General features: G+C 40.1%; 1 protein-coding gene across 1 annotated transcript; it reads left to right on the top strand.

The window, feature by feature from the left end:
- Window positions 1–1,144: 1,144 nt before the first annotated feature.
- Window positions 1,145–33,389, top strand: gipc2 (GIPC PDZ domain containing family member 2). Its single transcript, XM_003223081.4, has 6 exons — window positions 1,145–1,819; window positions 20,942–21,127; window positions 22,999–23,179; window positions 23,483–23,592; window positions 24,320–24,401; window positions 30,660–33,389. Exons 1-6 carry the CDS (start codon window positions 1,553–1,555, stop codon window positions 30,809–30,811), a joined length of 978 nt encoding a protein of 325 aa, XP_003223129.1. The 5' UTR covers window positions 1,145–1,552; the 3' UTR covers window positions 30,812–33,389.
- The last annotated feature ends 27,559 nt before the right edge of the window (window positions 33,390–60,948 follow it).

Below are 60,948 nucleotides of genomic sequence, written 5' to 3'. Positions count from 1 at the left end.
CCAACCCCCAGAGTCAGACATGACTGGACTTAACGTCCGGGGAAACCTTTACCTTTACTATAGATAGATAGCTCTACCTAAGTCTCTGTCTCTGTCCCTGTGCCTATTCCTATCTATCTATAAGCTTTGGCTAGCATAGGGAAGGCTTAACACCCCAGTGGCATTTGTTTTGCTGTCTGTGCCATGTTCAGAAGACCTCACTTTCTGTCCTTGTAATTTATTTATTTATTTATTTACAGTACAGTAGAGTCTCACTTATCCAACATAAACGGGCCGGCAGAACGTTGAATAAATGAATATGTTGGATAATAAGGAGAGATTAAGGAAAAGCCTATTAAACATCAAATTAGGTTATGATTTTACAAATTAAGCACCAAAACTTGACAGAAAAAGTAGTTCAATACGCAGTAATGCTATGTAGTAATTACTGTATTTATGAATTTAGCACCAAAATATCACGATGTTTTGAAAACATTGACTACAAAAATGCGTTGGATAATCCAGAACGTTGGATAAGTGAGTGTTGGATAAGTAAGACTCTATTGTATTTATATTCCGCCCTTCTCACCCCGAAGGGGACTCAGGGCGGATCACATTGCACATATAAGGCAAACTGCCTGGGGGAATCCTTTGCTGGGAGTTGTTAGTTGGACTTGATTGGAAACTAAGCAAGAGAGCTTTATATATCTGTGGAAGTTCCAGGGTGGGAGAAAGAACTCTCATATTGGGAGAAATGTGCAATACATATTTAAACTACATTACTAGATTACTAGTTTTTTATTATTATTATCCTGCATTACATTTGACATGGTCTGATCTAAGGCCTATGTACAAGACTCTTGGAAGAATGGAATGGAGTAGCTATATATTTTAAGCTTGTATAATGTGTTTTTTATTAATTACTGTTAATCATTTTAGATGTGTTGTTGATTTTTATTGATTGTATTTGGGCACTGAGTTTTGCCAGTTGTTGTAAGCCGCCTTGAGTCCCCTCGGGTGAGAAAGGCGGGCTAAAAATGTTGTAAATAAATAAATAAATAAAAAACATTCAATGCCATAACATAGAACAGAGACAGACGCAGGCACGGGCGGGCCTCGAACTCGTGACCTCTTGGTCAGAGTGATTTGTTGCAGCTGGCTGCTAACTAGCCTGCGCCATACACATATACCTTAACGCTATGTCGCAAACTTTGAAAACACTTCTGTTCCTGGTTTGAAAGTGTTATTCCTGCTTAAATGTGTGGTAGGTACTTGGGGACTTGCTGTAATAATCATAGTCTCGGAGATACTTCGGTGAGTGTGGAGACCCTTTGGGATTGGCTGCCTCTCTGCCTGCGCCCCAGTTCTGCCCAGCAGGAAGGCTCCTTGAGGCGGGCAAGAGGCGAAGCCTGGGGTGAGGCCCTTCCTCGGCGGGGAGGGCGCCCATTGGCTGCCGGGTGCCATCACCTGCCCGCTGGGTGGCCGCAGCAGGGGCAGAGCCCGGGCAGCGCGAGGCAGAGCGGCGGCAGCAGGAGCAGGAGGAGGAGGAGGAGCAGGAGTTCGTGCTGGGAAGATGCCTCTGGGGCTGAAGGGCCGGCGGAGAGGCAAGTCCAAGGAGAGCTCCACGCTGGTGGACGGCGAGGCGCCTCTGGCCCGCGGGTGGCGAGGGGAAGACGAGGGCGGAGAGCCGGCCGCCGCTTCTTCCCGGCAGAGCCCGCTCCGGCTGGTTTTCCACACGCAGCTGGCCCACGGCAGCCCCACGGGGCGCGTGGAGGGCTTCGGCAGCGTCCGCGAGCTCTACGCCAAGATCGCCGCCGCTTTCAACATCGCCCCCGCCGAGGTAAGTCCTGGAAGCCTCTCTGGGAAGCTTGGACGTCTTTTCCTGAGCCTCCCACCTGCTTGAAATGCCTCGGAGTCTCTCCTCCCGCATTTCATTTGAATCCACGTCCCAGGGGGTAGAATGAATTCACGGACACCGCTTGAACTGCCCTGGCTCCATGCTATGGAATCCCCAGACTGTGCTGTCGAAGGCTTTCATGGCCGGAGTCACTGGGTTGTTGTGAGTTTTCCGGGCTGTATGGCCATGTTCCAGAAGCATTCTTTTCTGACGTTTCGCCCACATCTATGACAGGCATCCCAGAGGTTGTGAGGTATATGGGGAAACCAAGCAAGGGAGGATTATGATATATCTGTGGGAAGTTCCAGGGTGGGAGAAAGAACTCTTGCCTACAACATTGGCCTCCAACAGACAAGAGTTCTTTCTCCCACCCTGGAACTTCCACAGATAGATAAAGCTCTCTTGCTTAGTTTCCAATATACCTCACAACCTCTAGACTGGAAACAATCAGGTCCAACTAACAACTCCCAGCAAAGGATTCCCCCAGGCAGTAAGCAGCCAGACCTTGAAGCTGCAAGACTTTTAAATGCTAATCAAGGTGATTAATTGCAACATTCACACCTGTCTCCAACAGACAAGAGTTCTTTCTCCCACCCTGGACCTTCCAGAGATATATAAACCCCACTTGACTAGTTTCCAACAGACTTCACAACCTCTGAGAATGCCTGCCATAGATGCAGGTAAAACGTCAGAAGAGAATGCTTCTGGAACATTGCCATACAGACTGGAAAACTCACAGCAACCCTGTGATTCCAGCCATGAAAGACTTTGACAACACAGGCTAAATAGGCCTTTTCAAACTACTGTACATCTCTCAGGGTTTTATAGCGTTGAGCCTGGGCTGTGAAAGTGGTGTCAAACTGCATTTATTCTACACTGCAGCTGCAGCCTTATTTACTGCCATGTGTTGTCTATACATGCGGAGGTGAGTGGCAAATTTGCACAACTACTAGATTTCCTTCTATGTATGTGTGCCAAAGTGCCAAAGAATCAGAGGAGGCAAGCAATGGACTACTGGAGGGAACCTAGTGGGACTTGAGCCTCTTTCCAGCATTTTCTCCAGGTCTCCTTTCATTTTCTCCATGTCTCCCTCTATTTTTTCCATGTCTCCTTCTATTTCTCCATGTCTCCCTCTATTTTCCATGTCCTCCTCTAAAAACAGTCCTTCTCCCTCTGCCCAGAACTAAATACATTTGAGAAAGTCAACTTGGAGGCAAACCACACTGCAGAACCCACACAAAATGTCATGGCTCTGTCCTGTGGAGTTCTACAGTTTGTAGTTTGTTGTGGCACTTAGAGCTTTCTGACACAGAACTACAAATCTTAGGGCCCTTCCAGACAGGCCCTATATCCCAGGATCTGATCCTAGGTTTTCCGCTTTAAACTGGATTATATGAGTCCGCATTGCCAGATAATCTGGGATAAACAGAAAACCTGGGATCAGATCCTGGGATATAGGGCCTTTCTGGAAGGGTCCACTAGTGTTGAGTCATGGCTGTGAATCCAACTGCTGTAATTCTGCAATGTAGATGCAGCTCAGTCTATGAAAAGCTTTGTTCTCTACAGTGCTACAAGATACCTTTGCATACAGATATTCCAGACTGATAGGGCTATGTCTTTGAATTCAGAAGCTATAGTTCAAACATTTTTCAGCTTGGCACTAGGTTTCTTTTTTTAATGAACGGTGAAAAGGTTATTGCAAATGTACATTATATGGCCCCATTCACAATATTTCCATTGCTCTTTATTATAGGCCACCCACCCTTCATATTAAAGCTTGTTGGTATTTGTGGTAAGAACGATCCATCAACCCTCAGACTTTAACTCTCCGAATTCAAGCAACAGTAAACACTGGGTTGCTGTGAGTTTTCCAGGTTGTATGGCCATGTTCCAAAAGCATTTTCTCCCGATGTTTCACCTGCATTTATGGCAGGCATCCTCAGAGGTTGTGAGGATGCCTACCATAGATGTAGGTGAAATGTCAAGAGAGAATGCTTCTGGAACATGACCATACAGCCAAAAAAAACTCACAACAACCCAGTGATTCCATTCATGAAAGCCTTTGACAACACAGTAAATACTTGCTTGGAGAAAAACCTGCTTCTGAGCAATGGAGTGTTTGCCATCGGTCAGCACTGTATTTCCAGCTACCACTGTCACTGTAATACTTTCCCATCTGATATGACTAAACTGCCGTTCAAGGCATTATTCAGATCAGCACAGAAAACATAAGATCAGGATTGTTGCACAGAGGCCAACAAAACTTTTACAACCATGGTCTCACCATACATTGTGATGTTCAAGTGGGATTTCAAATGTACTTCAGACTGCAGTCTCATCCCCTCTCATATTTTCCTGTCCTTAACTCTCACCCTGGTTATTAAAGTTTAAGGAAATCACTTGTGTAGGGGAAAAATACCTTCTGGTGTGAGGTTCTGAGACTTCGTCTTCTTGTACTCCGTGTGTGTTTTTTTTGTGTGAGGATCTAAAATGGTTACATTTTTGTGTACTTGAACTAGAGAAGTGAAGGCTGCAGTTGGAAGCAAATTTCAAAATGCAAGTAATCATTGAAGTGCATCACCTAAGAATAGCATACATGACTATAATTTAGTATATCAAACATAAGTCTTGATCAGAGGCATCCTAATTCATTATGGTGCCTGAACAGAGACATCAAATTATGTTTGGACAATAAGACAAAGGCATCTAATCTAAAACCCTGCTACGCAAGAACACACAATTAAACATAATAGCCTGGAATAATAAATAATTTTCTGTTCTAAAATTGCTCCTCAATATTTCTCACTTGAGCTTCATTGCCCCTGCCTGTCTAAGAGTTCAATGAGTTCTGCAGCAATTATTCTGAACAAAATATATTTAGTGGGTTGTGAGTTTTCCGGGCTGTATGGCCATGTTCCAGAAGCATTCTCTCCTGACGTTTTGCACACACCTATGGAAGGCATCCTCAGAGGTTGTGGGGTTTGTTGGAAACTAGGCAAGTGGGGTTTCTGGCCATGAAAGCCTTCAACAACACATTAAAGTATTACTTACTTAAAAAAATTACAGTATTCAAACTTCTTAGAAAGGACAATTTCCTTTAGTGCTGATAAAACTACTGCAGTCAAGGTTACAAACAGTAAACTAAGTAAATAATTTCTTTTATTTATCCAAGTTGTTGCAATTGTCGTGCTTTGTGTAGCTTTGAGCATTGAAAAAGAAGCGAGTCCGAAGATGTGTAATTATACTCCTGACTACACGGATCGTTTTACCTTGGCATTGCAGCTTGTCACAATAGTATCTCTTTTTTATTATCGGGAAGAACAATAAAGGCTTTGAAAGACAGTGAAGTTCTCATGCGTGACAAAGAATTGCAACAGTTATTTCACACCAGATATGGTTTTTAGCATTGCACACTAGCATGCCAACAGGTTCTTACACACAAAATGGGGGCAGCTCTTATCATTACTTTCCCTGCTTAATTAGCTAGTGTTAAAAAGATGAACAGTTGCCTATCAAATTAATGAGGAATTTAAAAATATTTGTTGCACACCAATAATTTTGGCTGTATATAGTTCTTATTACTTGCCTAGAAATCCAGATACAAATGGGAAAACAATTGAAGGGAGCTTAATTCTTCAAAAGTTCCTTTTAATTATAAAATTTTATATGTTTTCATGTCAGGAGCGACTTGAGAAACTGCAAGTCACTTCTGGTGTGAGAAAATTGTCCATCTGCAAGGACGTTGCCCAGGGGACGCCCGGATGTTTTGATATTTTTACCATCCTTGTGGGAGGCTACTCTCATGTCCCCGCATGGAGCTGGAGCTGATAGAGGGAGCTCATCTGCGCTCTCCCCGGGGGTTGGATTTGCACTGGCAACCTTCAGGTCAGCAACCCAACCTTCAAGTCATTAGTTCTTCCGGTACAAGGGTTTAACCCACTGTGCCACCGGGGGCTCCACCTTTACCTTAATGTAAAGGTGCAGGACCCATATAGCAAAAAGCTTCTTGGTGATATGTTTAAATGTTTTGCAGTATGTCATCCTGTATATTGCATATTGGAAATCCAGGTGGCTTTTTTGCTTCTCGTATCTGTATAATGGTGTCAGTTTGTTCATTGCATTTTGTGAGATTTTGTGAGTACTGTAGTGAAGAACAGGAGGTGTACTGAATTCTTTAAGAGTTCTTCTGTCACTCTTCTGACAGTCCCTTGGGTTGCATTACATGGATAACAATATTGACCAATCTTAAAAGGCATGAAGCTAATTGGAACAGCAACAATTCTTTTTTGTGTTTGGAATAGAATTCCTTCACTCATGTAAATATAGGGCATTGGGGTCTGGTTAACAACAAAAGGGACTATTGAGGTAGGTGCAAAGTGTAAATTCTCACCCCCCCCCCCTCCATAATACAAAGGGGAATTGATGCTACTGTTTTAAATCTCTCTACTCCCACATACTCTCAAACCTGGTTGGATGTTTTGGGAACCTTCTGGAGCAGTTTTGGTCATGAGGTATGTGAAGTCTCGCACCTCATTACCTGATGTTGGATTTAGGGCACTCAAACTAGCATCTGCTGCACATGAAGATGGAACATGTTCAATCAGTATTGACATTGTTAACAGCCATCAAATCAACTTTGACTTATAGTGATCCTATGAATGAAAGACATCCAAGTCACCCTGTCATCAGTAGCACTGCTCAGGTCTTGCAGACTCTGGACTGTCGCTTCTTTGATTGAGTTTACCCCTTTGTAAAGTTGTCTTCCTCTTTTCTTACTGCCTTTTACCTTATCAAACATTGTTATCTTTTCTAGTGTCAAGTCTTCTATGACAGGGTCAAAGTACCACACTTTCAGATGAGTCATTGTGGCTTCTAGGGAGAGCTGAGGGTAGAGTTTTGCCCCCCTCACCCCCAGGAAAAGAGGAAGAAGTGGTGAAGCCCAGGTGGTAGTGATAAAATTAGAGGAAGGAAGAGCCAACACTAATGAGAGAGTAGTAAGGTCAAGGTGGGCGAGGCAAGGACCAGGTGGCAAAAGTAGAAGACAAGGAAGGAGCAGTTGACCCTGATGTGGTGGCAGTCTAGTTGAAAGTGGGGGCGGGGCATAATCTCAACTCATTGTGTCTTTGACAGCTGCAGGAGGGGGAGAAGGATCAGTGAAGCCCAGGCAGCTTAGGTGGAAACTACATGGTGAAGTGGGAAGCAGTAAACCCCAACATAGTGGTGGCTTGCTGAGCTGCTGGGAATGTGGTACGGCAGCCCATACAGTGTTCTGGCAGAGGCAGAGACAATGGAGAAACCAGGGGAAGGGTGAGGCCTCCAGAAATGGTGCCCACCCTTTCCCCAGAGCCCATCTGCCGCAGGTGGTACCACCTGGAGCAGAGGGTGAGGGGACAGACAGAGCAGCAGCAGCAGCAATTGGAGGCCACTGTTGGACAAGTGATGGTACAGCTGTGCCCAACACGGTGGCATGAGGCAGCAGTGGGATGAGGAGAAAGCTGAGTTATCTGCCTCCTTTTGTTGAGGGGAAGGTCTAAATATGTGCAGTAACTGCGGGGCAGCAGTAATAGTGAAGGCTGACACTGGTAAACGATCTCTCAGAAACAATGGCTGTGGCACCATGGCAAATGCTTGTTAGCACTGCGCAGTGGAAGACACGATATCCTCACTTTTGAAGATGTTTTAACATGGCAATCCTATGATGAGAGAATCCAAAGTGAAACAACAGATAATAATAATAATAATAATAATAATAATAATAATAATAATAATAGTGCAGTTTTCTGGCATTGTATATTTCTGCCGCTTCTGTGACTGTTCATTTGGGTTTTGATAATTCCGTAGCCCACTTGTCGATGGATGTCCAGAATCAGCAGCATCTACCGCGGTCCTTTTTATCCTGGGCGACGACCGAGCCAGTATAGACTTCGTTTGGGTTTGATTCTCCATAATGCTAATGGGTTAGGTGCTCTTAGTTCTGCTCCTCAGCTGAGGCCTCTCTGGCTTGGTTGGACCTGCCGGTAGTTACACTACCGCCGGCACAGCCCTCAGTCATCATTGGAGCAGTTAAGCCCCCCCCACCACATCAAGGTGGCCAACTGCAAAAGGCCACCCTACTGGGATCTGCACGCATCATCCGAAAATACATCACACAGTCCTAGACACTTGGGAAGTGTTCGACTTGTGATTTTGTGATATGAAATCCAGCATGTCTATCTTGTTTGCTGTGTCATACAACGTCGTTGTGTCAATAATAATAATAATAAAACTTTATTTATACCCTGCCACCATCTCCCTGCGGGGACTCGGGGTGGCTCACATGGGGTAAAACCCGATCAGTATAATTTACAAAAACAACAGTGTAAATACATTGCACAATATACAAAAGATAAAACACAACAAGGCAATAAAACAAGAGTTAATACAACAGTAATAATAACAGTCAACCACCAAGTACAATTCAGTCGACTTCATAATACTAGGAGGCAGTCAAGGAATCACTGTGATAGAGCAAATTCAACTACAAACAGCGCTGTAGTTAATAAACAACTCAAGCTGAAAGGAAGTTCAACTGTCAGCACACTCAGAAACAAAAGAAAAGTCCAAAGATGCACAACTCAGATGATAGGAACATGGAATGTAAGCAGGAGCAATCAGGGGAAGCTAAATATAATTGAAAAAGAAAAGGGATGCACAAACACTGAAATACTTGGGTTGAACAAGCTAAAGAGCACATTTTGAATCAGTTAATTATAGAGTTTTACTCAGGAAATGAAAACAAAAGAAGAAATGAGGTGGCTTTTATAGTGAGGAGAGATGCAGCAAAAACAGTTAAAGGATATCATGCAAAGTCTAATTGAATCATGTCAATCAGAATTCAGGAATATCCATTAATATAACCATAGACCAAGTTTATGTTCCACCAGAGAAGCAACAGAAGAAACTGAAAGAGTCTATGTGGGTGTTCAAGAGGAAATTGTTCACACACCAAAACACACTATGTTCCTGATAGATGGCTGGAGTGCAAAAACAGGAAAGACAACTGTTCCTGGTAAGGTAGAAGACAGTAGGAAAAGAGAAAGGCCATCCTTCAAATGGATAGATTCAATCTAACCATGCACTGGGTCTGCAAGACCTAAATAGGATATAAATTAATTTAAATTAATTTAAAGTAATTTGATTAAGTAAATTGTAGTACTAAGAGCTATTATACTGGATGTGTTTTGTGGCAGGACACTGAAGTGTGAACAGATAGTTGATTTCACATACTTTTGTTAAAGAAAGTATCATTTTTAAAAATCTTATATTTCAATGAAGCCCTAAGTGAGCTTTTAATATAGAGTCAACTCTTCATATCTATGAACTCTGTGCCCACAGATTCAACCATCCATGGTTTGAGAACATTCCAAACAAAAGCAAAACAAAAATCCTTGAACTATATCTTGATTTTTAACATTTGTATAATGGACACAATTTTACTATGCCGCTATATATATTGGGACTTGAGCCAGTGAACACCAAGACCTTTTGGTCCTTTTAAAAAACCAAATGACATTTGTATGTTGAAACACACACTAGGGACCTCATCAAAAAGGCACATGGATTTGCCCCACATCAGGGGGAATCCATGGGCTCCTGGTAGGGAACGTGGAGAAGTGGCTGCTTCACACCCCATATTGCCTGCCTTATCTTGCCCCTCATCCCAGGAAGGCCCCCATGTTGCTGTGGTGGCCTGCGCTGTTTTCTCTCCCTTTTCAGAACTGAGCCTAACTGGAAACGCTTGTATGTTGTCTCCTATTTGATCATTTCTTCCTTTCTGGTTTTCTTCATATTAAACGAGAGATGGCTCTGTTTCAAAAATGGAGGGGAGACAGTGTACAACGGGTAAATTGGCCCGTCTGATGGGGTAGTAGTGAATTCTAATTGCAAAGTTTTTTCAAAGCAAATTTAAGAATCAAATCATGTGAATGGATGTTTAAAGTTGCATTTAGTTTTTATCAATAATTACAGAGTTATAATTAAACAATATTTTTAAAAACTGTGTTACAGATGGGATGCAAAATTGTTATATTATTCCTATAGCTGGCCTTTACATGAAAGGAAATCAGTAAAAATGATGTAATTTTTAAAAATTTGTATTCTTTTATTGTTCTGTAATGATTTGAAAAATTGCAGTACCATCAATTTGCCTTATCAGAGGTAGTGCCACATATTATACATATATTGACTCCATGTTACTTTAAGAAAAGTTACTGTGTGGTGGTGGTGTTAGCAGCTTAATTTCTAGTAAAATAATAAAACATTTGTTTTACTTAATTGAATTATTGGGAGACTTTTATTTGGTGACTCACATTTTGAAATGATTGGTTTGCGTGTGTTTGTAAACCAATTTATCCTTTTCTGAAAGGGCATTGAGTAAAGAGTTTTCCCTATGCATGTTTTCTATTTTTAAGCAAAATAATGTGGTTTGGATTCCTATTGCTGTAGCTGAAAGATTACATCTTGTAGGGAGCATGTCACTGACTAACCTGCCACTAGTTCCTTATAAAGGTGAGTGTGGCATATTGTGGAAAACAATCTACCTAGTTACTCAGTTCCATTAGATAATTAAGGAGTATTGTTTCCATTGCTCTACACACCAGGCTTCACCTTCTCCATTTCTTGTTGAACTTGTGCCTGTGTCCTCTCTCTCTCTAGTGATTATCTGTCTGCATTTCATGTGATTTATTCCTGAATTTACCACAAATCACTTGTGCAGTCTGCATCTCATCCTGTCTCCTATTTGATCATTTCTTCCTTTCCGATTTTTTTTCATGTTAAACAAGATATGGTATGCTCTTGTATATTCTCACACAACAAGAACACAAACAAAGCTTCACTTGCACTTCTTGTGTTTTCTGTGAATGCTATTGTTGAATATCTTGCAGAAATATATACGCATGTAGGTTGTAGGCATTACAGTGCAGGTTTATTTAAATGGAAACAAAGCCAATTTAAAATGTTGATTGAAACACTCTCTACTTCAAATTAAAATTACTTCCATTGTTCTGAGAATATATCCTTTTGCTCTGCTTAGTGTTGACAGACATAGTTTAAGTCTCTCCTCAATGAAGAGAAGTATGAGCCAGGTCCTCGAAAGCTAAATTGGAATGATGCTCTGGTTTTCTGAAAATAGGATGTTAAATAAGAAATTAATTGAAAAAGAGACTTCTTTTAACTACTGCTGCTGCTGCTATGAGAAAATTTTGTAATATCTCAAGGCATTTTTAAAATAACAATTGTGTTTACAAGTGGACACTCAGTCCTAGCTTTTGGAAACTCAGTGGAGATAAGGGGACACATACAATTTAATCAGTGAGCCAAGAACAGTGCTTGGAATTGGAAATAAAATTGACTCATGCTAGAATCTGATTCTATCCATAAAAGCTTATCCTAGTAATGTCTTTTTTCCAGTTCCTCTTTAAGATACTACTGGATTTCTTTAGGTCGAATGATGCTAGGGTATGATGGGATATGATGCTAGGAAATAATGCCTAATAATGCTAGGATATGATGGGTGTCTTCTGAGAAGCTTTCACTCTTGAACTAACTACGTGAATGAGAAAATGGATACCAGCAATAATTTCTTTAAAAATACATTGGTGTTCCTACATGGAAGAGGGCTGAGGAAGCATGTAATATCCTTTCTAGTCAACACTTTTGGCTAAATGTATTCAAGGTAGTAGTACATGCCTTTAAAGTCTCAAATGGCATAGGTTTGTCTCCTTGTCTGAGATGTCTACCACTCCATATTTTATTAAATGGAATCTATAAAAGTCTAAATGTGGGGCCATTGATGGAACCCAGAGGCAATGAGGGTTGGATCTAGATTTGGGACCTTATCAGCTGCAGTCTTGTCTGCATCTTCTCTCTGTTTTCAGGAGCTGGCAAAACAGAAGACTCAATTTTCACATGTCAGATACTACCTGACTCCTAATTGCAGAAAATGGGGAGGAAGTGGGGAAAGCATGACAAATGACAGAAAACGACATGAGTTGGCTGGTCATCCAATAAGTCAGGGAAAGGCGGTAGGAAACAAAGGAGGACGGTTTGCTTTCCCCCATCCCTGTTTTCCCTCTGCCCATCTGATGAGATCCTTAGTTACATTTACAGTAGGCAGATCCAAGAAATTATTACAAATACCCCCCTCCCAAAACCCCACAACTGAATAATCAGCAACGCCCAAGGTGCTGTATTATAAGATCTCATGCTTCTTTAGACTAATATGGAAGAAATTTTAGTGAACTTAATTTTTTCATAAACTGTGTGATTTTTATTAATGTTGGGAAGAGCAGATGATCCAGTTATTCATTGAATTCACTCAGCCAAACATAACATTACCACATGTACCAATAATTTAAAGCAAAATAGACATCTTTATGAAAGGGATACAATTGTTTTTATTTCTAAACACATTTATTTGCATTGGTTGTTTATTCTCTCTCTGTACAGTTTTGTAATTATTGTTATTATGTTTATTTATATCCTGGTTTTTCTTTCCACAAGGAAACTCTGACCTTGTTTTCATTGATAGTAGAATTAACAGATATTCTGACTGTTGTTACTGTGTGTCTTCAAGGTGTTTCTACGTAGTATATAACTACAGAATATCTCCTGGCCACACTACTGCACTGGGTGAAGGAGGTCTGTTCAACGGCTGATCAGGGTGCAAAGGGAAGGATGTTTCTAGCCTGTTCCCATCAGAGAGGAAGGGTGTGACAAGAAATAGGAAGGGCAGTGTAATCTGAAGCTGAATTGACTGCATTCACCCAACACTACTTCTGGCTGTTAAGGTGGGCAATGACTATGCAGCAATTACATATCCGTAACTGTAGCATGGAATTCTCCAATTCAAAATACCAGCCAGAGATTTTATAGGGCCAATTCATGCTTCCTCCAACATGAACCAAGACAAAATCCTAATTTATTATTCTAATTTGTTAGGAGTCGAATGAGCCAGACATTTGGTTTCAGATAGCCCTTTAAACAAACTGTAGACATTGTCCTCAATCCATCTTTCCCTTAGTGTAATGTTAATGCCCACATGCAGATATACACTACAGCAGCTCTACATAGTCCACATGCAGAATAGCAACACATGTCAATGACTTGGTGCCGTTGCACAATGGAAAATGCACAAGCATAATGTATAACCATAGTGCAGAATATATATTCATATCTACAATGTGAAATCACAACACAACCAAACTGCATAATCTGTAAAGACAAGATACAGATTAACATGCTGTTTGCTCAGCTCTGCTTCTGCTACTATGAGCAAAATACATCTGGTGCATAATGGTTTGCCTGCACATGTGTAGCCTGACTTATATAAGAATACTCCCTGAGTAAATTCTGGCCAGAGAGTCTCTGGTCTGTTTTTACTGCTGGCAGGAGGAGCAAAATGTTAATTAAGATGGAGAGAAATTCACTTCCATACTTTCTTATTCACCGTAAGACATTTCTTAAAAATAAAATTGTGACATTATGTGTCATGTGAACATTGGGACTGATTGATTTATTAAAATATGTATAATTCCCTTTATTCAATGATTAAACTACTAAAAATAGAAGAGCATGCCCTTATGTTGGGACATACATATAACTATATTATATTTTATTTTTGTGCTACTGTTTTGGTGCCAAACATGTTTGAAATTTGAATTTCTTGGGAATGCAGAACAAAACACCAATGTTTTGTTACACTGGGATTGCTATCTTACATAGAAATTGATACTCTAGCAAACAAGAAGAAAAAAGAATGATCAAAGTCCTAGATTGACTGATACCTTTTCAAAAGGAGATAGCATAAAACTATCTGAGATGGAGGTTGAAGTCTGTATGTGCTGTCTAGTTACAGATCTAAATGGAGTCGTATCATCTCATGTTTCTTAATGTTGCTTAATGCCAGGTCTATGAATGGCAAAACAGTAGCCATTCCCTCATCTTTGCACTGCAGCAATCTCTGTACAACAGCAGACAAGACCTGGCGAACAGGGAGGTGGAGTGGCTTTGGGATCATACTCCTCTGACCAGGCATCTTATGCCTCAGGGCCCTTTTACACAGGTTCAAAACCCATGATAGTTAATGGGATTACCTGAGGTGTCCAAATGATACTTCAGGCAAATCCAGATTAATCCAAAGTAAACTGTGTTTTTCCAGTTTACTTCAGATTAATAGAACACCCCAACAGATCTGGACCTTACTGAAAGATCTGGATCTGTTGAGGTGTTCAGCCTATGAGGATTGACCCCCGGGATTGCAGAACGCGGTCCCTGGAGTCAATCCCAACAGCCATCTTGGTTCTTCGAGCTCCTGGAAGGCACCCACCCGCTTCCTCTGCCCCCCCATCCCCCCAGCTAAAATACCTACCAATTTGGGGGGGGGGGTTGCCAGCAGTACAGGCCCTTCTTCACAGTCCTTATGACCCTTGAAAATGATGTGTAAGGAGGTGGGGGGAGGAAGAGAAATCTCCTCTTCCCCCCAACTTACTGCTGGTGGTGCAGGCCACTCTGCAGAGTATGCCTGATGTACAAAAATGGCATGTCACGCGGTGTGGGGGAGAAGGGATTTCCCTCCCCCTTCCCATCTCTTGACGCATCATATTCAAATATCAAGAGGACCATGAAGAGGATCCTGCATTGCCAGCAAGGCCCCGCCCCTCCCGGCAAGCATTTTTGGTGGGGGAGGGCTGGGTTTGGCTGGCTGCCATCCTGGATCAACCTTTGGTTGACCTGGGATGGCATTTAGCCACCTCGAGGGAGAGCCTGTAGTTATGGGAGGGGGTGGGGACCGAAGTCCAAGAGGAAGCAGGTTTCTAAAACCCACTTCCGCTTAGGTTTTAGTTAAGTATAGAAGGTTCCTCAGTCTTCAGGGTTTGAGTGTGTTTATTTGAAGATGGAGACCAGGACAGACTAGGGATTCTGTTGGTATACTCATTTCGCTTCTCAACCAGCTAGCTGGGTTGATCTCAGTGGTGGCATTGTATTTTCTGGTGCTGAGGAACTTCAGCATCCATGCTGAGGCTACCACATGGCTTAGGACTTGCTTACAAAAAAAAAGAAAAGAAAATGGGTTCCCTGGAACTACAAAGACAAGTATCCACTATTACAGTAATACAGAAATCATTAAACCTAAATTTAGTTCAATACATCAATATGAAAACAGATACAAAAGGCATTGCTAAACAATCAAACAAAGGACTGTTACATTCACATTAAAAACAATATTTTTCTCTTGAAGGATGAATTTACTCCTTATATGTGCAATGTGATCCGCCCTGAGTCCCCTTCGGGGTGAGAAGGGCGGAATATAAATACAATAGAGTCTTACTTATCCAACACTCACTTATCCAACGTTCTGGATTATCCAACGCATTTTTGTAGTCAATGTTTTCAAAACATCGTGATATTTTGGTGCTAAATTCATAAATACAGTAATTACTACATAGCATTACTGCGTATTGAACTACTTTTTCTGTCAAGTTTTGGTGCTTAATTTGTAAAATCATAACCTAATTTGATGTTTAATAGGCTTTTCCTTAATCCCTCCTTATTATCCAACATATTCGCTTATCCAACGTTCTGCCGGCCTGTTTATGTTGGATAAGTGAGACTCTACTGTATATAATGATTGTTCTTGTTTCTTTATTATGGATAGTAGACTCCAAACCACAACCGGTTTCAACTCAAAAGAGTCTTCATCAGGTGGATTGTAGTCCTTTTTTCAGTTTTTTTTTGAGTTTTTTAAATGTGGATCAGATCTAAGTTTTAAACACGCCTACTCTGCAAACAGTTTGATTCCAATGCGAGTATATACTCACATTAGGACTTGCTTACACCACCATCCTCGCTTGCTCGCTCACCCCCTCGGGCCCGTCACTCATAGGTCTGTCTCAAATGGTTTCTGGTTTCATTCATGTTGCTGGGCATATTCCATTGTACTAGGAGGGGTGACAGTGATTTAGGAATGAAATTATTTTGTACTGTTTTGTTGTCATGGACAGATCACTTCTTAATCAGGTTTATACTTGCTGGGACTCAGAGCCTCTGAGTTGTCTACTGTCTTGGATCCAAATTCCTGTCCAAACCGAGACTTGCCTATCACCAGTCATCCTTTTCTTACACTGGTAGTCAGGGCTGATCCCCACCCAGATGCATATATTCTTTCCCCTGTGGTTCCTGACAACTGGAGAAAACCAGGGTGTGGCGGTCAGGAAACGCGGTAGACATGCTATAGAGCATCACAGATCAAGAGGTATGTTGGTGACTTTCCAGCCAACCATCAATTTTCAGGCACAACCCTATTAAGGCTGTTAGGGGTTCAGATCCTCCTGGAATTGGTCTATTGGAACTGCTTCATTTCACTGCAGATGCTGGCTCAGAAGGCACTGATAAAGGTACCATAGTTTATCTTGCTGCAGTCACTAAATCTGACAGTTGTCAGAAATAGCTTTTTGTGGGTCATTGCAAGTTGTCTTCATCTCTGGCTTGAACACAGTGTAGGGCCAGAGGTGTATTGTCTGCAAAAGATATGGAGCCACCCATTTAGCCACAGGGGCAGAAAGCAAACTCCACTTTAAGCCTGTCATTAGGAAAATTCTCAGGGATAATTTTCACTTGCTCCCAAAGTACCTAGTTGTCTAGCACCACAGGGAAGATTTACACTGTAGAAATAATGCAGTTTGACACCACTTCAACTCTTATGGTTCATTGCTATGGAATCATGGGAATTTTGCCTTTTCTACCAAAAAGTACTGGTGCCTCAATAAATTATAAATTTGCCCAATTCCATTGGGCTATGGCAATTAAAGGAGTGTCAGATTGCATTAATGCTGCAGCGCATATGCGTCCACAGATTATATGCAGGGTTGGGCACTCGTTATGATGGTCTGCTACAGGAGACTTATGTATCTGTGGATTTCAGTGGCTTCTCTGTGTAGTCTGATGTAGACTTGATGGTTGTCAGAGTGGTCCAGCATTTCTGTGTTCTCAAATAGTATTCTGTGTTCACATTGGTTCATCAAATGCTCTGCTATAGCTGACTTCTCTGCAATCTTATTCAATTAGAGAAGTCCTGTGTTGAGACAAAAGCATGGTATAAATTACACCAAGAAACAATTATAATTGTTCTTCATTAGGGTCTTATTCTCACCCCTGGTTGTATAATAGTTTACAGTTTATACTGTCATAAATTCATTCAACTTTAAGAAGTCCTGTAGATTTTTTCGTACTTTGAATTTGTGTAAGTCAGAACAGGTACAATTTTTAAGTGTAACTACAGCCAAAATATATATTTTTAGCTTTGGATAGCATAGGGAAGGGCTAACATCCCTGTGGTGTTTGTTTTGTTGTCTGTGCCTCTCTTCAGATTTCACCTCAATTTCTGTCCCTGTGATAATTGGATTTTGAAAAAAACATGCTTGTTGTGCAAACAAGGATTGGGTGGTGGTGGTAAAGCTTCTGTGGAGACACCTTTCCCCCATAATAACTCTTTCAGGGGTGAACTTCCTTCTCTAGGGGTCGATTTCTCTCACTTCCTGTTGTCTCATTCCCTACAAGTCGTTTGTAAGTCAGTTTTTCCAACTTGAGGAGTGCCTGGACTCTGAGATGGTTTTGCCAGGTCCTTCCTCACAAGTAAAATCTAAAACCACTCACACTTTTTATGAGTCACTCCGGGAAGTACAAAGTTTATTACAGATGAAAGTCCTTGGTTGAAAGTTTACTTTCAATAACAGCAGAGACGTGTTTACATTTTAACACGGTCAGACAATGTGGCAGTACTTTTTAACAGAGTTCGTAAAGTTACTTTTAAGAAGAGTTGATAGAACGACATCTATAACTGATCAGTGATAGGCTAGCAGTCACCACTCAGTTATGGGTGGCTTCTTCAGGACATTGTATTCATTCTAAGTAACATTACATATGCTGCTCTTTTGTCGCATTGAAATGCATTAGTTGTCAAAGAGGTGGCTATATTAGCCTTTCACATGATAAATAGGAAGAAGGAAAGAGGAGGAAAAAAGAAATACAGAAAAACAAATGTGACAACATCTCTAAGACTAAACGTATTTGTTTTCAAAGAGGTGGCAATATTAGCCTTTCATAGGATAAATAAAAGGAAGGAAAGAGAAGGAAAAGAAAAAAGGAAAAACAAATGTGGCAACATCTTTAAGACTAAATGTTCTTTTATTTTTGCATGAGCTTTCATGGATACAAATTTGCTTTTTCAGATGCTGTACCATTCTGTCCCACTGTGTTCTAGATCCAAATAAGTGGATTATATCCACAAAAGCTCATATGAAAATGTGCTGGTACAGCTGTACCAGAAACTTCAACTTTATTTTCTTGCTGCAAATGTTTGCAATCATAGGTCAGGCCACCTGTCAATCACCATTAAGTTTGGTTCCGCCCCTTGTTCAGGGCTCTGGGAGGGAAGGAGCCATTTTTTAAGTTAGTCTCACTTAGGAAGCTCATCTATAGGACGTAGACCAGCTCGTCCCATAAAAAGCTTCATATTTCAAGAACACCAGGGATAAAGACCATCCGGGGATACAGAACAACAGCACAGAAACATCTGCAAGCCTTGGCTGGTAGGTCCACTCGACACCCAGATGCACTTGGAGTCGGCAGTGGGTCCCAGACCAGCTAGGCCCAGATAATAGATAGCCTGGGAGAGGTTATAAGAGGGTTTTCACAGTTATTCAAAGCCAATCGCCTGTCCCTTGGGGACAAGACTCCTTGAAGATTTATTATTTGTTCGTCAATAAAGACTTTGTTATTTCTTTAAAAGACTCAAAGGCCATCTTTTCAGGGAAATTCCTCAACAACCTTTCTTTAGGCACCCTGGTTTCCCGCTGGGCGTAAAGTGTACGTCCTATATAATAGACAATCAATCACAGGCCCAGCGCGTGACAGAACAGAAAATATGCTGCAACATTTCCTTTCCCTTTTTCCCTTTCTTCTTAGTTTTGATAGAAACACTGGTATATATTTTTTCTGTAGTTGTTGCATACCTTCCAAAATGCATACTATGACTTACTTGTCCATCTGCATAGGATATCCAGATAAAATTTTCCTACTTCTATGATTCTATGATTTGTGTTTTTATACTGTGACTTTGGAGGTAATGAACTCTTGAATTTGATCGCCACAAGAACAGTAATAAAGATCCTCACAAAATTATTCAAAGATGAGTTATAAAAGGGGGTGATATAGAAATGTTTTGACATCATCCTATGACTCACTGCATTCAGCTACTAATTTATAGGCATGGCATTAGGTATAGAAATATCATATAGGACATGGGGCCTAGCAAATACTTGAGCCTGGAGGCAGGTCAAACAACATAACAAAGGGACAATTAAAAAAATTGTAAAAAAAATTGTATTGTTAAAGCCTAGCAAATACTTGAGCCTGGAGGCAGGTCAAACAACAGAACAAAGGGAATAGTATCACAGAATCCTAGAGTTGGAAGAGACCATAAGGATCATCCAGCCCAACCCCCTGCCATGCAGGAAAGCACAGTCAAGGCACTCCTGATAGAAGGCCGTCCTGTCTCTGCTTAAAAACCTCCAAAGAAGAAAGAAGGAGTTCTGTGTCCCCTTTACGGACTATTTCAGCAAAAGCTTTTGCTGTATGCAGGCCATGCCAATGAAAAAAGGGCTAAGGCCCATGAAAACTTACATTGAAATAAATTAGTTGTTTTAATTGTGTTAGTGGGCACCTTTGAAAAATACTTTTTTTGTTGTAACAAGGTCGTAATAATGGACTGGATGCCCCTTGTGGTCTCTCAGAACCGGCCCTAGGTATTTTTCAAGTGTAGGCGAACAGAATTTTGCCCTCCCCCCCCCCAAAACCAATCACTGAAAAATAAAAGCGTTGGATAAGCGAAAACGTTGGGTAATAAGGAGGGATTAAGGAAACGCCTATTAAACATCAAATTACATTAAGATTTTACAAATTAGGCACCAAAACATCATGTTTTACAAGAAATCAACAGAAAAAGCAGTCTCGACTGCGCCCCTGTATGTTTTGTACCCGAAGCGACCGCTTAATTCGCCTCATTGTTGGACCAGCCCTTGGTCTCTTCCAACTTTGTGATTCTATTCTATGTAATTTTTCCTTGAACACCAATGTGTTTGCTAGTTTTGTTTCAGGACATCTTCAGAATTTTGCGTGGTTTTAGCATGATTTCTGATTTACTTGCGAGAAGATGAGTATATGGGTGCCCTTCAGATGTAGTTAGGGATCCTCTTGTGAGAAACAGGATTATGCCCAGTTTGTGTGGCAGAGTAACCATGTAATGTTTCTGTCCCCGTGGAATCAGATGCCTGTCATTCCTGGATGTGGCCTGGGTGAACTGGTTGCCATACTCAGCACCTAAGTTTTCAGGAGGGTTGATTGGTATTGGATCCAGAGCATGCTGGTGCCAAGTCTCTTTAGTTGTAACCAATAAATGTTGAGCCTCATTTCTTCCAGGAAATTCTGTCTGTGTTGTCATTACTAAATTGAGCTTCAGTTGCAGCTGAGCTCACAATGATACACGCTTACTCCTTATTGCTGCAAGTTGCTTCTGGTATAATGCCAAGTTTTTAACTTTGTGTGTTTTTAACTTTGTGTTTTTAAATACATTACAACTGTACCTTCGGTTCACTTCTGCCACGATAAATAAATATTCCTTATTGCAAAAAATTGTATTTAGCCTTAGCGGAAGCTATTTGTGAGGTCATTTTTCTAATTTAATGGCTTGAAAAATTAAAAGCTTTTTGAAAAAGGATGCACCAATTGAGTGTTACTAATACATACTTCCATTATACTTATGGTTAATGTATTTTCATTTTTAAAGTAATGGCTATAGTAACCCTTTAGCTATTTTATAACATTTCCGAGATCTTCTCAATGCTTTGGGAGGACGTCTGTTCTGTTGACACTCCGGCAAACCTGAAGCAACCTGATGCAAAGTTATCTATTGCGAATAGCTGTTTATGAAAAAAGTGAATAACATACATTTCCCCCCTTTTCTTGTAGATAATGTTTTGCACTTTGAATACTCACAAAATTGATATGGACAAGCTCTTAGGAGTTCAGATTGGTCTCGAAGACTTTATATTTGCTCACATAAAAGGAATAAAAAAGGAAGTGCAAGTTTTCAAATCTGAGGACTCACTCGGGCTTACCATTACTGACAATGGAAATGGATGTGCCTTCATAAAGGTAAAGATGATGAGTGTGTGAAATGTCTGGGCAGAAACGGAATAACAAAATTATTTAAATGAATGTTTGTGACACTAAAAACGGTGTAGAATCACACTATGGAAATCAATCTACACTCAAAAAAGTATGGTGTGAATGTGGGGTATTACAAACATGACATAAATGGGAGATAAGGGCTGAAATCTTTTAGCTATTGGCTTAAAATGTTTTAATTTTGTGCATTTTAGTAGAATTTTAGCAGAATTACTTATATAATTATCTAAAAACCTTTGTATTAATAGTTTTTACGATATGCTTTGTATTAATTTGTTGTGAGAAAATGTGATATAAATTAAATAAGTCAATGAAATGCCTTATAAATAAATATCCTTACTTATATGGTTATAGTTTTTTAGCTATTGCATTCATTTCACTGTTGTGCAAGTGAAGTTCAGTAAGCATAACTTTTACATATGTGGCATTCTTATCTGGTATGTGATCAGTTGTCAATGCCTCCAATTTACTGCTTGATTTACTGATTTTGTTTCATATGCCATTTTCATTAGCCTACATTATTTTGCAATTTTAAAAGTGAACAATTAGGCGAATATTTGGTACATCAGTGAGTTGTTTAGTTCACATTTTTAGCAGAAAGTTGTCACCTCAGAGTGCAGCTGGAGGAGATTGTGTGCTTCAATATTTTATTGCATAGAAACGTACATCATGTTTTATATTTCACTGAAAAGAGTCTTGGTCTCATGAACAATACAGAAAATGTATTCTGCCCTTCAGATATTTTAAGATAACTATCATGATTTTCCTTAATCTGTCACCTAGGTTAAATATATGTATCTTTTCCAATTGCAGATCATAGGATTTATTGTTCAGAAATCAATCCATACCAGTGTTGTCCTCTAGACACAGTCTATTAAAGAAATCATTCTAAGGACCCAGACATAATACATTTGTGTTAAATAGAGATTTAGTCCTAACTAATGTAGAATCATTGAAATCAATAGGAATAAGGTGGTGGCTAACAAGTTCAACTCATCCTAGTGCATTAATAAAATGAGCATAGCATTTAAAAACAGTTTAGGTTTAAATTCAATTTAAGTCCCGAATAGAGTAGATCTATTGAATCAGTGAAATTTCCTCAAGAATTTGTCATTCAGAAATATGGTCTAAATAACAGGGGCTAGTAGCTGGATTTACAGGTGGCTCTGAATTTACATCAGGATTGGAATGAAGTTGAAGTAAATAGGGGAAGCCATTTGTATGGGTAATAGTTGGAAAATGGGGAATAGGTTTCAGCACAGCTGAAGGTAGGTATTTTTCATAATCCACCACTAATTTTAAAGATGTTTAAAGCAAGCGTTATCATAAAGCCAGGACTCTGCCAGTACGCAGGCAGAGATGAACCAAAACAATCACCCAGCTTGTGTCGAACTGTTTAATTAAAGCAGGACTTACTTTTCATAGTCTAAATACAAAACATAAAGATAGCATTCAGCCACAGAATATAAAACAATGACTGATAGCAAACACCAGTGCAGGTTCTGGAGAACATCATAGCCAAAATGTTCAATCCAGTAGTCAAACACTGAGAGTTCAATGGTTAAAGTTCAAGAATCAAGAACCTATACCGTAGTCAATAGTCAGTCCAGAGATTCAAGGTTCCAGGGTTCCAAAAGTTCAGGAGACAGATCAGAATACCAAAAATCCACAAACCTGGGGGAAAACCAACAGCATCCACAAACAGATAGAACAAATACTTTTTCTCCCAAACATCAATTTCCAGGCTAGCCCCTTATAAACAGTTAAACCCAACTGCAAACAGTTTTTTTTGTTTCTTTAGTTCCTCACAACTAATATAACACCTTTTCATCCAACAGAGAATTAAAGCAGGCAGCCTTATTGACCAAATAAAAGTTATATGTGTTGGCGACCACATAGAATCTATCAATGGAAAAAGCATAATTGGCTGTCGTCATTATGAAGTGGCTAAAATTTTAAAGGACTTGGAAAAGGGACAGACATTTATGCTAAAATTAATAGAACCAATGAAATCATTTGGTGAGTGACATGAATTCATAATCAATTACTGTATACTTTTAGTTTCCTTTTGTGTATGTTTTCAGATAAAGTAAAACTGTCCTGTTTGATATTACCCTAAAAAATCCATGCAATTTGAAATATAAAGTTGAGAACAGTAATTCTGAACATTTTACTTGGTAAATTAAGTTTAGATATTTGTTTTGATGGATCAATAATTAGAATATAACTTGTGAACCCATTTTTCATTTCCTTTGCGCAATACCTAAAATGATAATTATTTTTGAACAACATTTCAAATTCCACAATTAATTTCTACTACAGATATGATTGAGCCAAGATTAAAGGGTGGAGCTTTTGTAGAAGGGAAAATCTCCAGAGGCAGAGAAACTCTTCGACTGAGAAACAAAGGACCTGCTACAGTGGAAGAAATGGTAAGTTTCTCCATTATGATTTTGACTTCTGGGGATATGGAACAGAACTCCTGGTTTTAGAAACCTTTAAACCAGTATTGTGGTTCAGATAGCATGCAGAAACTATGATTTAAGATAGGAAGCAACACATTGGCAGACTATGCTTTACAAGGATAGCTATATTAGAACTGACCCAACTGCTTCATTTGTGGATGTTAAAGTGTAGGATGGGAAACTTCAGCATAAAACTTACACACAGAAATTGTTAGGGTGAGACTTGCCCAAGGTAACCCAATGTGTTTCATGGTTGAGCAGGGATTTGAAGAGAAGTCTCCAGAGTTACTGTCCAACCCTCAAACCACTGCTCCTCCTGTGCGCTCAATAGGATCGTGTCTTATTTCCCCCTATATAATGGCACCAAAAGGACCCCCTGGAGCTTATGTAAGCTAATTTTTTGCACAGCACAATTCATTCTCCATAATGGGAAGAAAAACAAAAGAAAACCAAAGAAGAGAGATAGGAGGAGTAAGCTCATCAGTAGGGCTTATGAAAATGCAATCTCTGCTATGTATTATTCCCCATATAATTGTTAATCTATTTCCAGCTCTGTGTCACATGAGATCCTTTTTTGTCTAATGTTTTATCCAGTTTTAGCAACTTGAGCAAAGCAAAATGGATTCAGTCTGAATAGTCAATAATGTACATTTTGAAGGTTACTTTTTATATTTATGGTTTTGTTTTTCTAAAGCCTTCAGATGTTGAAGAAAAGGCTATCAAAAAAGTCGATGATCTTCTTGAAATGTACATGGGGATAAGAGATCTTGAACTAGGTAAGCATTTATGGACCCAAGATTCATTTTTAGTACTATAGAATATCAGCCCAAAACCTGAGTCTGAAAGTTTTGGTATGCTTCATTTTGCTTCTTGAATGGTCAGGGTAGTTTGGTTAGGGGTATAATGTTTTTATTTATAATTTATACAGTTATAATGTCTGTGTCTTTATTTGTGCCCGAGGCGTCATCTGCATAAAAATATGAATCAGTGCTAATGTGCATTATTTTAGTCATTTTTAATCCTGTTAACATCATATTAGCACATTATAAAGCCAATCCAATGTGTATTGACAGCCACACAATCTCTGCTTTAGATGTTACATTGGGACAAAAGGGAGTGTGCCACATGATTACTGCACTGGATTATTCTTGGTCAAACTATTATATTTTGAAATGAGGTGACGAAAGAGACTGAGAAGAAGTAAAGGGAGAGCCTCCCCCATCTGACCCATTTACACCTCATTCACCCTGTGAAATGTAATTCCTGATCCAGCCTCTGCATCTGATCCGTGTATGCCTTCTACATCCCCGGTGGAGTAGTGGGTTAAAGCCTTGTGACTTGAAGGTTGGGCTGCTGATCTGCAAGCTGCCAGGTTCGAATCCCACCCGGGGAGAGCGCGGATGAGCTTTCTCTATCAGCTCCAGCTCCATGCAGGGACATGAGAAAAGCCACAAGGATGGTAAAAACATCAAAACATCCGGGCATCCCCTGGGCAACGTCCTTGTAGACAGCCAATTCTCTTACACCAGAAGCGACTTGCAGTTTCTCAAGTAGCTCCAGACACGAAAAAAAAAATCCCAGTGAAATGTAGTGCCCTATTTTGTCTCTCCCATATACCCTGTTTACATCTCATCTGCTCCAATGAGAGTTGTGAAGAACTCAAGGAACAAAAATCATCTGGTGGAATTGCTTTCAGTATCCAACTGGGAGATGCTAGCTTGTTTTCAATGAGACTGAGCTCAGCCCAAAGCCACATGCCCAATAGTATTTAGAGTTCATATCTCACAGCTTTGGATGCATAGATTTTGCCAAATTCAGGAGTCTGTAGCAAATGCTTTATTAATAATTTCTTCTGTGGTCTTGGATGTTTTCCCTCCAGCTCTCCTTCTTGCTGAACTGGAGGAGTGCTTGATTGTTCATTAGGCTGAACTGCTGAGGGAGGGCTTGACTTCATCTTTTTCTTCATCTGAGATAGACAAATTCTCTGTGAATGGGGGTATAAGACACAAATCTGCCCCAGAGGGACTCTGGTACCTAATGTCAGATTAATCAGGCAGCCATAGGAACTAGAAGCAGGAACAGAAGTTTGTCACTATTATTTGACCTTGTTGTTTGGCCATCTGTGCAGACAGATTTGGTCATGTAGTTGTGGTATGCAACAACAGGGTGCTGTTCCTGGGTTTAAAATGTCTGTTCCTAATTGCTCTTATTATGAAAGGATGTACAGCATTGACCACAGTATGACAACTTTGTCTTGGCCAGAGAAACTTTGTGATCCACATGTTTAATGAAGTTTCTGCCACACAAATAAAGTTAATGGGGTAGGACCACTTCTGTTCAAGTCAGCACTACACAATCAAACAGGAACACACACTTTCAAGCCAGGAACATAACTTTGTCATTATTGTCACTTTTATTGACATGAAAAAAATGAGGGGTTGGTTTAACTTCTTGTTTGCTAATAAAACTGACGCCCCTTCTACACTGCATTATCTTCTTTGAACTGGATTATATGAGTCTACACTGTCATATAATCCAGTTCAAAGCAAATAATCTGGATTTTATAATGGCAGTGTAGATGTGGCCCGAAATGATACATGTCCAAAAGTGTGCCACCAACATATGTTTGGATAACTCTACTCTAGCTGAAGTTAGGGAGGACTGGGCTGTTATTAGATATCTGCTCAGGTGGGTGTGCTATGACCTTGGACAATTACTGTATATACTCAAAGATAAGCCGAGTTTTTCAGCCCTTTTTTTGAGCTGAAAAAGCCTCCCTCAACTTATAATGGGGTCAAGGCCAAGGCCATTGCTTATAATATATGACATATTTCTCTCTTACCCTCCCTTATCAGTGTGTTTTCCAAAGCCTCCCTCGCTTTTAACCAAGGAAATGTTTGGAAATGGGAAAGACGCCCTTGCAAGTTAGGAAGAAGAAAAATATATCTCCATTAATCTTATAAAAGCATTTCCCCCTGAAATATTTGTTAAACTCTCCTACTGATATATAGGCATTAACCCCCTGCATGCATTTGCAATCCCTATGTAGATATCTGTATCTATATACATTAATTTTATACATGAAGTTTCCCTTCATATGTTTGCAAGTCTTTGCAAATCCTATATACATATAGATTTATTTATTTATTTATTTATTTATAGTATTTATATTCCACCCTTCTCACCCCAAAGGGGACTCAGGGCGGATTACAATGCATATATATATATGGCACACATTCAATGCCATCAGACAAACAACATACAGTATAAACACACAGAGAGGTAATTTAACATTTCCAGCTTCATGAAGGTATGCTCGATTCCGGCCACAGGGGTAGCTGTTGCTTCACCGTCCACTAGTGACATCGAGTACTGTACTTCCTCATTCGTTTCCACGTCCGCTGGCAGTTTTATGGTGTCGTAAATTAGTTAAATTAGCCTCCCGCATAAAGCATACCTACATTTCCTAGTTGACAGATGCAACTGTCTTTCAGGCTGCTTAGGTAAACAGCAAGCTGGGCTATTTAATGGTTGGGGGCTTAACCCGACCCGGGCTTCGAACTCATGACTTCGCAGTCAGTAGTGATTTATTGCAGCTGGTTACTAGCCAGCTGTGCCACAACCCGGCCCCATGTACCTGTATCCATATGTATATATATATATACATTATTTAACCTACTGATGCCTCTATTAATGTAATTTTATTGGTATCTATTTTTATTTTGAAATTTATCAGTAGCTGCTTCATTTCCCACCCTTGGCTTATACTCAGGTCAATAAGTTATCCCATTTTTTGGTGGTAAAATTAGGTGCCTCAGGTTATATTTGGGTCGGCTTATACTCGAGTATATATGGCAACTCTCAAGGGTGAAAGCATGACAGGTGGGGCATCAGAGTACTTAGGCCTAGGTCAGTGGTTCCCAACCTTTGGGCCTCCAGTTGTTTTGGACTTCAGCTCCCAGAAATCCCAGCCATCTTACCAGCTGTTAGGAACTGTGGGAGCTGAAGTCCAAAACATCTGGAGGCTCAGAGGTTGGGAACCACTGGTCTATGTAAAGCTGCAGATAGTGGTGGCAGGGCTAGCGGTATTGCTGGTGGTGGTTGTTGAGCCTGCAAAACAGTCACAGCAGCAGCAAGTTGATTCACCTGCCCCTGAAATGCCAGGTCCTCTTGCAACACAGCTTCCAAAGCAGAGGAGGTGAGTAGACTAAAAGCAGCCTTCCCCACAATTAACTCTCAGCCAGGAAGAAGTTCAGAAGCCATGCCTAATACTCCCCTAATACTCCATCCATCACAATTGGACTTTGTGCCTGGTATTCCCTTCCCCTATTCAATTCCTTTTACATCCTCTCCACATCATTTCAACTCAGCATGGATGTACAGTTTAGAATTGATATAAGTCCAGCAGCATATTCACTACCATGGAATCATGGGAGCTGTACTTCTACAAGGCCTTTATATTTTTCTGCCAAAGAGTGCTGGTGCCTTCCCAAGCTACAAATGTCAAGATTCCATAGCATTGAGCCAGGGCAGTTAAAGTGGTGTCAAAGTGTATTAATTTGCCCACTCAGATCAGAGTCCCTCCCTCCCTCCCTCCCTCCCTCCCTTCCATCCTTCCTTCCTTCCTTTCTTTTTGTAGAGGGCAAGTTCTTAATTTATTCCACTATAATGAAAGTATATACGAATTACCAAACGTATTTGGTTGCTACATATGTAACCTGTCTGCATAACGAAGACTAGAAAGCAAGCAGACAAATGAGCACCTTTGATAGAATCATTTGCAGTCACACATAAATAAAGGACACACATACACAAAGATTGAGAGAAAGAATGAACAGGTAGAGAACCTCTCACAAATTTGTTGCTTAGCATAATGACAATTATGTCATAATTTCAGACTATGATTGCAGATGTGATCTATCACCCACAGAAATGAAATGTGAAAATGGACTCATTCAATAATTCCAATTGCTGTTCAGTTAGAAATTTCATTTTTATTACTCCTGCTAGATTAGTTGAATTACCGTGGCTGTGATGTGACATTGAACAGGCAAAAGATTAACATATTCCAGCTCCCACCCTAATCTGTTCAGAAAGGCGTTTTACTTTGAGGTAATATAGATCATTACTCTGTTAAATGATCATTTTCATGTCATTAGTTTCTTCAAATTTCAAATCAGTAAGTTTAGAAATACTGTATAACCAAGAATGAGTAATAACTCATTTTTGAGTGGTTCAGTTCATCAGAGTTACACAAGAATTAAATGCAAATACAGTTATGTATATATTTTCGGTATTATAATAATTACCAATTAACTGTAAATAATTTAATCAATGGCATATTTATATGAACTATTGTTGGGTAGGTCTGATCAGCATACAATTGAATCTTTTATTCTTATTTTATGCCAACACCATGAATCAATTAGCTTAAATAGGAGGGGAAAAAAGAAGTAAAGGGTATAGGAATGCTAGTTTGCTATATCACCAAAGTAATTGTATCTGGGCACCTGTAACTTATTGGTTATGGAATTGGCTATGGTGCTGTTGGTTATTATGTGCTTGTCTTGGGCACATTATGGTAGGACTTTTTTTCATCAGGTATGGAAGCACAGCACCCTTTACTTGGAAATGTGCAACATACAACTTCATCAGACTTGCTGCATGCAATTGCAGTGGTGCCCGCCAGGGGCATGTGGAACCCGTCGTCCCACATTGCCCAACTCACCCATTGCCCCATTCCATGGGGGAAAGCGTCGGCCACCCCCCTCCCGATCCAATGCAACATGGGAATCCTCCCATATTGCTGCCATGGTGACATGGGCCAGTTTGTCAATACTTTTGTGACAGAGCCCTGCCGAAAGTTGTTTTGTGTTGTGGGATGGGAGCCAGTGGGCTTCATCGCAAAAGTATTGACAAACCAGTGCATACCTCTGAAAAGTACCTCATGTGATAAGGTTGTAATAGAACTTCCAATATAAAGGCCATAAGGGAGGCCAAGGTAAGTTATCCACTTCTCAGAGAGAGGCCATAAAAAGTCTTCCAGCTCATGCAAAATTGTGGGAAACATTTATATTTCTTTATGAACAAAACCAGTGTGGCATAATGATTTGAGGTGCTGCCTTAGGACTCTGAGAGACCAAGGCTTGGTATCTTCATGGGCCATGGAATTTCATTGGGTGACCTCGGTGAAATTGCTCTCACTCAGCCTAAGATGAAGGCAGTAAACAAATCTTGCCAAGAAAACCCTGCAATACATTCATGTTGGGTCTCCATATGTCAAAAACAACTTGAAGGCACGTGAGAAATCAAAAGAAATGTGGCACTGGCATGGAGATGAGGCATGTGTTTTGGCCAATGGATGTTATGGAATGTTTCTAATTGTGTGTGTGTATGTGGTTTGACAATCACTACAGTGGAACAAACTAATGAAAATTGCTTATTTTGATGTTATATTCACAATATTATTTATAGGACCAGGTTTTTCCATGTATTGAAACATTGTGTTTCTAATCCTGTAATGTACAGATGTTCAAAACAACAGTTCTTGACATTGACCACAAGGGGTCAGGAGTGGACTAATAAATATAAAATTGGTACAAAATGTTTGAAAAATATCAGTATCTTCATGCTACTAAGATTGTTGCAACTTGTTGTTTGCCATTAAGATGGATTTGGCTTGCAGTGAAATGACTCTACAGCATCAATCCAACATCTCTTCAACATTGCATAAACACCTGCATGTGTAAATATACCAAAGCAGTGACATCTTGGAATAGCCTGGCATTTCACTAGATCTTTGGAACTTATTTTTTTTTCCACTGGAACTTATTTTTGTTTATTATCTCTCAAAGTGAGATCCAACGCAACATGTGTTGCTAAATCATGAGTGATTTTATGAATGTTTTCTCTTAACTTTTAATTCACATTTTACAAAAATGCTCAAAACCAAGTAGTTTTTAAATGAATGCTACCTTTTACATCTTGCGCCTTTGAAAATATTCTAGATAACTCTTTTTTCTTTTCGTTTGTAGCTGGGACAATGGTAGAAGCCGGAAAAGGCAAAAAGAACCCTGATGAGTTTGCAGTTGCACTTGATGAAGCTTTGGGAGACTTTGCATTTCCAGATGAATTTGTCTTTGATGTGTGGGGAGCCATAGGAGATGCAATGCAAGGGCGATTTTAAAGAGAATGTCAACATTCTGGGGACATAAAACATATGGCAACAAACACGACACAAAATTCAAAGCAAGTCCAAAAAAGGAGAAACCTTTGAATATTCAGAAGCTTGCATAAATAATGACACTGTTTGAAAATGACACAGATATATTGCAAAATAAAGCTGGGTTTAGTACTGTACTCATGTGAAGCTTTTAGAATGCTACAGAAATCAATTTGAAATCTTCATGTGAAATCTTCAAAAAGCTCCAAATTACTGGGGCTGTTACTCTGCCTTGGTATTTTTCTAAAGTAATGTGGGCAGTAGTTCTAGAGGTCATTGTTGACAATCCCATAAAATTTGTATAATATTTCTGATCATGAAAATAATTTTTCTGGGAGTTGCTACATTCAAGGAAAATGTTTCTGAAGAATTATATTGTTAACACAGATTTGATATTTTGTTATTTTCCTATAGTAACTACAGTGGGCATGATGATCTGTTTCCAGCATTTAATTCCACTGCAACAGGCTATTATACTTGGGGATGTATGGACATTAAAAGAAGGTCATAGTATAAATCATGACTCAGGGGACATAAATCAGCAGTGATGGTGTACACACTTTGAACATACTAAGCTATTGAAGAATAGCACAGGGATCTGGGAATCACATGGTGTATTGGTTTGGATATTGGACTATGACTCTTGAGACCAGGGTTTGAAGCTCTATTCAGCCATGAAAACCCATTGTATGACTCTGGGCAAGTCACATATTTGCAGCCCCATAAACTCTGGTCATTTTCACTTAAAGGCTACCATACATTGGAAATTATTTGAAGGCACACAACAAAAATAACAGAGTTCTTAGAGCATTTCCAAATATTTTCATGCGTTTGAGGTGAACATTGTCCCAAGTTATTTCAAAAACATTTTGAGGGGGGCGGGAGCTTAGGAAGACAGATGGAGAGGGTTTTGTCACCACTAATATGGAGTTAAGGGGCTGGATGTGGCTGATTAGCTGCTCTATACCCACCCAGTATTAAGTCCTTGCTCAGCCCCTGAAGCCTCTAGTTCTGCGGTTCCTAACCTTTTTCGGGTTGCGACCTCATTTCATAGAGGCCTAAGACCCTGATACATTAAAAATAGGCTTTATACAAGGGTAAATTAAACACATAGAAAATAGATTTTTCAGTATAATCTAATTCAAAATAATGTTAACATCTGACATACTTTATGCAATGATTGAAACTGTAACTCATTAACAAGCTTAAAAATTCAAAACCGAACTGTACATGAACCTGGACCTCAACAAACTAATCTGACAAATGAAAGATTTTTACATGTTTACACAAACAAATCTCTGTGTAAGACACAATGACATGAATTTTTGTTTTCCCTTTTACAAATTTTCATAGCTCACTATTGCCTGGCAACCCTGCAGAAAAGCCTTTGTGACCCCATTTGGGGTCATGACCTATGAGTTGGGAACCACTACTCTAGATAAAGGTCTTCAGATGGGGTTGGAATATCTTGGATATCAAAAACTGCTGTCAATCAGAATCGACAGTACTTAGAATCACAGAGTTGGAAGAGACCACAAGGCCCACCCAGTCCAACTTCCTGCCATGCAGAAAAAAACCAACCAAAGCACTCCTGACTGGTGGTCATTCAGCTTTTGTTTAAAAATGTCCTTAGCAGCAGAAAACAAGCGGACTCCATCATCAATATGACATCCTTTCACATATTTAACAAGTTTACTATCTGTTGGAATAAAATGAGATGGTCTTATTTTTAAAGAGTACTAGTCAAAGAAAGTCTGTGTTCTGTGATTGTATTTTAATGTAGAAAAGCCGTAGAAAATGGGCACTGCCCACAAGTGATTTTTCAGTCAGTTTTCACAGTTCCCAGTTTTCACAAGAAAAAATGGCTAAGGAATATATCTCAAATTTGAAAATATCATTTGATTATCTTTTTATACCAACACCATTCCAAATCATACATTACAAAAATAGCAACTCTAACTTTTCATTGCTACTACAGATGAGTTTCATCGGGAGTGGGTGATATCTTTCTTTTCCAGTGTTGTAAGGTGGTATCTCATAGTATACTCCACTGCTATATTGCTCAGGGTTGATGAAATTGGCAATCCAATGAAAACCTTGTCTACTGTGATTTAGATGAATGTGTTATTATGAAATAATTTTGGAAAAGCTCTTGTGCTAGTTCTGCAGTACCAATTCTTCATGTCCCCTTGTTGCGTCATCCCTCAGTGCCGAATAAAAATCAGTTTCAGAGGGCCTCAAAGCTCCTAGGAGAAAGTTGTTGGGATGCACCAAGGGTGGTGTGATCAAGCATTTCATTTTGCACATAGTGTAAAAATCCCTCACTTTAAATCCTTTTTACTATTGTTTGTTATAAATCATTAAAAAAATCTTAACAAAAACCTATATTTACTTAGCTTCACATATGTTTTGGGAGTTTGGTTAGGTGTTGTCGCTGAACTGCAGTGAAAGTTAAAGAAACCTTTTAGATAATTGTGCTATTTTCCCCCTACAAACTGTTTCTACTTAAGCAAGAATTGAATAAAAGCCTATTTTTATGCTACTCCCATCCATTTTTTTTTTGGTAATGGACAGAACCCACCAGAGTGTTGTTACAGAATTCCCTGTTTACACTAGCATTGGTAATTCTCCAAGCAGCCTAAGAAAAATGAAGACTGAGAAATCCCTGGAAGAGATCTTTGGCACCACGGAGATTGCAGCATGAAAGACAACCAAGTCTCAGTTCTGGTACTGGATACCAAAACTGGATCTAGGCTTATAATTTGCACAATATTCATTGTATATTGTATAGGGTTATATATACATGGTTATATTATATACTGTTATATTTCATAAAATACAGTATACCTCCTCCTACATATCTAGGGGTTTTTTTCGTGTCAGGAGTGACTTCAGAAACTGCAAGTTGCTTCTGGTGTGAGAGAATTAGCCATCTGCAAGGACTTTGCCCAGGGGACGCCCAGATGTTTTGATGTTTTTACCATCCTTGTGAGAGGCTTCTCTCATGCCCTTGCATGGAGTGGGAACTGATAGAGGGAGCTCATCCGCACTCTCCCCAGGTTGGATTCGAACCAGCAACCTTCAGGTCAGCAACCCAACCTTCAAATCATCAGTCCTTCTGGCACAAGGATTTAACCCACTGCGCCACTGGGTGAACTCTATTGAATGAACTATCTCTGGTGGAAGCATACCATATAATCATGACGGAGGATCTAGGAAGTGCCTGGAGAGGACATGTTTTGTCAGATAGAGATAAATGAAACCACTGGTACCAGTCCCAGAGATACAAGGGGTTGTAACCTCAACATACTGATTATTATAATCCTCTTTATGACACCAGCATATAGGTTGGTCACATTTTAAATGGTAGAAGTTTCTATTTATTCATGTGCTTAAGATTTAGTGCTAGATTTTTAAAAATGTAGATTATTATAATTTAAAACACTGAGGCTAATGTGCCAATTATCAAAAAGAGAAATGTGATGAGTTCCTCTTGAAAACAATTCCACTTAAACTTCTACAAATGTTTAAGCTATGAACATTTTTAGCTACACATTTGACTCATAAGGGTTATGTAATCATATCAGATATGAATTTACAAATAATAACCTTTCTTCTACCAATTCATTGTTGGGATTGTTGGGGTGATTATCAAGATTTCTTGTATCAACACGAAGTGTAATCTGTCCAGGACACCAGAGAGAATGCGAAGCCACTTAAATTCTGAGATAGGATGTGTAATTCATATAGATTTTGTATGAAATATAACAATTTATTGATAGGAAAATAAATGAATCATTTTATATCAGGAAAATAATTTGATTTCTATAGCTCCATTTACACATCATTTGAAACCAAGAGAATATATTGGCTTATGCTTGGATTTCAATTGGACTTCCTTATATACTGGCATTGTGAGTGTGTGAATGTTACCTGCTGAAGTTACAGTGAAGGCAGTATCCTCAAATACTGGAAAAGAATGCTTTTTCCATTATACTTTTTATCCCCAGATGTTTTGGCCTCCAATTCCCAGAAATCCTAGCAGCTGGAAAACTGGCTGGCGTTTCTGGGAGTTATAGGCCAAAACACCTGGGGACCCATGGGTTGAGAACCACTGTAGTGGAGCATCTGCAACAACAAAGGTTTCGATATAATTTGCCTCTGATGTACTTTCTTGATGATCTTGAGAAAGAGATCAATTTATTTTGGGTCTGTAGTTGTCCTAGTTGGATTACCTCCAGAACTACAATGTGAATACATCTTAAATACTGACAGATAATGTTAGAGTGAAATGGCAGTTTAGTAAATATGAGATAAGGACCGATGGAATGAGGATGATACTGAAATCATTTTGTTTAGAAATGCTTGAAAACAAATTTAGATGACTTAAAGTATCTGTTTAATGGCTACATTTTTTCACCTTTAATGTCAAATCTCTTTTTCTTAAGTATATTTAATTTAGTACACATTATGTTACACTTTATATTCAGATAACTACTTCTAAAATAATATTAAAGCTACGGTTAAATTTTATTGTTTATGGGGCTGGGGGAGTTGTTCTGTGTGATTTTAAACTTTAGGTTTATCATATTTTCTAGTACCCATTTTAGATTTTAAGCAGTACAGAACAATAACTAGAGCGACACATAAAAATGACATTTGTTTCATAAACATTAAGGCCTAATTGCAATTATAGTCTCAGCTAGAAGAGATTAATTGAATCAATGGAAACCTGATAAGTTAACATTTAATAAGCTCCATTGATTCCATGGACTAATTGGAACTAACTATTGGATTTGAACCTATTTTTTCAGCCAAATGTGCCATGATAGCAACATTTTAAACACAGCTCAAGCTCATTTGTGCAAATGCTGTAACTTTGCGACATTCTTTTATACTTGGATGCTAATAAATAAAAGAAATCATATTTTTAAAACTCAGAGATTTTTTTAAACTGAGGTGAAATTCTGTAAGAAACCTGAGGGTAGAAAGGATTGTAAGACAATGTAGTACACAGAATTGCCTTTTCTCAAAGCTTTCAGGTTTAGCAATTCACGTTTTAAATGGGTTGCAAAAGTTTCTTGCTGTTAAAGTTGTCCACCTTTGATCTAGCATGTCCATGTCCAACAATAATGCAGAGGATTGTACTCACAGCTTGCTCTATACCCTGTTTCCCCTGAAAATAAGACCTAGTAGAGGTTTTGCTGAATTGCTAAATATAAGGCCTCCCCCGAAAGTAAGACCTAGCAAAGTTTTTGTTTGGAAGCAGGCCTGCCAAACAGAACACCAGAACATGCAGGATCTGTAAATGTACTTACTATAAATTGTTGTGCATGGAAATAATGGTAGGAACAAGAAATTCTTGATAGGATTCAGTTTGTCTGGTTATGCTGGTTTGTGATGACAACTATTGTACAGTATATAATAAATGTTCATTTTTTTTGTTCAACAATAAATGTGAATACTTCTTCATGGAAAAATAAGCCATCCCCTGAAAATAAGACCTATCGCATCTTTGGGAGCAAAACTTAATATAAGACACTGTCTTATTTTCGGGGAAACACGGTAGTACAATCAGTACATAATTGCATTTTGAAATGGACTGTATTGCTCATTGTGATATTTTGCACATTGTATTCTGTGCAAAAATTTTTTTTGGTATAATGCAATGTTTGTTGCACAACTCCCTGAATAACAAAAAAAGAAAAAAGAAAAAAGAAAAGCATTTTCATTCTTGTTCAGGGCTGAAACATCTTGTGATGCTTGATCATTTTAAATGGTGTGTCTCAGATGATTGCACCAATGTGGGAATATAATTTATACTTTTTCCTCAAAGGATGCTGTAAAAATAAATGGGCATCACAGGTTCCCCATAGAAAGGCTTGAATAAAATATAATACAACAAACAAATTTTATCTTGGACAGCAGAGACTGCAGTAGTGTTTTTAATTCTCTCTGTACGTATGTGTTATAACTACAATTTCTATAGCTGGAATTATAAAAGGAGGAATTAAGGGCCTTTCCAGACAGAGCCCATATCCCAGGCTCTGTCGGATTTTTACCTGAGCCATCCAAACGATGCCTCAGGTAAAAGCAAAGTAATTCAAGACAAAGTAGGAAGACCCTGCTTTGTCCCACATTATTTAGATACCCCATTAGATCCGGGTCTTTCAGGAAGGCCCAATCTAATGGGGTATGGGTCCAGTAGTCCGTCCCCACAGACCAATTCACCCCTTTGGACTCAATGAGCCCAAAGAAGTGAAGAGGACACCCACCCCCTCCTCAAATTCCTCCCAAAGTCCTAAAAACAACAGAAAACTTACCAGGTTGCCATTATGCCTCTCTGCAGGCCTTCTGGAATGTACCAATGATGTGCTGGGAGGTGTGTGTGGGGGAAATAGCACGGTAAGTTTTCTGCTGTTTTTAGGGCTTTTTTTGGTGTGTGTGTGTATATGGGGGGTGTTGGGTGGCCCAAAGAAATACCAAAAGTTTTCGGGATGGCATGGGGACAGCCAACAGCAAAGAAACCCCCCTCCTTGCTGGGGTGAGGGGGCTTAAATCCACTTTGGTGCGAATTTCTTTAACCTGCTCTGAAGCAGGTTTAACATATATCTGGAAGTGCCCTAAAAGATAGTGATGCAGAAGATGTAATATTCAGCTGAATTATAGGCTGATTTTGACCCTCTGCTGAATCTGTAAATGGGTTGTTTCACCTTGCATTGTTGAAAACATAGCCCCTTTGTGCATAACTTTGTTCACTTATCGTTTGCTTTAATTTATTATAGCATTTATAGACAAAAGAAGTGAGACATTTGCAATTGTAATAAATCAATAACATTACCCAAAAAAAGAAAAGGTTAAGAGAGATACAGTACACTTGCATATTAGTTAATCAGGAGAGAATACGATGAAACAGAGCATATGGCAATGCATGCTGATGCAAGATTAGAATTACTGCTGCCTAAGGCACCCATAATTATTTAGCAAGGCTTTTTATATCTTATCTGTGACCATGAAATCTAAGTTTTACTCTGCTCTTTTGAAGAAACTGATGTTGGACATCTCTGAAAATAGCTTATGAAGTATGATAGACACTTATAATTAATATTTTTAGCACCAACAATTTTTGGGATAAAAGAATGGCATTTAAACTAAAGCAAAGTGGTGCTTCATCTGTCCTTGTGGAGGAGGTAGTTAGTCCCTCTTTAAAAAGCAAAACAAATACTGATCCTGGTAAACTGACTGGGATTTCTGGGAGTTGTAGGCCAAAAACACCTGGAGACCCCAGGTTGAGAACCAGTGGTGTAGTAGATGCACCCTCTTATCAAAGAAACCACAGTTCTGAGTCTGCAAGACCTCAGCATGGCTGTTGATAATAGGGTAACATGGAGTTTTCTCATTCATAGAGTTGCCATTAATCGAAGTCAACTTAACTTAAGTCACTCCAAAACCCTTTGGGAGATGGGGCGGGATATAAATCAAACTTCATTCATTCATTAATTAACAACAACAAAGACATCTGGAGACATCAGAGAGGACCCTTTTACAAGGTTTTTTTGGAACAAAAGACTTTTCAGTTGTGATATAATCCTTTGACAGATTGCTGCCACTGGAGCACTCCAATAGAGAACACTCCAGTAGAGCACACACCTTGCAACAGAAAAGCACATCTATTTCAACTTACTGATATGGAAAAGCTGATTTACTTCAGCCTGTTGTCACAGAAGGAGAACTGCCTAGTGTTTCACAGCATTTGCTAATATTTATGGTTTTAACTTGTTTTTAATGTTTATATTGTATGTTTTACTGGCTGTAAGCCACCTTGAGCCCTTGACTGGGGAAAGGCGAGGTATAGATTTAATAAATAAATAAGTAAATAATAGAAGACTTCTCAGGCCTCTTTTATAATTAGTTGTGTTTATATATATAGGGATTAGAAACAATCCAAGAAAAAGACACTGCTATATAGGTTTAGCAGCCTTTTCAATGTCCTTTAGCACTATTCTGTAGAGCAGAAAAATTGCAAAATACTTACACATTCATTATAGTATGGTCTAAAGCAGTAACAGAGTTGGAAAGATGATGACGGAGGGCTGAAGAAACACAGACTTTGTTAAGAGGCAACCAAATCTGGACAGCTTCCCTGCCCAGATCCCACTGTGCTCAATAAGATTTATTATCTTGTAAATGTCAAAATGTTTTTGAAGTAACAGTTGTATGCTCAAATGTCTCAGCTGATGGCATACAAGGATATAGAAGCATCTGTTCTCACCGAACAATCAGACAGAATTGTGTCTGGACATTTTGCTTTCTATCTTGGGTTCTAAAAGGTTTTTTCTCATTGTTTTCATCTGAAGGCTAGGAATTGGGCTAGCTAGTGGAAACATTTGGGAGGCGAGCTTGTCATATTACTCATTAGCTCTTTCCACTTAGCAGAAAATATGTTTATTCAAATGCATGATGGGGAAAAAAAGCAAAAAAGAAAAGCGGAGTGTTGCTAAAACAGTGCAAAGAACTGAAAATGCAGATTGCTTTCAATAGCAAGAGTTCATACGGGGCAACATGTGACCAGATATGGTGATCTCACTATGACATGTGTGGTGTTAACGGGGTCCCTGCAGGGAAAAGGCAATACCACATATATGTTTTTCTGTCAGTGTAGTCAACCAAACAGGATGCAGGTTTTGAAGAGCTGGATCAGGTAATATAATAGCAAATCTGTGATTGATTTAGTTCATAGTCTTAAACAAATGAACAAACAAAAAATAGCAAATAGGTTTAGCTGTAGAACATTTTCCCACATGGCAATCAGCAATATAAACTGGCATACTAGATATCTCTTTGAAGAAACAATGAGCATTTATTACACAGGACTGGTATGAAAAAACTCTTATTAACATCATTGCTCTTTAAATTGCATTTTTGGATGTTGAAATGAAAAAGAAACACAATAAAATATTGTAGGGCATATTGTTCTTTCACAAATTTCATTGCAAGTTTCAATACCCACTTCACATCTTGCAACATAGAAATGTCAAAGGAAGTTGTGAAAAAACTGCACACGATGGAGCAAATCTGAGGTCATTTTTGAATGTAGAATGCCAAAAGCAACATACATTTCTTTAAAAAAGCTTTTATGAACCTCAATTTTGCAGGCCATGTGTTATTTCTGCTTTACTCATAGGCACACACACAAAAGGATAATTATTGGTTTTCACAATCATGATCTTTTTACTTATGTCAGATAAATAAATACAGTGATATCATGGGGAACTTCTAATAAATTAATGCAAACCCATACCATTTTCTCACTGCCCCTTTGTGTTCAGGGTCCCAGGGAAGGAATTGTTCTTATTTCCATGCTTACGACAACATTCATTTGAGGTTTTGGTAATGTTGTTCTACTGCTTGGGATGACAGGGATCCCAGAAAGCAACAATTACTAATTATTTTGAATGGACTACTAATAATTAAACCTCACCATTATTTGAAATTAGCAGCAAAATGTCATGACTTGATTGCTCATCAAATAATGCGTTTCTGTAATTGTAATGCTTGAATACAAATGCCTCATGCAGTGCATAATATTCAAATTAAACCACTGCTTGTCCAGTATTCCATCTGCATACTTTCAACTGTTTGAAAACCAGAGATTCGCAGACATCATTATTCAAATTTCCGCATTAAAAAGCAAAGAAACCCAGCATGAACTACTGTTTTGAAGTTTTCAACAAACAATATGATCAGTCAGCCCTTCATATCCACAGGTGCTGCATCTATGGATCAACCATCCATGGAAGGAAGATATTTTTTAAAAAATCAAAAAGGCAGATCTTGGTTTTTTGCCATTATATATATGTAATACAATGTTGCAGTAAATATCTCTCTAATTAGATAAGGAAACATTGACTAAGTCTAATTGTTGGTTCCCACTAAACTAAACAGTGAACCTTACTCCAAAACATTGACACTGAAATATTCATTTATTTACAGTATTTATATTTCGCCCTTCTCACCCTGAAAGGGACTCAGGGCGGATCACATTGCACACATATAAGGCAAACATTCAATGCCTTGACATAGAACAGAGACAGAAGACAAACACAGGCTCCGAGCTGGCCTCAAACTCATGACCTCTTGGTCAGAGTGATTGGTCTCAGCTGGCTGCAGCTGGCTGCTCACCATCTTGCGCCACAGCCCGGGCTCTGTGAGTGCAGCATTTTTTTGAATGAAGGAGGGAGTGTGTGAGGATCAGGACATTAGTAGGGAGACCAAGATGCTTGTTTATAAAGCTATTGTCCTCCCAACCCTTTTATAACCTGTGAAACGCGGATTGTCTATGAATGTCACTCTCAACTTCTGGAATGATTCCATCAGTATTGCCTCTGAAAAATCCTGCAAATCTCTTGGGAAGACGAGTGGACAAATGTTAGCATGCTGGAAGAAGGAAAATAGCCAGAATTGAAGTGATGATCCTTCACCGTAAACTTCACTGGACTGGCCACGTTGTCTGAATGTCCGATCACTGTCTCCCAAAGCAGTTACTATACTCACCACTCAAGAGTTGAAAACATAATGTTGGTGGATAGGAAAAGAGATTTAAAGCTAACCTATGTAGCATAGACTGGAGGTCAGCTGTTACCAACAGTTCTGTGGAATTTAAAGAGGCACGAAGGGAGGGTGAAAGTGAGAAATGTGTCAAGAGGAAGGTGCCTCAAGCCAACCCTTGTTGGGATCGCCTTCCATCTGGAAATCAATATCCTCGCTGTGAAAGAACATGCAGAACAAGAATAGGTCTCTACAGTCACCTACGGATCCACTACCAAGACCCTACACTTGGAAGGCAATCATACTCGGCCACAAGTGATAGCCTATGATGATGACTCCACTAGTAAGGCTAGGTTAATAAACAAGCATCATTCATTCCCTGCAATTAATATTAATTGAATTTACTTGAAGACATCATAGACACAATACCTGGCCTGATTTTTATTCTCTTTTCTTTTTTTCCTCCGACCCACCTCTTTTTCTTGGATCACATAGACCAGTGAAGAGTTCTGGTTTGCTTGGAAGCTTGAATACTTTGGTGGCATTTAGGTAGGTTCTAACAAATATAGCTCTTGGATATGCTTTTTGATTTTACTCATGGATCACTAAAATTCCTTTATTTTTACTTATTTTGATTACAGGTACAGTAGAGCCCCGGTTAACCGAGCTCCGGTTAACCGAGCATCCATATTATCCAAGGTGCCGCCGGGGGTGCCCTCCCTCTCCCTCTCCTTCTCTCAAGTTCGAGAGAAGGAGAGGGAGAAGGAGGAGGAAGTGCCCCGCGATCCCTGCTGCCTAGTAACACTTGCGGGGCGAGTAACCCAAGGGGCGAGGGCTCGCCGAGGGACGTCCCTCGGTGAGCCCTCGTCAGGCCTTTACTGAAGGGAGTGGGAAACCCTTCCCTTCAGTAAAGGCACTGGGCCGTGCCTCCCTATTATCCAACAGATTCGGCTATCCGAGACGCAGCCCAGCAGTTTAACTCAGATAACCGGAACTCTACTGTACATGTAAACTGTGTTAATTGTATATGTGAGGTGTGCAGTCTTTTATTTTGGATTATTCATTGTTCTGCAAGATACTGCCTTCCTGTTTTCTATTGACTTTTGTTGAGCATGCTGCTCACTGTCAGTTCTAAAGTATTATCTAGTAATTTATTGCTGACACACCACGGCTGCCACTGTCGTAAAAGGAACAGAAAGGAACAGAATGTTGCTCAGTGTGAATGTCTTTAATGTCCATGGAAAATAACCAAGAAGTATCAGTACTCACAGATCTTGGACTCAGAAACTTCCGTGCTGCTGAGCAACAAAACAGCTTTTACCATGCAAATCCACCTTATGTTTCTTTCTGGCAAATGTTTACCAGTCATTTGTGGTCCCTATTCATAAGTCATGGACACTTAAATAAAGCACTCTTTGGGTGGTTCTACACTTCCATCTAATGCAGCTCCAACCAGTATGAAAAATACTGGTTTGGACCTACATTATAGACCTTGTCACATGAAGGTCCTTGATGTGGGGGACAGCAGGAAAAATTATGAGGCAGTGGGGCAAACCTGTTGTTGAGTGCCCTATATTTGCTTGCCCATCACGTGCCAGAAAGTGTACCATTCCGGCGTGCTTATGTGCTGTTCCCATGATTTTCTATCAGAACCTAGGTAGTCTCCCATGTTCAGATTTTTCTCTTGTTGGGGGTTGTAGATATAAATAAATAGAAGTGTTACCATTTTCTGAGCCAGGATAAACCCTGCAGTATTATAAAATGTCACTCAGGCTTGTATAACAAGTAACAGTATCTTTACTTCAGTTCAAAAGGTCAAACAGGGCAACAATATATACAGCAGTCTCTCTAAATTCACACTGAGAACTGAGGAAATAAACAATCCCTTTAAACAGTCTTTAAATATGCCTCATTTCCTTATAAATATTCAGGCTTCAGAGAGTTGGCAGCCATTTCCTTCCTGACCATTTCCAGTTGGCGCTCTCTTCCCTCTCTGAGGTGAAAGTGCAGTTAAAACCATTTGTCTCAGCACCAAGTTAGAAACAGCAGCCAATCGGAATTCTGGCTCCTGACTGGCTCAGCCAATCAGCTGTCAACACATGCCTTTCCAGTTAACCCATTATATCATGGTGCCTCGTTACAAAACCTCACAACGTTGTCGACGCACCCAGCATGGAGTCTCGCCAAAAGTAGATGTGTCATGTGATGAGATTGGGCGGGCTCCGTGCTGGCTACATGTGTGAAGTGTTTTACAATGGGGAATTTTCCTTATGTGATAAAGTCCTATGTCTATACAGGGTTGCTATCAACTGCCTTGGAGGCAGGACAGCAGTCCCAAAGCCCACCATGCTGAAACTGGTTATACTACTGCCGGCAATGGGGCAGGAATCTTACCCTTCTCCCAAAAGAAAGAAAGTGGCACTTTCTGATCACTAGTTCTTGGTTTGCCTTATGTGACTGAGCAAAGCGGCTTGGGAAGTGTGAGCCTTTTCCCTCCTCCCCCAAATTTTCCAGGCTCAGTCACATGGCAGCAAAGCAGGAAATGGTGAGCCTGCAGACCAAGGTAAGTGTTATTTTCATTCTTTCAGGGGCTAAATTTGGGTTGGCAGGGTGAGACAAGAGGGATAGCCACCCCACCTCCCAGAGCTAGGAAGCACATGATAGCTATGGGGACATGATCCTGCACCCCACATAGGGATCCAGGATGGATGCCCTCACTGCCTCAGCACACGGGAAGACCTGAATCCTGGAGGAAGATTTGAACCTTTCTTGTGTTTTTTTTTTTACCCAGGGTGGAATCACATTAAGTGGCTTTCCCCAGGTTAAATTGTCTGGTTAAATTGTGTGGATGCATGCAGGCTGATTTGAAACCCACACTGCATTAGATTGCAGTGTAGAAGCACATTTTGTTTCATACTTTTCATCCACTGAATGTAGGATTAGAGATTTCTCTGTATAACTGCTTGAAAAAGTATCTGAAGTTGGATGTGGAAATGATCAGAAATAGAAATTTGAAATCTACGCAATGGAACACACAGTAAGTGATTCTAGACCCATCACAGGATCCTTTTGGCTCCGTTGAGAAACACTTGTTAAAAACACTTTCCTGTCTGATGCATCAAATCTGTCAATATTCTGACAATACAGAAATGTGACTAGGGAAAAATCATTTATGCTGTTTATATCCCTTCCCTCCTTGTAAGGAGGAAATGGGGGGTTGTAACATGTGCCTTTATAATGTCAGGAGAATATAGTATTTCTGAAATGATTCTCCAAGTAATGATAAGTATTTTATGATGTCAAGCCTGCTAAGCACTTAAGACAGAAAATTAGAGAGGTGTGAAACTAAAAGGGCATAAATAACTGTCCTGTCTTTTTTTTTTAAAGTCAGACTCTGAAGAAATGGCACTGTATTTGTTCAAGAAAATAGAGTTCAGCAGATTGCAGTATATAGTGAAAAAAACTTAGAACCACATAATAAGAAACGCTTGCACAAACTATGTTGGCTGAAGGAAATTACTCTTACTTCAGATTAGCCAAAGTGGGTATATTGCTGTTTCACAAGCAGTCATTATGTCTATTCGGTACTTTTTGTAAGCCTGTGGCCTTTGGAATTTGATGCCTACTAAATGTTATTGTCCTTTAGGATCACATATTTGTGGGGGTGATGAAGTATATAAAGCATGTATGATAAATGCTCTTGAAATGTTCTGGGTTTTGCAATTTAGTGTTATATATGCAGGCTGTTGGATTTTTCTGTCAGACCACAAACTTGTTTTTTCTGTTAACAGAAGATAATCTCTCTGTAAAAATACATACAGAGGGTGAGCAAAGTGTAGGGAAATATGCACCCCCCCCATTCTTTTGGGGAAAGGTAAAACCAGTGATCTATTCACATGCTGAGCAATTGCTCCAGAAGTTGTAGTTTTATGTTGAAGGTGCCATCAAAACCAGAAGTGCAGAGTAAGATCAAGGTGTGGTCAGTAAAGTTATTGATCTGGAAGAATACACAAAAGTGTTATTTTTCAGCAGAGAACCTCCAAATTTATGTGCTGAGTTAATGAAAAAGTCTCAAAAAGCTAAAAGCAATATACATAATTGTTCCGTCCCCCAGGACGATGGTTTGCCTTACCTATTGGTCGTTTGTTTGTTTTCCCTCCTTTACATTTTGTTTCAGCCTCTGGCTGCAAAAGCCCAGGAAAAGTGGCTTGGAGTCTGCAAGAGCTGGCTGCAGTTTTCTTTGCAATGATTGGTCAAAGAGTACAACATCTTAGGACCGCCCTTTTTTACCAGGGTCTAGTCTCCATTTTGGAGCCTCATTTTGGCTATAGTCTTCCAACGTGCTGCAGCTATGCAAGCTAACTGGGACAAATCATCCTCAAAACCAGGCCAATCTAAGCCTATCCAAATTAGATAAGTATTGAATTATACTGATCTGGAATAGGAAATCTAGTTAGAGGAGCAGGGTTATTCCGTCGCTTCTAGAACTAATCTTTGCTGTAAAGATAGGGAAGGAAAGAGTTTCTCCTTCTAACATAGACAGCGTGATTAGGGTATAGTGGTTTTATAATCACCTTTGCCTTCTGGAACCAGGGATAATTCTGTAACTAAAACCTATAGAAATTTGTTTCATTTTCTGTAACTTTAAGATCTGTGCCAGGTTTACAACCTTGTATGAATAAACATCCTTTTTTTTGAAGTTTTCCAGACTCAGTCGTTCAATATTTTTAGGACAGCTTATAGGGATTTGCAGTTCGCCCGGATAAAGGACGGCACGTTTCAGCTTTATAGTTTTTTTATTGTCTGGCGGACGGCACAGTTTTGAGGTCGATCAGCGGTTTTTCCGCTTGAGCTAGCCTGCACGGCCATAGAGACTTTGATTTTGTTGGTCTGTTGCAGTGAAGCTTGCTGCCAGGCCGAAAGGCAAGTGAGAGAGTGGGGCTCCATTCCTTCAGCCTCTGCAGTATCCTGCTCTTCAGCTCGCGTGTGTGCGCGTAGCCCTGCGGCTGTTTCTGCAATTGCACGGCTGTGCAAAACCCAGCAATCTACCCCGAGCTCCTTCGGTGGCAGGTATCGAGCCGCGGAGCTCCAGCAGCAGTCTTTGGGCTCACACGGAAGTGGTGAGTCCAGAAGCACTCGGCCGGGACAGTCGCCCGGCGGTGGTGACCTGCCTCATGGTCCGGCGGTGGTGACCTGCCTCATCGTCCTGCGGTGGTGACCTGCCTCATTGACCTGCGGCGGTGACCTGTCTCATCGTCCTGCGGTGGTGACCTCCCTTCACAGCGGGGAGGAGGTGTCTCTCCTCTCCTCCTTTCCAAAGCCAGCCTCGGTGCTCCTTCGGCGGCAGGCCTCGAGCCGCAGAGCACGAGGTGCTTGAAAATTCGGCGAAGTCGCCATTTTGGCAGTTTACGTCACTCGGGCAAGGGAGGTATCAAGTGGCAAGTTGCTGTCAGTTGGCATTTTGCAGCTTGCCCACCAAAGTCTGGCGCCAAAGGTCACAATCTTTGTAAAGTATAGTTACTTAGTGATATATATTGCTATGGTTAAGTGCTGTGCATTGTATTATATATTGCATTTGCTTTTATTGTAAATTTACTTGTAGGTATATTGCATTTGCCTTTGTTGTAAATTTACTTGCTATTAAGAATATATAATGTCTATGCAATTTCAAGATGATACAAATGGTATATCTCCTTCTGAGGCTGAAATTAGGAATGAAAGGCCCCAAAGGATAAAGCACCCTTCAGCCAAGATGCTAGCCCATCTAATAGATGAAAAGGAGCTCCTCCATGTGAGGTTAGGTTCGGCATGGGAGCGCATTGTAACATTAATGGGCAGAATAGAGAGCTTGGGTATTATAAGGGTGCCATCCATATTACAGACAGACCTTGAAGAGACCTTCGGTCTATGGAGGGGTTTGGTGTCTAAGATAGTCCAGGTCCTCGAGCGCATTAACGCCAAGGATTCAGAGTTAGAAATAGTGAGTGTTTTAGCTGACACTAATGAGAAAGAAAATAGGGTGAGGGCAATCCTAGCTTCCTTATGCAGCCATGAGACCAATCTTTTAAAATCACCTGCTGTGGCACTTAGTCTTAAGTCCAACCGCTCTAGCCAGGTATCTAAACTAAGGGAGCGTGCATCATCTAAACACAGCCACTCTAGCAAGTCTTCTGCTGCTGGGGGTGCCATCTCTTCCCTAGCTGCCTTGCACATTAAGGAGGCTGCACGTCTGGAGCTACAGAGCAAGGTTGCGGAGGCGGAAGCTGATGCAAAAGCAGCTGACCACACTTTCCACCTTAAAGAGGAGGAACAGCGACTCCAAATAGAACAGGCCCAAAGGCAATATGAAATAGAAATGCTTAGAATAAGGATGGATGCTACTGCCAAAAAGGTAAAGGCTGAGACTTTGGCCAAGGTCCTAAGTGGGCAACTCACAGAAGAAAATGTAAGTCAGTTGCCGAAGCAGGACCCTTCTTCCAAGGTGCTTGTGCATCTTAATAGCTTAAACAGCCAGCTTTCTGACGAGGAACATGAAGACTTCTCCGTTCGGTCAGAACAGGGCCCTAAAGTTGCCTTCGGGCTGCCGGAAGTTCAAAGCGTCATAGCGGGGAGCTCCTCTTTGCTCAGTTTGCCTGTGCCTCCTACTAAGATTCCCGAGCAGTCAGCCAAACCATCAAAGCCTATCACCAATTGGGCCCTACAAGCAAGTCCAAAAGGAACCATCTGTCCGTCTACAGACGATGCCTTCCCTCCAAAGGGTCAAAGGTCGACACCAGGAGCACGGGATTTCTCCCTGCAGCAGCCAACGCCACATAAGAGACCGTCAACACCAGAATCCCAACTCGTCTCGATCCTTAGAAGTCCCAAAAGAGACCTCAAGGACAAGGGAGTCGAAAAGTTTTCAGACAAGCCTGAAGAGTTCCTTCTCTGGAAGGTTACCTTCAAGAGGGCAATTAGAGACTTAAAGTTGTTGCCTGAAGAAGAGCTGACCCTGCTAGGTGCCTGGTTGGGTCCAGCATCATCTTCTCAAGTTAAGAGAATATATTCAGCCCATGTAGCTGACCCCGACAAAGCCTTGGAAAAGGCTTGGGACAGATTACATCAGCGGTATGGAGCTAGCATGGAGATTGAAGCATCTCTAATGGACAAGCTGCAAAGGTTCCCAACCTTAAAGCTCAAGGACTGCAAGCTCCTGTGGGACCTCAGTGATCTTCTTGCAGAGTTAGAGTCGGCCAAGGAGAATCCAGAGTTGCCTGGACTGCAGTGCCTCGATCAGCATCTGTCCCAGCGGCAGATTCTGGGCAAACTTCCCTTCGCCCTGCAGGAAGACTGGGGAAAACAGGTTTTTAACTACAAGGAGGCCCATTCTCAGGCGTACCCACCGTTTTCCCATCTGGTCCAGTTCATCACCAGAGCGGCCAGGGAAAGGAATGATCCACAGACGGGCCTGCCCACCTTATATCAGGGGATCCATCCAGGGAAGGCACCTGAAGTGGACAAGAAACCACCTAGAGAGGCCAATAGACCTGTCAGCGTAAAGGCAGTCGAAACTCAACACAAGACTGACGAACCCAGGTCAGAGGTAAAAGAGTTGCTTTGCCCTATTCACCAAAAGCCTCACAGCTTGGCAAACTGCAGGGAGTTTAGTAGGAAGACATACAAAGAAAGGCAACAGCTAATTCAAAAGCAGGGAATCTGCTTTAGATGCTGTGGAGCAACTCCGCACTTTGCATCCAACTGCAAAGAAATCGTCAAGTGTGAGAAATGCAACAGCCTCAAGCATTGCACCGCAATGCACAACTCCACACCAAAAGAAAAGTCAGCAGTCGAAGACACCGACAAGCCAGCCGCACCAGAGATGCAGGTGGAAGTTTCAGCAGTCGCCTGTACAGAGCTGTGTTCTGACTCGCAACAGTTAAGAGTTTGTCATCCTATCTGCCTAGCGGATGTATATCCAGCCAAGAGCCCTTGGCTTAGAAAGAGACTCTATGTGGCCCTGGATTCACAGAGCGATGCCTCCCTGGCTACTCCAGAGTTCTTCCGCATGTTTGACCTTAAAACCAAGATGGTCGACTACACTATGCAGGAAAAAAGAAGTTGCAGGGTCGCATAGCATCTGGCTTTGTTGTCTCCTCTTGCGACCAGAAGAGACAGTTCAAGCTGCCAGACCTGATTGAGTGTTCCTCCATCCCTCGGAACAAAAAGCAAATTGTAACTAAAGAAGTTGTGGAGGCTCATCCACATTTGCGACGGTTAAAGAATGCTATACCAGCCTTTCAGCCAGATGTGGACATTGCCCTTTTGCTTGGCTCGGACTGCCCGAGCTTGTTCTGTGTGAACGACCAAGTTAAAGGACCCCCAGGTGCACCCATCGCACAACAACTGCCATTAGGCTGGACAGTTATAGGCCCGGTGTGCATAGACAGGATGCACCCACCATCGTCGTTGGACTCCAATCAAGCACACGTGCTTAAAGGTGGACGTCCTACACTTGTGCGCAGTTGCCTAAGTCACATCTCAGTCTACTGCCAAGCAATAACTCCAGAGTATTCCTCCATCTTCAAAGTCTCTGAGAGAGACGAAGCCACAGCGCTCTCGAAAGATGAGCAAAGGTTTTTGGACATTATGAATGCTCAAGTCTCACGAAGTGCAGAGGTGAAAGCCTGCAAATCAAACACAGAAATCAAGATGGGCCAAAGATCTTGTCTGGAACGACACCATTTTGAACGTTTTTCGGAATGGCACAGTCTTCTTAGAGCAATTGCTAGACTTACACATCGTTTAGCTTGCAAAGATAGTGAGCCTTTACAGGTCCAGGACATGACAAAGGCTAAGAGTGTCATACTCAAGTCAGTGCAGAGATCTGTTTTCAAGCAGGAAATAGCTAGGCTAGAGCAAGGGCTCAACTTCCCTAATCAAAGTCTTCTAAATGAGTTAAACCCATTTCTAGACAAGGAGGGTATTTTGAGAGTTGGAGGAAGGTTAGCCAAGGCTAAACTCAAGGTGTTTGGTCCTTGGGAAATTGTTACCAGAAAAACCAGGGGTGTTGTAAATAATAAAAGATGGGCAGTTTTGTTTACTTGTTTGTCAGTACGAGCTGTCCATATAGAGGTTGCAGAGGGAATGGACACTTCATCATTCATAAATGCCTTGAAAAAGTTTATAGCCCTCAGAGGGCCAATTAAGTCAATTTGATTGGACTGTGGCACCAATTTTGCATGTGCAGACCTTAGCCAACCACTTCTGGAAGAGGTGGAAGGCCGAATACTTAAGCCAGCTTCCAACCAGAAGACTCTGGCAAACCCCAAAGGACAATGTCAAGGTGGGAAACCTTGTGTTGCTAAAGGACAAACACTTGCCCCGCTATACCTGGCCTATGGGCATTATACTAAAGACCTTTCCTTGCCCTGACGGTAAGGTTAGAAAAGTTCAGGTAAAGACTCATAGTAAGGACAAAATGTCTGTCCTAGACAGACCAATCAGCAATCTCGTGTTGCTTGTCCAAAGTGTGTAAGTTTTATACTGTTTTATTGTTGTGTATACAAAGGTGTTTGTATGTTTTTGAGTGGTAAATTCCCACATCCTGGGAATTTAAGCGGGGAGTGTTCCGTCCCCCAGGACGATGGTTTGCCTTACCTATTGGTCGTTTGTTTGTTTTCCCACCTTTACATTTTGTTTCAGCCTCTGGCTGCAAAAGCCCAGGAAAAGTGGCTTGGAGTCTGCAAGAGCTGGCTGCAGTTTTCTTTGCAATGATTGGTCAAAGAGTACAACATCTTAGGACCGCCCTTTTTTTACCAGGGTCTAGTCTCCATTTTGGAGCCTCATTTTGGCTATAGTCTTCCAACGTGCTGCAGCTGTGCAAGCTAACTGGGACAAATCATCCTCAAAACCAGGCCAATCTAAGCCTATCCAAATTAGATAAGTATTGAATTATACTGATCTGGAATAGGAAATCTAGTTAGAGGAGCAGGGTTATTCCGTCGCTTCTAGAACTAATCTTTGCTGTAAAGATAGGGAAGGAAAGAGTTTCTCCTTCTAACATAGACAGCGTGATTAGGGTATAGTGGTTTTATAATCACCTTTGCCTTCTGGAACCAGGGATAATTCTGTAACTAAAACCTATAGAAATTTGTTTCATTTTCTGTAACTTTAAGATCTGTGCCAGGTTTACAACCTTGTATGAATAAACATCCTTTTTTTTGAAGTTTTCCAGACTCAGTCGTTCAATATTTTTAGGACAGCTTATAGGGATTTGCAGTTCGCCCGGATAAAGGACGGCACGTTTCAGCTTTATAGTTTTTTTATTGTCTGGCGGACGGCACAATAATACTTTGTGCCCGATGCATCTCATTTTAGTCCATAAAATCTTAAGATTGAAAAGATTTTCCCCAGTTATTCTCAAATGTGTTACTGGATTCCTTTTTGGTTTTTATGTGAAAACAAACATGCCCTCAAAGTAAGATTTATGGAAGTTTGTTTATTTACTTATTTTTTCCTGTATTTATATACCACTTTTCTCACCCGGGGGGGGGGGGGGGGACTCAAAGCGGTTTACAACATAATAAAGACAAAATTCAATGCCTAACATACATATAAAACCAAATCATAAAATCTAAACAAGAAACATACAACTATGCATTAAAATCAATAAGACTATTAAACATATGATACAAACAACACCAACAACAGGTTTGGAAACCAAGCCCTGTTTACCTCACTGTTCCCCTTTCTTCTGTGTATTTTGTTTCATGTTTCATTTATTACATATTAAGGTAAGTAAAGGTAAACATTTTCCCCTGACATTAAGTCTAGTCATGTCTGACTCTGGAGGGTGGTGCTCACCTCCATTTTTAAGCCAAAGAGCCAGCGTTGTCCGTAGACGCCTCCAAGGTCATGACTGCATGGAACACCATTCGAACTGCCGACCTTTCGGTCAGTAAGTTCAGCAGCTCAGCTGTTTAACCCGCTGCACCATGGGGGGCTCCTATTATGTTAAGTAGTATCTTATTTTTAAGTATTATCTCTCTATGTGTTTTATATGGTATAAAATTACTATTAGTCTGTGAGTTTAAATAATTTTACTTTTAATAGAAAGGTTCTGTGTGTGTCTGAGAGACTGAGGGATAGTCTAGCTTTGAATACAATTTTAAGGATTTTAACTGTTTATTTTAATGCCATTAATATTTAACCCTATTTTAACATTTGTGTATTTTTAACTTTTAAAACATATTTCATTTGGTTTTACTGGAAGCCTTGTTGAGTCTCTTTTGTAGAGAGAGAAAGCAGGGTATAAATAAACATAATACAAATAATAATAATAATAATAATAATAATAATAATAATAATCTGATGTCCAATTCTAATGGGACTGCAATTCAAAGGGTATTTCAAGGACAGCCCTACTTTGTTCATCAAAGAAACAAAGGCTACTGAAGCAAGCCTCCGGAAGGTAGCCACAAAAAAAGCCTCCTTTTGCTGGGAAGTGGATAATCTCTTCTCTTTAGCAGAGTAGGAAGATAGCTTGCCTCTTGCTGGGCTAAATGAAGCTTTGAATATTGAGACAGCTGCAGAAACACAACACTTTCAGCAAGTATAAGAACAGTAGGCACTGGAATCCAGAATTTTTCAATTGGATTTTCTGAGGGAAAGGTTGCATTGACTCTAGATACATCTTATTTACAAAGGTGAAGAGGTGAGAAAGGAAAACAAAAGGGACAACAAAAATGGTTGGCAATGGCCAATATTGGCAAAGTAGTCTCTTTCACTAAACACTTATTCTCATAAAGGTAATCCTACTCATGACAAGGGTGCACTTTGCTACCTGCAGAATATCCTGGAAGAGTGTAGAATCATTGCCAGAGCTTTCCTTATAGTAGTAATGGCAAACCAAATGACATTGCTGATTCTTATTGTGATGCCTGGACCAGCTGCTGCACTGAGGCTACAGGGCTGGCATTCATTCCATCAACATTTCCTGGGCTTTCTATCATGTGAAACTGGGTGTCCTTCTACACTGCCATAAAAATCCAGGTTATCTGCTTTGAACTGGATTATATGGCAGTGCAGATTCATATAATCTAATTCAAAGCAGATAACGTGGATTATCTGCTTTGATAATTTGGATTATATGACGATGTAGAAGGGGCCTGAGCCATCTTGACCAGTTCATCACACAACATTGCACAGGATATTTCTGGAGCACTAGAAGGTGCTACATGTACCTAAGCACCTTCACAAGTACAAAAAACTTGCATAGGAAGGTGCTGCGGCCTGCCAGGAATAGCGTCAACTGCTATCTAATGGCTCCCTTGTTAGTGGGGTGACAAATCTATTCCAAATGTTGGTTCATTTTGAAGGACTCTCCAAGGGCCTTGACATGTTTAGGAATAGGGTTCAATATGTTGGAGAGCTCCTTCAAAGCCAAGTTAAAAACGTATTCATTGCCACTCACTGACTCAGGAGGACCATCTACCACTGATGGAGCTGGTACTTGCTATATGATGCCATTTTAGGACAGTTCAGGAACAGCTAAGCTTGTCGAGTTGGAGACCCTTGTCAAAATGGTCAGTTTGCTTAGCATTAACTAGAATTATTATGCTTTTAAGTCTTCACATTTAGAGAATGGCAGGATAAAGGCTCATCTAAAGTGACCAAATCAAATGAGATGCAATCATGGTAAAAGGCTGTTTTGTATCTAAGAAGCATTTTCCAAACCAGATCTCAAGCACTTATTTTGAAGGATGCAGCGTTCCCTCCATCCCAAGTGATTTAAATATATCATCTGCAACAACTACATTGATTTCTTACACTATTTATTGATTCTGCCCCTCTTCTTATCTGAAGAATGGCTAGAAAATTATTTTTGAACTGGCATGAGTGGCTTGATGGAAATTTAAAGACATAATGATTCACTAGCACATAATTTTTGAAGTCAAGGCATTACTGTATTCACCAATTTAGTACAAAGTCTGGAGGATCTGATGCAGAACTACATTTACTTCTTTTTCAGTTACTTTAATTTCATGGCTTTCCCTAATGAGGAATGGCTGTGCTTGGGTAGTTAGTGCTGAAAGAAAAGCCATGATATAAATTACAGTGAGCATTGCCCACATAATACCATAGTTAGAAAATCTAGGGTGATGAAGTATTTCATTTGGGAAACTCAGTTGCAGCTCTACATTTGGGAAATTGACTTGCTAGTAAATTCACATATAGCTTTCCATGAGGTGACAAAACCATTTGTGTGGTAATGCTGTTGTGTGGTTATAAACTGTTCTTAGAAAAGACCATTAAAACTCTGACGTTTTCCATCTTATAGTACTTTACACTACAAAATAATAAAAACCTCCATGTGAACCCAATATACAGAGAACTTTGTATACATCCTGTTATACACAGTGAGCCACGTATTCTACTTTAGAAATGTATTCAAAGCAGGAGTGACCCTAGAAGTTGTTGGAACTCAAATCTCAGAAGTCGTAACCACCATAGGCAATGGTGAGGAATGTTGGGAGTTGTAATCCAACAACATCTGAAGGACCCTATGTTGGGAAAAGAAAAACAAAGGCTGGAAAATACTTTTAGACATAGATGCCATGGTGTGTAGACATATGGGAAAGCTTTTTGAAGCAGCCTTAATCTTATCCTGATAAATCCAGTTGTTAGGCTATGGTTACAGAGATTCCACAATGGGCAAGAGATGGCAAAGATGCAGGATACCACTAAGATTTCTGCTACTTCCTGGAGCATTATTTCTGAATCACAACCATAACAGAGTTCTAGTACCATCAACCAAAATGTCCACCTAGATCCTCTTGCATAGGATGGGCTGTGCTGTCCGCCAGACAATAAAAAAAAAAAAACTATAAAGCTGAAACGTGCCGTCCTTTATCCGGGCGAACTGCAAATCCCTATAAGCTGTCCTAAAAATATTGAACCACTGAGTCTGGAAAACTTCAAAAAAAAAAGGATGTTTATTCATACAAAGTTGTAAACTTGGCACAGATTTTAAAGTTACAGAAAATGAAACAAACTTCTATAGGTTTTAGTTACAGAGTTATCCCTGGTTCCAGAAGGCAAAAGTGATTATAAAACCACTACACCCTAATCACGCTGTCTATATTAGAAGGAGAAACTCTTTCCTTCCCTATCTTTACAGCAAAGATTAGTTCTAGAAGCGACGGAATAACCTTGCTCCTCTAACTAGATTTTCTATTCCAGATCAGTATAATTCAATACTTATCTAATTTGGATAGGCTTAGATTGGCCTGGTTTTGAGGATGATTTGTCCCAGTTAGCTTTGCACAGCTGCAGCACGTTGGAAGACTATAGCCAAAATGAGGCTCCAAAATGGAGACTAGACCCTGGTAAAAAAGGGCGGTCCTAAGATGTTGTACTATTTGACCAATCATTGCAAAGAAGACTGCAGCCAGCTCTTGCAGACTCCAAGCCACCCTTCCTGGGCCTTTGCAGCCAGAGTCTGAAACAAAATGTAAAGGAGGGAAAACAAACAAACGACCAATAGGTAAGGCAAACCATCGTCCTGGGGGACGGAACATGGGCCTTGGGGACATAATTTGCTGATGGTTCTTATCCTTCCACAGGGGTCAATTTCAGATATTGGGGGACTTCTGCTTGACACATTGGTCCTTGATCTATGGTATCCTGGAAAATCCCATCTATTCCCTAAGAGTTACTTAACATCTATAGGAAAAGGCTGGGAAAGCTAAGCAGGTGTGTTATCAGTAAGCAGCATCACCTTATTTCACGGTTCATGGTAATTTCCATCAGTGGTGGACAGGGTCTGAAAATATTGGCTGCCAGGAGAGAAAGAGGACCCACTCACAAAAGATCTAAGCTTATATAATGTATGTGTCAGCCTCACATAACCGAAATCAGGATGATTTTTCAGAGTTATTTATCTATCTATATAAAAATGTACTGTCTGCTTGTAGGACTGAATTAACAACAAAACACTTGGAGCAAATAACACCAAATTTGGCAACAAAACTCCTCAGTACCCAATGACTGACCACCACAAAGAGAAAAAAACCCCAAAATACTGAAAACAACACAGTGCATGCACAAGATATAATCCCCTATCTCCACCCCCTCCAGGGCGCAGAGTCCCAGGCCAGCCATGGCTGCCCTCCTTCTGGCAGCTGCATTGACCATCTCTGCCTCCTTGGCTGCCCCTCTGGAAGACCCCTTCACCGGGCAGTTGGGTGACTTCTCGGCCTGCTGGGAGTACTGCGGCCGAATCTCTGGAGTCCTGGAGCCCCTCCCAGGGAAAGCCATGTACAGTAGAATCTCACTTATCCAACATAAACGGGCCGGAAAAATGTTGGATATGCGAAATGTTGGATAACAAGGAGGGATTAAGGAAAAGCCTATTAAATGTCAAATTACATTATGATTTTACAAATTAAGCACCAAAACATCATGTTTTACAACAAATCGACAGAAAAGGCAGCTCAATACAGGGTAACATTGTGTAGTAATTACTTTATTTACGAATTTAGCACCAAAACATTGCAATGTATTGAAAACATTGACTAAAAATTGGCTACTAATGATTGACTACAAAGAAATATAGAATTACATAAAATGAACTTACAGTAACAAAATTGTTGGAAATTGAATCCATAAAAAGTTCAATCCTTGCTGCCTAGAGAAACAGCTGTGGATCCAGGAGGGAGGCAAACTGTGTTGGATAATCCAGAATGTTGAATAAGCAAATGTCGGATAAGTGAGACTCTACTGTACATCCAGCCTCATCCAAGGGCCGCCGGAAGCCACTGTGCCATTGAGAGATAGGGCTGCAGAAGGAGAAACAGGTCTGGGTGCCTTTTGCGGAAGGAGAAGAGGCATATGATGTATCTTTGGAAGGAGAAAGGCCTTCTAGCCCTATCTGCCAGACCAATAATCTGAAGTCAGAGCTCCATATAGATAAATATAGGGAGGTAGTTGAAATGGGATGGCTAGTTACATTATATTCTTAAATATAAAGTATCATTGAAAATGGTTTTATTGATTTTTTATTAAAATGTAACACAATGTAGATTTTAATATTGAAACTTCTATTATATTTTCAAGCTACTAAAAGGTCATTAACATTTAAAACATATTATCTATTGTTTAAGGGGCCTACTTTCCATTGGGCAAGTTGACACCCTGACCAGCGACTGATTTCCATTTAGACTGCCAAGTGCACTAAAATGTCAGGCAGCTATATCAATTCATATTTATATAGGACCTCATCATATGTAAGTTTTTCTCTGTTTCTACCAGTTTCTACATGTTGGGGAGATGGAGTCCCATGGAGCCCATCAAACAACACAGGACTGCTTCTGGTGGCTTCTCATGGGACTCCGTCTCCACAGAGTGTGGGGATGGGAGGATTTCAGTGGTAGGCAAAAATTGACTCAATTCCTTTCTTTGAGCATATAAATATTTAAAAATGCATATTTTTCCTTGTTATAGGAAGTGGTGGAATTGTTTGATTAATTGGTGACATTTCAGCATGGACTTTCATGTGGGCAGTCTGCTAATGCTCCTTCTTTTTCCATTAGTGGTTTAAGACAGTGTGGATCCCATTGAAATAAGTGGTTCCCCCCCCAAAAAATGTGCCTGTCTCTATTAGTGTAGGCATTTAAGGAGAATGACCCCATGGAAAATGGTGTCTTAAAAAGGAAAGGGTGCCTGTCTCCTTTAGTGTAGGGGCTTCAGGGGAAGGATCTCATGGAAAGTGTGGTTTCAAAAAGGAGTTCTGTTTTAAAAAGCGTGCTGGTATCCTTGAAATGGTTGAGCTATCAAGGGAAAGAGAGAGTGTGATGGGAGTAGGCAAATTCTCTGTCTTCTTTTACGACAGAACCCCATGAAACTTCACAGAAAGTAGATGATTCCATTGGCTTTCCTCCCCTTGTGGAATGAAGTCCATACAAGTGTACATGCATTGAATGTGTTTTACATGCTGTTAACCAACACAATTGCTACTCTGAAAATTTTTATATTCAATATTTTAATGCATTTTGAGTATGATATAATTAGGGATGTTTTCAGGACAGTGTCTGAAAAGCCAGATAAGATTTTGGGATTAAAGTGAAGAAAGCCACTTTAAGAAGCCCCATCAAATAGGAATAGACTAAAGTGGGTTCTGGGATCTGAACAATTCAGCAAGCCTTTTTGAATTCAAAAGGAGTTAATTTGGACTTGGAACATACAGGAATTGAACCAACAACCACTTAATATTTTGACAGCCGCTAGCAACAGGCAGTGTGAAGAGGTCCACTTAATACTTCTGCTGGATCTTGTGGAGGCAACTTAGGACCTTGTCACATGTGCTGCTGAAATCACCCTGGATTGCCTCTTCACTGTTCTCAACTCATCAGTGTTACTAATTATTCCACTTAAATTTCAGTCTAGTTATCAACTATTGTTTTAAACATTGTATGATAATATACTCATAGTCTGGAGAATTAAACTTTTTACATCTTATAATATCGCATACTACAAATGTGTATTTGTTCTCATCAATTTTTTTATTCTCAATTAGAACCATAGCTCGTTGTTGTGGTTTCAATGTGCATATTATAAAAGTTATTAGATTAAAAGATCTCCCTTTGCTTTCATAATGAAAGATAAAGCTGAAACAAAAGGCCCAGAGTCTTTTGTGGTACAAATAAAAATTATACCCGTGTGGCAGCATCGCTGTTGTTTTTACTGACATAAACCATGAATGGTAATGAATACTTAGTTTCCTGTGCAATTGTTGGAAAAAATATTCATCATGGTTGGTAAATGCATTCTGCTTCCCCAGTCTAATTGGTTTATAGTAGATACGTCCTGCTCTTAAATCAATTCAGTTAGCTGGGCTAACAGTAGCATTAACAAAAGGTTGTGCTTAGAAGAATGGTTTGTTGCAAAATCATATCACCAACTCCATATGGCCATTAAGACAAAATACATATGGCCATTAAGACATTTAAGTAAAGGAGATGTAAAGGATGAGAAAGATTTGCTACTATATAGATATAATTTTCTCACAAAATGAACTTCAAAAATAAAAGGCTAATTTTAATTTTAAAAATCCTACTTAATTACACGTAGTATGGCATCACATTTATGAAGAGTATTAACTTGACTTGTTTTACCCTGAAGTGCAGAATATTTTTGTGTACTTACTGGTAAATTGTGAGATGACTATTGCTATATGCAAGCAATTTACACAAAACATTCTTTATTGATAGAAAAAGCTTCTGAGATAAATGTGAACATCAGTGGGGGACATTTCACCATATGTGGTGAACAAGTGATGAGACCAAAAAGATTCCCTATTTTAATTAAAATATTGAAAAGGGATATCCAGTTGAAGTTTCACTGGGACTATTGAATGAAGAAAGGAAACAAGAGAAATTTGTACATTATATGATTACTGTGCAAGGGTGTTATATGTGAAGAAATGGGAGAATATGGATGTATCATGTTCAGCCACATCCCTCTCTTAAGGATCTCACTTAAATCTTGTGTTGCCAATAAACCATTTTCTGCTGCTCTACTGAGGTCTGGAGGCTCTAACTCTCCAAAGAGCATCTGAAAGTGCACTGTTGATCACATTGGATCCCTGGAGATTTATGGCTGGTCAGTCTGACACTGACAGGAGGAGGCATTAAAACTACTCTTCAACTGTTGAGTTCATTTCTTGATTGATATGATGCTGTACTGACTGCCTTCATTGGCTTGCAAATAAGTGTCTGATGGAAACACCCATTGTAGAGTCAAAGATGATAGATGTAAAAAGCATTCATGTGTTGATACAGGCAATAGAAATTGCATTCTGTAAAATATGCCTGCCTATCATATACTGATTTCCCATCTCTCATATATGGTTAGACTGGGAGAGAAACATTGAACAGTGTATTGGGCAGAAATAAAACTAGGTGAAAAACTTCCTGTTAAGGACTGCTTTTTGTGATTTAAATTTCTACATAAAGTCATTTCCTCTAGTTCATCCCATCCATGCCACCAGCTGCTCAGGCTGCCAGACCTTATGCTTACAATGCCACTACACATCTGGTATTAATGAGTGATACACTGGCGTTCTAATGTTGCACAAGGAAGGACTAACAACCTGGTTTATATAGGGAGCGTGGCGCAACTAATTCCATGTTAAGATTGATCTTTAAATCACTCAGGAAACAGTATCATTGTCTAATCTAAAGTTTACTGAGATCTAGGAAAGTTATTAAAAGAAAGGAACTGGTTCCTTTACTTATTGTTACAACTGACTGGACATGAGTCTCCTTGTGGAGGGAAAAAGCAGGATATAAATAAACATAATAATAATAATAATAATAATAATAATAATAATAATGATGATGATGATGATGATGATGTATTCTTGCATGGCAGGGAGCTGAGTTTGAACGCATTGTTTCCCCTTCAAACTCTATGGGCACATTTATGCAATCCACTTAAGTCAGGGCTTTCTACACTGATGATATAATCCAGTTTGAACCCGACTTGAGGCTGTGGTGGCCACAAAATGCACACCT

Source organism: Anolis carolinensis, chromosome 4 (genome assembly GCF_035594765.1).
Source record: "Anolis carolinensis isolate JA03-04 chromosome 4, rAnoCar3.1.pri, whole genome shotgun sequence".
Lineage (NCBI taxonomy): Eukaryota > Metazoa > Chordata > Lepidosauria > Squamata > Dactyloidae > Anolis > Anolis carolinensis.
The sequence above is the reverse complement of the archived record's forward strand: the minus strand, read 5'-3'. Positions and strand labels throughout refer to the sequence as shown.

What these genes read in the sequence shown, in the direction of transcription:
- gipc2 (XM_003223081.4), top strand. Translation starts at nt 1,553, where the DNA reads ATGCCTCTGGGGCTGAAGGGCCGGCGGAGAGGCAAGTCCAAGGAGAGC. An exon ending in AGAACCAATGAAATCATTTG is followed by an intron (nt 23,180 to 23,482) that starts GTGAGTGACATG and finishes TTTCTACTACAG; the next exon opens with ATATGATTGAGCCAAGATTA. An exon ending in GATAAGAGATCTTGAACTAG is followed by an intron (nt 24,402 to 30,659) that starts GTAAGCATTTAT and finishes TTTCGTTTGTAG; the next exon opens with CTGGGACAATGGTAGAAGCC.